Source organism: Bubalus kerabau, chromosome 17 (genome assembly GCF_029407905.1).
Source record: "Bubalus kerabau isolate K-KA32 ecotype Philippines breed swamp buffalo chromosome 17, PCC_UOA_SB_1v2, whole genome shotgun sequence".
NCBI lineage: Eukaryota > Metazoa > Chordata > Mammalia > Artiodactyla > Bovidae > Bubalus > Bubalus kerabau.
In genome coordinates this window covers 29,544,931-29,615,696 of record NC_073640.1, presented here as the reverse complement: position 1 = coordinate 29,615,696, position 70,766 = coordinate 29,544,931, and the positions used below count along the sequence as shown (strand labels likewise).

The window sequence follows — 70,766 nt, the reverse complement described above, 5'->3', positions numbered from 1 at the left end:
ACAGCAAGCGGTTAGAGTGCAGACTTGCCACCCTTCACCACAAAGACCACCCTATCAGCCTATGCCCCCAGCTAAGCACTATTCTGGCCACCCTCAAAATATCTGTGGTGGCCCAGCTCGTTTCCCCAGTGTCCTCTGCACCCCACACATGCATTTCCACCTCTGTTTGGAGTCTTGGCTCTTTCAGAAGGTTCACCTGATGATATCAGCCCACTGAAAACACAAGGAACCCCTTCGGAGACCACTTAGCTGGCGGAGGTCTGCCACCTGACAGCCTGTGAGCTACTTTTCAGCAGCAAGCTGAATCCGCAAACATCTCCCACTGCGCCCCGCTCAACTTCCCAGAAGACCTGCCCCATCCAGGCCCTGGCTCCACCAGGCACTGTAGTTTATCAAAGGCCTGGAGCCCAGAAGCCTCTGGAAGGAAAGACACCTTGACCACAGCTTCTCCATCCTGAGAGTCAGTTAGGAAAACACATCGGAAAGGACTGGGGTGGTCCCCTTCTGGGTCCACGAGCAGAAAGGGCCTGGGAGGATGCAGCTGGAGGGCGGAAGGTGTGGGCTGGGAGGGAGGCCTCAGGGCCCCGCGGCCCTAATCCCTCTGCCCTGTGAATCCCACCAGCGGCGGTGCACTGAGCCGTCACCTTGCGGCCAGCTAGCTACACGGGGCCAGGTCGGCGAGGAGCCTGGCCAGCACTGTGCTCGGAGCCTCGTGTGCCTGACTCTCCCATTCTCTACAACAAGCCCAGACATGCCTAGGAGGAGGTGGCCGACCAGGACACATGCCGGGGAGCTGTGATGCCAGCCCGGCTCCTGCAGAAGCCACTTCAGGGAACCTCCTCGGCGCCCTCCTTTCTCCCTGAGCCCGGACCTCGGCCTGCTTTGCACGACCTGCTCCAACCGTGGGAGCCGCGAAGACGGACCGCAGCCTGGGTCATCCCCGGAACCTGGGCCCAAGCCGGAGCCCACAGCTGGGGCACAGGCGGCCTCTTCACCCACCGGACGCCACCGCCACCTGCCTCCCACACACACACAGAGTCACCGGCCTCGTGCAGAAGGGTCCCCGGACAGCCGGCGTGCCCAGGGCAGGCTCAGGGGTGCGCACCCCTCCACAGAGGCCACAGGCCCAGCGTCCAGGCGCCGCTCCGTGTCCCCCACCCTTCTCCGCAGGAAACAACCGTCGCCCGTGCTTCCGCCCTCCACCCCCTCTTCCAGCTGCCCAGCAGTTGCAGGGAAGGACCGGCCGCCACAGGCCACGCGCTCGCGGAGGGCGTCCTGGGCAGGAGGCGGGCCAGGGAGTCCGACGCCCTGGAAATGGCAGCCTGGAGAAGCAGCTACTCCTGCCCGGATCCTCCCAGCACCCTGGTGACCGCCTCTCAGACCACACGGCAGGCTTGATGGCCGAGGGCTCTTCAGCCAGCACGCACCTGACTGGGGTGCCCGGTCGGAGACCCGCGTGCGCCTGAGAAAATCCATCGTCCAACTGCAGCGACAGGTGACCCAAAACTCAACACAGCGTCCAGTGCATCGTGTGGGGACGTGGGGCTGAGCGCAGACTGAAGGGAGGGTCTAGGGGAGGCCTGTGGCTCCACGCTTCTGTAAATTAAACTCAATCACTAACCGGTGCACAAATCTCCTTTGAAATTCAATTTGGGTTGGGTTTTTTTTTTTTTTTGCTTTTTAGCGTAAAATTACTCTACAGTGTTGTGTTGGTTTCTGCTGTGCAACAAAGTGAAATTCAATTTGTTTGAAAAATAAAATTAGGTCATCTTATAAAAGAGAGAGGAAGGAAGGGATCTCAAACAAACAAGCTAATTGTACACCTCAAGGAAATAGAAAAAGAATAAACTAAATCTAAAGTTAGGAGAAGGAATAAAGATGAGGGTGGGGATAAATGAAATAGATAATAGAAAAACAATAGAAAATATTCATGAAACTCAGATCTGGGGTGGTTTTTTTTTAAGATAAAGAAAGTTTGACAAATCTCTAGGTAGACTATGAAAAAAGACTCAAAATTATAAATGAAAGAAGAGACATTACAACTAATGTTATAGAAATGCAAAGGATCATAGAAGACTACCACAAACATTTATTTGTACGCCCACAACCTAAGAGAAGCAGATAAATTCCTGGAAACACAAAACCTACCAAGAATGAATAATGAAGAAACAGAAAATCTGGACAGACCAATAATGAGTACGGAGATTGAATCAGTAATCAAAAGTCTTGCAACACAGAGAACAGGCCCTGATGACTCCACCAATTAATTCTACAGAATATTTAAAGAAGAATTAATGTCAAGCCTTCTCAAACTCTACCAAAAATTTAAGAAGAGGGAACACTTCCAAACTCATTTTAAAAGGACAACATTACGCTGATACCAAAGCCAGACAGAGACATTACAAGAAAAGAAAATTACAGGTCAAGATCCCTGATGAATATAGATGAAAAATCCTTAAAATACTAGCAAATTAAATTCAACAACACATTAAAAGGGTCATATACCTTGACCAAGTGAAATTTATCCCTGAATGCGAGGATTGTTCAATATACACAAATCAGTAAGTGCGGTATACCACATTAACAAAATAAAGGACAAAAATCATAGGATCATTACAGTAGATGCAGAAAAGGCATTTGACAAAATCCAATACCCATTCATTATAAGAACTCTCAACAAAATGAGTAGGGAGGGAACATAATAACATAAAGGCCACGTATGACAGCTAACATTATACTAAATGGTAAAAAACTGAAAGCTTTTTCTCTAAGATCAGGAACAAGACAAGGGTGCCCATTCAGACCACTTTTATCCAATACAGTTATGGAACTCCTACTCAGAGCATTTAGGCAGGGAAAAGAAATAAAGGCATCCAAATTGGAAAGGAAGAAGTAAAAATGCCTCTGTTTACAGAGGACATGATATTATATAAAGGAAACCCTAAAGAGTCTGCCAGAAAACAAAAATGCTAGTACTAATACACAAATTCAGTAAAGATGCAGGGTGTAAAATCATATTCAAAAATCAGCTGCATTTCTACCAAGTGGTTTAAAACCTCTGGGCCACATTGGGGTTGTCAGCAAAAAGAAAAGAGAACAAATGAACCCTTGCTAGAATATGATGGAGAAAATTCAATTCTCTAAAATTCTTAGAAGAATACCTGGGTGGGGGTGGAGATTTCTAAAGTGACTTTTACAAGCCCCTGTCTCCTGCCCAGCATTTCTAAAGGAACTGAACCTATACCTTGGACAGCGAAGGGTGATTCCAGCAGGCAGATGGGAGCTGAACAACACAAGTCTCAATAAATAAGCCTTGAATGTCACTTTACGGTCTTTTTGGAAGCCAGATGGAGAGGGGGTAGGTAATGAGAATTTCCTTCCACAGGCTCTCTGTGATCAGCAGCCACAGCAAAAAGATCCCAGGATCCTCATTTCCAGGGCTCTCTGCCACTGGTCCCCAGTCTCATAAATCCAAGAGGAACCAAATCATGTGCCCGAACTCTCCATCTATCAGTGACAGAACCCAACTGCTCTTCCCCACTGGACACACACACACACTTTCCAATGTTCACCTGCTTTTCTGACCCATCGGCTACTCCACTCTGGAAAAGTAATGGTATTAGTTATTTTGAAATTTTGATCAGAAGTCAAGGTAGACATTCCGGTCACCATCACTGTCGCAAAGATTTACCAGAAGGAGCAACGTAGCAGGGTAATATGTTGGAATATTTCATCTCTATTGTATGTTTCCCAATTTCATGTCCTCAGTTCAGTTCAGTTCAGTCACTCAGTCGTGTCCGACTCTTTGCGACCCCCTGAATCGCAGCATGCCAGGCCTCCCTGTCTAGGAGATAAGCGAATAACTGGGCATGTCACCATTGACTCAGGAGAAAAACAAGGCTAAGTTTAAATCAGACAGATGTTGCAAATCTTTTTGCAATTTTTAACTAAATGTTAACCCTCAGGAAGAAGAGGATTCAGAGGTATGGACACCTTAGGGCTATGTAATGGGTAATTTTATGTGTCAATTTGACTGGACTAAGGGAAAAGACCAAACAGCTGGTAAAACATTATTTCTGGGTGTGTCTGCAACAGTGTTTCCAGGAAAGATTGGAATATGAATCAGCAGTTGAGTAAAGAAGATTGCCTTCCCCAATGTGGGTGGGCATCATCCTATCCATTAAGAGCCTGAATTGGGACTTCCCTGGTGGCTCAATGGCCAAGACTCTGCACTCATTGCAGGGGTCCCAGGTTCAATCCCTGGTCAGGGAACTTGATCTCACATGCCACAACTAAGAGTTTGTATGCCACAACGGAAAGATCCCTCATGTCGAAACTCAGACCTGGTTCAGTTCAGTTCAGTCATTCAGTCGTGTCTGACTCTTTGCGACCCCATGAATCGCAGCACAACAGGCTTCCCTGTCCATCACCAACTCCAAGAATTCACCCAAACTCATGTGCATGGAGTCGGTGATGCCATCCAGCCATCTCATCCTCTGTTGTCCCCTTCTCCTGCCCCCAATCCCTCCCAGCATCAGAGTCTTTTCCAATGAGTCAACTCTTCGCATGAGGTGGCCGAAGTATTGGAGTTTCAGCCTTAGCATCAGTCCTTCCAATGAATACCCAGGACTGATCTCCTTTAGGATGGACTGGTTGGATCTTCTTGCAGTCCAAGGGACTCTCAAGAGTCTTCTCCAACACCACTGTTCAAAAGCATCAATTCTTCAGCGCTCAGCTTTCTTCACAATCCAACTCTCATATCAATACATGACCACTGGAAAAACCATAGCCTTGACTAGATGGACCTTTGTTGGCAAAGTAATGTCTCTGCTTTTTAATATGCTATCTAGGTTGGTCATAATTTTCCTTCCAAGGAGTAGTGAAAAGTGAAAGTGAAGTCGCTCAGTCATGTCTGACTCTTTGCAACCCCATGGACCATAACCTACCAGGCTCTTCTGTCCATGGGATTTTCCAGGCAAGAGTACTAGAGTGGGTTGCCATTTCCTTCTCCAGGGGATCCTCCCAACCCAGTGACCGAACCCGGGTCTCCTTTGCAGGCAGACGCTTTACCATCTGAGCCACCAGGGAAGCCAAGGAGTAAGCGTCTTTTAATTTCATGGCTTCAACCACCATCTGCAGTGATTTTGGAGCCCAAAAATATAAATTCTGACACTGTTTCCACTGTTTCCCTATCTATTTGCCATGAAGTGATGGGACCAGATGCCATGATCTTAGTTTTCTGAATGTTGAGCTTTAAATCAACTTTTTCATTCTCCTCTTTCACTTTCTTCAAGAGGCTTTTTAGTTCCTCTTCAGTTCAGTTCAGTTCAGTTCAGTGGCTCTGTCGTGTCCGACTCTTTGTGACCCCATGAATCACAGCACGCCAGGCCTCCCTGTCCATCACACAGCCAAATAAACAATTTTTTAAAAAGAACCTGAATTGAACAAAAAGGTAAAGGAAGGGCAAATTTGCTTTTTTGCTTGAACTTCATCTTCTCCTCTCCTCAGACATCAACACTTCTGGTCCTCCTGACATTCGCTTTACTGCAATGGTCTGGAACACAATGTGTGATCTCTCTGAGGTATGCCTGTCTTATTTTTTTTCCCTACATGTTCAAAGTCAAGTGAAAGGGTTAATAAGGGTTTGGGTAGATATCCTTACGTGGCTTGGCATTCTGTAAAGTTTTGGGTGAACAGGCAGAGCATGAACGACTTTTTAGGGCAGAGAAGATATTCTGGACCATACATAATGATGGATACATGTCATTATACCTTTGTCCAAGTCTGTAGAAGGTACAACCCTAAGAATGAGCCCTCATGTAAACTGTGGACCTTGGATGATTACGATGAGTCAACGTAGGTTCAAAGGTTGTAACAAATGTAACACTCTGGTGGGAGACGTTGATAATGAGGGAAGCTAGGTGTCTAAGTAGGGGTACAGAGTCGATAAGGTAAATGTCTGTACCTTCTACTCAGTGTCGCTGTGAATCTAAAACTGCTCTAAAACAGTATTAAATAAAGTAAATATGACATACATCCTACTCCAGAATATATCTATCTTGTTTCAGGTGTTTTTTTTTTTTTAATTGCTTTCTGGTAAAATCACTTAATCCTCTTTCAAAAGCAGAATGGGGACTGCTCAGCCTTTGCTGTGTCCTGCATGGCGCATTCTGAGAAGCTACCACGAGGTGGCAGCATCCACCCACAGACGCTACAACCAGCCTAGGCCGTCTCTGCAGCAAGGAGATGGAAGGAAACCTGAGTTCTCCTCATCTCTTTAGTGGGAGGCCGAGATGCCAGTTCAGTGCGGGTTCAGAAAACATTGTAACCCTATGTTTTAACCCTATGAGAGGCAATCTTCTCCTCGCCTCCACAAGTACACACGTAGTCCTCCCCTCACTCACTTAGAAGGTCCTGTCACTTTTTATACACGTGTGGCTCTTTTAAACACACATACACACTTACACACACACCCCACCCAAGTTGTCCAAGCCCAGAACAAGCCCCTAACACACTAAATGGTAAAGTTCAGAGGACTATTGCACCTGTTCATTCATCCCTATTTTAAATACAGAAGTCACTGGAGATGCAGCATGTTAAATAATACATGCTTTGTATGATTTACAAATAATACACAGCAAGACAGCTTCAGTATCAGGATTTACCAGCCCCAGTGTTAGCCAGGTCACCTCAGTGCGGGTGGGGGGATGGTACTCTGCGCAGCCAGGACCTACAGGAAACCACAAACTAAGGAATCCCAGATATCGGATGAGCACACCCTGGTACCATGAAGCAATTCATTCCCTTTTTTCACTCCGTAACTGACTGTCAGTGTGGTTTAGTCACATCTCGATTTTCATAGACCACCTAGCAGTTGAAGAGAGATTCAAACCCAAATCTGTCTGATTTCAAACCCCCTTCTTTCTACTATCACTTTATTGTAGTGTTTATCTACTTTATTGGAACTTTTCCTGCAATACTGGAGGCAGGGGGACAAGAATATCCGGTTCTCTGAAAAGATTTAGTGTCACGGGTATTTTTTTTTTCTTCTTACAAATAGAATCCAATAGAATGAAACAAAGGATTTTGCCAAATGCTAAACAGAAGTTTTCCTATTAAAGACATAGCATAGTTAAATGAAATGGAATATGGAATTCTAGTCAACAAGAATTCTCACAGGTATAACAGAAAAAGAAATTAGCACCTGAAATGCCTCAATGAAATTAGCACCTGAAATGCCTTCAATAACACCTGAACCGGAGAAGGCAATGGCACCCCACTCCAGTACTCTTACCTGGAAAATCCCATGGACGGAGGAGCCTGGTAGGCTGCAGTCCATGGGGTCACAAAGAGTCAGACACAACTGGACGACTTCACTTTCACTTTTCACTTTCATGCATTGGAGAAGGAAATGGCAACCCACTCCAGTGCTCTTGCCTGGAGAATCCCAGGGACGGGGGAGCCTGGTGGGCTGCCGTCTATGGGGTCACACAGAGTCGGACACGACTGAAGCGACTTAGCAGCAGCAGCAGCAGCACCTGAAATGCCTCATCACTACATAAAATTTAAGTTCTATGAAGATTGACACACTTGTTCAAAAACGTCAGTAAAATAAACTATGCATTCTTACTTTAAGGTTAGAGGTTATATAACTCTTACTCAGAAGAGTTTTTTCTACGCTACTGCTAGATACAGGGCCATTATAACCAGGAAATCAATATGACTTTGCTGCTGCTGCTAAGTCACTTCAGTCATGTCCAACTCTGTGCGGCCCCGGAGACGGCAGCCCACCAGGCTCCCTGTCCCTGGGATTCTCCAGGCAATAACACTGGAGTGGGTTGCCATTTCCTTCTCCAATGCATGAAAGTGAAAAGTGAAAGTGAAGTCGCTCAGTCATGTCCGACCCTCAGCGACCCCATGGACTGCAGCCTTCCAGTTGCATTAATAAAAGAATGAAGTGATTATTGAGCCTCCCTCGTGGCTCAGATAGTAAAGAATTTGCCTGCTATTCAGGAGACCTGGGTTCGAATCCTGGGTTGAGAAGATCCCCTGGCGAAGGGAATGGCAACCCACTCCAGTATCCTTGCCTGGAAAACCACATGGACAGAAGAGCCTGGTGGGCTACAGTCCAAGGGTCTCAAAGAGTCAGACACGACTGAGCAACTAGGCACCGCACAGCGTAGTCTGATGATGTATTGATTATCTGTTCCAATGTAACAAAATGCCACAAAGTTAATGGTTTAAACTAAGAACTTCCAGTTTAGCTGGATTTAGAAAAGGCAGAGGAACCAGAGATCAAATTGCCAACATTCGTTGGATCATAGAAAATGCAAGAGAATTCCATAAAAACATCTACTTCTGCTTCATTGACTACACTAAAGCCCTTTAGCTTAGCCTATGTGGATCACATACAAACGGTATGGATCACAACAAACTGGAAAATTCTTAGAGATGGGAACACCAGACCACTTTACCTGCCTCCTGAGAAACCTGTATGCAGGTCAAGAAGCAACAGAACCAAACATGGAATAATGGACTGGTTCCAAATTGGAAAAAGAGTACGTCAAGGCTATATATTGTTACCCTGCTTATTTAACTTCTATGAAGAGTCCATCATGCGAAATGCTGGGCTGGATGAAGCACAAGCTGGAATCAAGATTGCCAGGAGAAATATCAATAACCTCCAATATGCAGATGACACCACCCTTATGGCAGAAAGTGGAAAGTAATTGAGGAGCCTCTTGATGAAGGTGAAAGAGGAGAGTGAAAAAGCTGGCTTAAAACTCAACATTCAAAAAACTATGATCATGCCATCCAGTCCCATCACTTCATGGCAAAAAGATGGGGAAACAATGACAGGCTTTATTTTCTTGGACTCTAAAATCACTGCAGATGATGACTGCAGCCATGAAATTAAAAGACACTTGTTCCTTAGAAGAAAAGCTAACACCAACCTAGAGAGCATATTAAAAAGCAGAGACATTACTTTGCCAACAAAGTCAAAGCTATGGTTTTACCAGTAGTCATGTGAGAGTTGGACTATAAAGAAAGCTGAGCACCGAAGAATTGATGCTTTTGAACTGTGGTGTTGGAGAAGACTCTTGAGAGTCCCTTGGACTGCAAGGAGATCAACCCTAAAGAAAATCAACCCTGGATATTCATTGGAAGGACTGATGCTGAAGCTGAAACTCCAATATTTTGGTCACCTGATGCGAAGAGCTGACTCATTAGAAAAGACCCTGATGCTGGTAAGGATTGAAGGCAGGAGGAGAAGGGGATAACAGAGGATGAGATAGTTGGATGGTATCACTGACTGGATGGACATGAGTTTGAGCAAGCTCCAGGAGTTGGTGATGGACAGGGAAGCCTGGCATGCTGCAGTCCCTGGGGTCGCAAAGAGTCAGACACGATTGAGTGACTGAACTGAACTGAAAGTGATTATCACACTCTCCTCTGACTGGATCAGACCTCTCCCGATAGTGCCAAGTTCTTGTTATGACATTTTATGATGGGTTTGTTAACCTAAAGAATGGGTTTTGATGCAAAAAGTTCTTATAATATTTTAGGATGAAAAGAGAAGAGAGCTCAGGATGGTCAGGAGCTCTATGCCAGATGTCCCCAGGATCCTCAGCTGCTTCTGCTGCCATGAACTGAAGAAGAAATGGTTTCTTATATTATTTATTTGGCTGCAACACGTCTCAGTTGTAGCACTTGGGATCTTTTAGTTGCAGCACGTGGGATCTAGTTCCCTGACCAGGGATTGAGCCCAGCCCCTCTACACTGGGAGCACAAAGTCTTAGCCACTGGACCACCAGGGACGTCCCAAGAAATTATTTAATGAGGGGGGCACAGCACCTGTACACAAATATGCAGGGCATTTGTTTCCTGGCTCTAGTGGTCAGATGCAGATCTTTGAATAGAACGTACACAGATAGGGATTATATTGTGATAGGGAAAAGCATTGTTGTGCTGAGTGCTATCCCGCAGTGGAACAGGTGACCTGGTGACAGCATCAGTCTTTGATGAACCAGTGAGATCCATAAGCAGAAAATCCTTCCATGTATGTCCTATGCTGTGCCAAATTCTAGATGTGCAGTGGTGTTTGAGGTAGGCTTTGTCTTTGCCCTCACAGGACCTTCACAGAGAACACAGACCAGAAAAAAATATAGTTTTAACTATAAGGTATAAAATGTAAGAACAAGAGTGCAAAAGAGCCCATCCAAAGGGCACCTGACCCTGTCTCTGAGTGCAGAGGATTCTGAGAATGGATACCTAATATGACACTTAAATAGTGAAGGAGAATTCTTCGAACAAAGAAAATAGGAGAAAGAGAAGATTTTCCCCTGAGAAGAAAGCTCCTTCCCAAACAATTCTCTGTAACCTCCTTCACATATGTAACCTTTAAAAACATCAGGAAAAATAGCCCATAATTATCAGTTATCTATTGCTGCATAATAAGCCACCTCAATATTTTGTGACTTAAAACCATAACCATTTAGGGATCTTCCCTGGTGGTCCAGTGGTTAAGACTCCAAGCTTCCACTGCATAGGGCACAGGTTTGATCCCTGGTTGGGGAACTAAGATTCCATATGTCATATGGCAAAAAAAAAAAAAGTAATATTAAAAAAACCACAATCATTTATATACTTATGATTCCACTCTTGGCCAGGCGTACACACAGGAACAACTCCTGGCTCACCTGGACTCATTCCTGCAGCTAAAATTATCCAGTGGCTCCACTGGGATGGACTGGTCAGATGCCCTCAGCCAGGGCGCCTTGGTTCTCCCCCACAGCCTCTCACCCTCTGGCAGGCTAGACGGTTCCCTTGCTTAGTGGTCTCAGGGCTGCATTCCAAGAGGACACAGGGGACATCTTAAGGCACCTGGGGACCCAGGCTCTAGAACTCATATAGCATCATTTCTGCCACTTTCTATTGGTCAAAGCAGGTCATAAGGCCAGTTTGGATTCAAGCAAAAGGGAAACAAGCAGGAGACCTGGGTCCAATTCCTAGGTCAGGAAATTCCCCTGGAGAAGAAAATGGCAACTCACTCCAGTATTCTTGCATGGAGAATCCCATGGATAGAGGAGCCTGGCAGGCTACAGTTCGTGGGATCGCAAGAGTTGGACATGACTTAGCACTACCTTTCTTTTCTTTCTTTAAAAGAGAAACAGACTCTTCCTTTTGATAGGAGGCGCTCCAAAATACTATGGCTCTCTTTTTCCATCTACCTTGTGTATTCTAAGAAAACCCAAAGTGGAAGGAATTAGGGGAGACTCCAGGGAAGAGATGGAGCTTGAATTCAGTCTTAAAGGATTAGTCAGGTTTTTTTTAGAAGAACACAGCATCATAATGACGTGGAGCTGTCAGAGAGGATAGATGACCTGTTTGAGGAATAAGACAGGGATTGGCATCCAGCTCAGGGGGCAGAATTGTGGGGAAAGACCTATAGGGAGAAGAACATCACTGCACGTAGTCCTGTCCCCCAGGCATCTGGCTGTTCATGATATGATTAATAAATGCTGACTGTGAGGGACTTCCCTGGTGGTACAGTGGTTAAGAATTCACCTTCCAATGGTGGGGACATGAGTTCAAACCCTGGTGGGGGAACCTAAGATCCCACACACTGCCAGGCAACTAAGCCCAGGCACCGAAACAAAGACCCAGTGCAGCCAGTTTTTTAATTAAAAAATACATAAATAAAATAATATACAATAAATACTGACTGTGTCCAATCAAGGCCAAAATTATGAAGGTTATATGATAAATGTAGGAGTTCTCCAAGAGAAAATGTTTAATCAAGGGAGTTAGGCAATGAGACTTTTCCTAATGTGTCTGAAATGTCAATTCATAGACACTGCATAAAGTATTGTAGCATCCAAACTATTTTCTTTCTATGGATCTGGTCACGACCTTTAATTATCTGTACTTTCTGTGGAGGCTGACGTGATCATCTGTGCGAATTCTGGCTCCTTGTCCTGATCACATCAATTCACTCAGAGCAGAGGACAGAAATACTGTCCTCAGCAAGTTACATTTCCATCTGACATAAAAATGGACACTGAAACCAGGGGACCATTATGAAAGCAGATATGGAGGTATGTGGCGGCTACCATCTAAGCCAACACACATTATCTCCCTCCAATTGTGTTTACACAAGATTTTTTCTTCTCTGTGCCCTCAATCGGTAGAAAGGAGATATTTTATTGCTAAAAGGTTGGAGAGAGAAAGAGCTGAGACTGAAATTCTGGAACTAATCAACTTTGGCAAAACCAAGATACTGGTTATTTGTCACTAGAGTGGTAGATTGCCCAGGATCACATGGACCAAATGATTTAAGCCACTGAGAACAGAGCATAAACATTTCCCCACATCTGTGGTTGCTCTGTGAGCAGGAACCAACATGACTCATGATGAAAGTGCAGTCATAAAAGACCACGTATTATTACTGTATGATTCCACTTACATGAAAGGCCCAGAAGAGGCAGCTCTATAGAGACAGGAAGTAGATTCGTGGTTGCCTGGTACTATGAGGAGAAACAGAGGGTAGCTGCTAAAGGACACAGGGTTTCTTTGTTGTCTAGTCTCTAAGTCGTGTCCGATTCTTTTGCAACCCCATGAACTATACCCCAAAAGGCTCCTCTGTCTGCGAGATTTCCCAGGCAAGAATACTGGAGTGGGTTGCCATTTCTTTCTCCAAGGGATCTTCCCGATCAAGGGATCGAACTTGCATCTCCCACATTACAGGCAGATTCTTCACCGATGAGCCACAATTTCTTTGGGGGATGATAAAATGTTCAAAATTTGATTGTGTAACTGAGCAGAGGGCCTTCCTAGGACAAACCCTTTCCCCATGTGCTCTGCCTGCCTATTATTTGTAGAAAAACTAGCCTCCTAAGGCCTTCCCCAGCTTCCAAAGAATATATTTAATCAAAGAGGTGAGAAAATACAGGGACAGAGGAAATACAGAAAATACAGGACAGAGGACAGCAGTTGAGCACAGGTATTAATAGTTGAGCCAATAAACAAAGTCAAAGACCTTCGGTTCCTCTTCAAGGGCTGTAGATAATATTCTGAGCCAAATTCTTTGGGCTGTTTTGCAGTCACTGACACCTCCACCAGGTGGGAGAAGTTAACTGCATGCTGTCCACAAGCAGACCCCAGACCAGCTGGTTGATGATGCTGACTCCCAGTTACCTCACCACCAGCCAATCAGAAGAATGTCCACGAGCTGATCACACACACAGTGCAACTGCCTCCCTCTCCCTATCTTTATAAACCTTTGTCTGAAAGCCATGGGGAGTTTGGGCCTTTTGAGAATTAGCTGCCTAAACCCTTTGCTTTTTCCTGCTATAAACACTGTACTTTTCTTCACCACAATCTGCTGTCATTAAACGGGCTTCTCTGCATGTAGGTGAGCAGACTGAGTTTGGTTCAGTAACAGTTGTGGTGATGGTTATAAAACTGAATACATTAAAAATCATTGAATTGTACACTTTAAATAGATGAATATATGGCATGTGAATGCTATATCAATAAAGCTGTTCCAAATAAAACTAAGTTAAATTAAAGCATAAACTCTCTTTACATGCAAATCCTGTCATTTGGATGCTGGCTGGCAACCAGCCTCCAATCTAACCTTTGTGCTCAGAAAGTCTTTTCGAAATCAAGGAGAGACATATTCTCAAAGCAAAAACAAGTATAATAAAAATGTCTTCTGCTTTCTAATTGTGCCCTTTGTTTTTCAATCCAAAGGGAGCAAAGGGCTTTCACACACAATGGTCTTAGTGATACTCTCCTCAGTCATTGCCTGGAATAGTTGTTTTTTTTTCACTGACAAGTAAGTTGAATGTAGTTATTCTCAGTAAGTTTTTATTGGCGTCTTGTTGCTTTACAACGTTGTGTTGCTACTGTACAGCAAAGTGATTTGGTTGTGTGTGCATGCATGTGTGCTAAGTCGCTTCAGCTGTGTCTGACTCTGCAACCCCATGGACTGTAGCCCTCCAGGCTCCTCTGTCCATGGGATTCTCCAGGCAAGAATACTGGGGTGGGTTGCCATGCCCTTCTCCAGAGGATCTTCCAGACCCAGGGACCGAACTTGCATCTCTTAAGTCTTCTGCATTGGCAGGTGGGTTCTTTACCACTAGCACCCCCTGGGAAGCTTGTTGTACGTATACATATATCCCCTCTTTTTTGGATTTCCTTCCTTTTTAGGTCACCACAGAGCACTGAGTAGAGTTCCTTAAGTTATACAGTTGGTTCTCATTAGTTATCTATTTTATGTATAACATCAATAGTGCATACACGTGAATCCCAAACTCCCAATTCATCCCACCAAACCCTCTTCCCCCACTGGTGTCTACATGCTTGTCCTCTATGTCTGTGTCTCTATTTCTCATTTGCAAATAAGATCATCTATAGCATTTTTCTCGATACCACATATATGTGCTAATATATGGTTTGTTTTTTATTTATTTTTTAATGGAAGGATAATTGCTTTACAGAATTTTGTTGTTTTCTGTCAAACCTCAATATGAATCAGCCATAGGTATACATATATCCCCTCCCTCTTGAACCCCCCTCCCATCTCCCTCCCCATCCCACCCCTCTATATGAGGGGTGTTTTTCTCTTTCTGACTGACTTCATTCTGTATGACAGTCTCTAGGTCCATCCACATCTGTACAAATGACCCAAGTTCATTCCTTTCTATGGCTGAGTAATATTCCATTGTATATATGTACCACATCTTCTTTATTCATCCTCTGTTGATAGACATTTAGGTTGCTTCCATGTCCTCACTTTCAGAGATAATTTTATTTACATTTATTTGCATATAGGAAACTGAGGTTCAGAAACATCAGAATATATAGTGGTCAGGGCTGAGCTTTAGTAGACATACAGTGCTTTGTTCAAATTCCTTAAATACAACTTATTAACCCAAAGACTTTTGGCAAGTTTTTACACCTGAGTTTTAGTCGCCTCATCTTTATTAGGGATGATAATAATGCCTCTCTCATAGGCTTGTGAGAACTAGAGGAGCATTTATCCACACACACATGCACACACACACACACACACACACACACACAAACACACACATGGACATACACACAGACTTCAGAAGAGTTTAGCAAATGGTTATTAAACTGGCCTCTGGAGTCTGACTACTTGGGTTCAAATGACAGGCCTGCCATCTGCCAAAGCTCAATCATGTAAGAAGCTTGGCTTCGCTGTGCCACATTTTCTTATGAAAATGGGGACAGTAATGGACTTCACTAATGGCAGTGGTAATTCAGGGGACATGGGTTCTATCCCTGGTCTAGGAAGATCCCACATGCCATGGGGCAAGTAAGCCTGTGAGCCACAACTACTGAGCCCTTGTGCCTAGACACTACAAGCTACAGCAAGAGCAGCCGCTGCAACTAGAGAGCAGCCCCTGCTGGTGACAATTGGAGAGCCCTCAAAGCAGCAAGGATCCAACAGTCAAAAATGAATAAAATTTCTTGGACAGGGATCAAACCCATGCCCCCTACAGTGGAAGCAAGGAGTCTTAAACACTGGACCCACAAGGAAGTCCCCGTTCAGCTTAGTTTTGATACAGAGTTTTCTGCTATGATCACAAGGCACTCATATACTGCCCTGCGCTATGCTTAGTTACTCAGTCGTGTCTGACTCTGCAATGCCGTGAACCCCACCAGGGCCCTCTGTCCATGGGAATTCTCCAGGCAATAATACTGGAGTGGGTAGCCTATCCCTTCTCCAGGGATTCTTCCCAACCCAGGAATCGAACCAGGGTCTCCTGCATTGCAGGCGGATTCTTTACCAACTGAGCTACCAAGGACGCCCCAATACTCTATTTTCAGGAGAGTATATGAAGGTGGCCATTTGTATCTTGACCTTCGCCTAGGCCATTCATTCATTCAATCATTTTCCTAGTGCTTTCACTAGCACAAGTTCAAATACTTTGCAATATATTAAGTTTCAATTTCCTTATCCTTGTTGGGAGACAAGTCTGACCAGATTTCTCACCTGATGCAAGATCTAGGTCTTCTATGTAAGGTATGTTTGAATGGAAAACAGCCTTGGAAGATAGAGACACATATTTCATGAGATGTTTGGCAATTATCTCTCTGGAGATACAGCAAGGTAGTAAAGATAAGCCTTTTCCTCCTCTCTCCCTCAGTGGAAACCTGCTTACATTCCAGGGGAATAACTGATCTCTCTCACCATTGGAAAGGATCACCAGTTTCCTAATCTGAGGGCTCCTGTCCCATGGGGCAACCCTCTGTATGAACAGGTAACCTCTAGCTTTCATCACCTTTCCCCTCGGAGCGTGAAGCAGGTGGAAAAGGTGCCCTGGCAGGTGAGTACTAAATCCTCCTTGTCTCTGACCCAGAGGTCTCATGTCTGCTCTAAGTATATAAAAACTCTAACAGGCTAACTCATAAGCTTACAAGTAAGGTAAAGTCTTGGACTTTTCTCAATTTCTGACTGAAGATTTTATAAAATGAATAATAAGAGTCAACCCTTTAGGATTTTCGTTAAGACCATATGAAATAATGTAGGCAAGCATTAGCTATTACGTGTCAGTCACTGTGCCTTAATATAGGCTTCCCAGGCAGCTCAGTGGGAAAGAATCCGCTTGGCAAATAGGAGACACGCGTTCAATCTGAGAGCACCTTGACTCTGTCTGACTATCTGCGCCTTGTTCTCTGATGTCTTCCAGCCTTGACAAGTGCTGTTTCTTTATGCTGGTAACATCTTTCCTTTTCTTCTTAGTAAACTTGTACTCAGTCTTCAGATTCAAGTCAGTGTTTCCTCCTCCAGATGTTTTTTTCCATATTTTTTATTGAAGTATAGTTGATTTACAACATTAATATTAGCTTCAGGTGTACATGGATAAGGAAATGCAAACCACTCCAGTATTCTTGCCTGGAGAAATTCATGGACAAACCTGGCAGGCTACAGTCCATGGGGTCGCAAGAGTTGGACATGACTAAGCAACTACTTGATGGAATTCCAGTTGAGCTATTTCAAATCCTGAAAGATGATGCTGTGAAAGTGCTGCACTCAATATGCCAGCAAATTTGGAAAACTCAGCAGTGGCCACAGGACTGGAAAAGGTCAGTTTTCATTCCAATCCCAAAGAAAGGCAATGCCAAAAAATGCTCAAACTACCACACAATTGCATTCATCTCACACGCTAGTAAAGTAATGCTCAAAATTCTCCAAGCCAGGCTTCAGCAATATGTGAACCGTGAACTTCCTGATGTTCAAGCTGGTTTAGAAAAAGCAGAGGAACCAGAGATCAAATTGCCAACATCCGCTGGATCATGGAAAAAGCAAGAGAGTTCCAGAAAAACATCTATTTCTGCTTTATTGACTATGCCAAAGCCTTTGTGTGGGTCACAGTAAACTGTGGGAAATTGTGAAAGAGATGGGAATACCAGACCACCTGACCTGCCTCTTGAGAAATCTGTATGCAGGTCAGGAAGCAACAGTTAGAACTGGACATGCAAAAACAGACTGGTTCCAAATAGGAAAAGGAGTACCTCAAGGCTGTATATTGTCACCCTGCTTATTTAACTCTTATGCAGAGTACATCATGAGAAACACTGGACTGGAAGAAACACAAGCTGGAATCAAGATTGCGGGGAGAAATATCAATAACCTCAGACATGCAGATGACACCACCCTTATGGCAGAAAGTGAAGAGGAACTAAAAAGCCTCTTGATGAAGGTGAAAGAGGAGAGTGAAAAAGTTGGCTTAAAGCTCAACATTCAGAAAACGAAGATCATGGCATCTGGTCCCATCACTTCACGGGAAATAGATGGGGAAATAGTGGAAACAGTGTCAGATTTTAATTTTTGGGGCTCCAAAATCACTGCAGATGGTGATTGCAGCCATGAAATTAAAAGACACTTACTCCTTGGAAGGAAAGTTATGACCAACCTAGATAGCATATTCAAAAGCAAAGACATTACTTTGCCAAGAAAGGTCCGTCTAGTCAAGGCTATGGTTTTTCCTGTGGTCATGTATGGATGTGAGAGTTGGACTGTGAAGAAGGCTGAGCGCCGAAGAATTGATGCTTTTGAACTGTGGTGTTGGAGAAGACTCTTGAGAGTCCCTTGGACTTCAAGGAGATCCAACCAGTCCATTCTGAAGGAGATCAGCCCTGGGATTTCTTTGGAAGGAATGATGCTGAAGCTGAAACTCCAGTACTTTGGCCACCTCATGCTAAGAGTTGACTCATTGGAAAAGACTCTGATGCTGGGAGAGATTGGGGGCAGAAGGAGAAGGGGATGACGGAGGATGAGATGGCTGGATGGCATCACTGACTCGATGGACATGAGTCTGAGTGAACTCCGGGAGTTGGTGAGGGACAGGGAGGCCTGGCGTGCTGTGATTCATGGGGTCGCAAAGAGTCGGACACGACTGAGTGACTGAACTGAAGCAACTATTTGGAGAAGGCAATGACAACCCACTCCAGTGTTCTTGCCTGGAGAATCCCAGGGACAGGGGCACCTAGTGGGCTGCCGTCTATGGGGTCGCATAGAGTCGGACACGACTGAAGCGACTTAGCAGCAGCAAGCAACTATTACTCACTCAGGTGTACAGCACAATGATTCAGTATTTTTATATGTTATACTCCACTTAAAGTTATTACAAAACAATGGTTTTATTCCCCATGCTGTACAATATAGCCTTGTTATTTATTTTATACATAATAGTTTGTTTCTCTTAATCTACCTTTCACCCCTATTCCCCTCTCCCTTCACTCTCCTCACTGGTAAATACTACTTTGTTCTCTATATGTGTGAGTCTGTTTCTGTTTTGTTATATGCATTTGCTTGTTTTAGATTCCACATGTAAGTGACAACATAGAATATTTGTCTTTCTCTGATTTATTTAAGCATAATACCCTCTAGGTCCATCCACATTGCTGCAAATGGCAGAATTTCATCTTTTTTTTGACTGGAGTGATATTCTATTATATACATATATGTGTGTGTGTGAGTGCTCAGTCGTGTCCAACTCTTTATATATATACATATATATCTTCTTTATTCATTCATCAGTTGATGGGCACTTAGGATGCTTTCATATCAGAGCTATTGTCAATAATGTTGCTATGAACATTGGGGTGCATGTATCTTTTCAGATTATTGCTTTTGTTTTCTTCAGATATATACCAACAGTGGAATCGATGGATCATACTCCAGTGCTTTTGCCTGGCAAGTCCCATGGACTGAGGAGCCTGGTGGGCTGCAGTCCATGGGGTCGCTGGGAGTTGGACACGACTTCACTTTCACTTTTCATTTTCATGCATTGGAGAAGGAAATGGCAACCCACTCCAGTGTTCTTGCCTGGAGAATCCCAGGGACGGGGGAGCCTGGTGGGCTGCCATCTATGGGGTTGCACAGAGTCAGACACGACTGAAGCAACTTAGCAGCAGCAGCATGTTAAAGTTTTAGTTTTTTGAGGAACCTCTATTCTGTTTTCCATAACCACTGTACCAATTTACAACCCCACCAATAGTGTACTAGGGTTTCCTTTTTGCCACGTCTTCACCAAAACTTGTTATTTGTAGACTTTATAATGATAGTCATTCCGACAGGTGTGAGGTGATATCTCATTGTGGTTTTGATTTGCATTTCTCTGATGATTAGAAGCTCCAACACATTGACCACCTGATGTGAAGAACTGACTCATTGGAAAAGACCCTGATGCTGGGAAAGATTGAAGGCAGGAGGAGAAGGGGACGACAGAGGATGAGATGGTTGGATGGCATCACTAACTCGATGGGCATGAGTTTGAGCAAGCTCTGGGAGTTGGTGATGGACAGGGAAGCCTGGTGTGCTGCAGTCCATGGGGTTGCAAAGAGTTGAACACGACTGAGTGACTGAACTGAGTTGATGATCAGTGATGCTGGGCCCTTTCTCATGTGCCTGTTGGCCATCTGTATGTCTTCTTTGGAAAATCCAGGTGGTTTTACTTGACATCGCAGGTCGGATGTCTCTGCTCTGCACTTCTCTGGCCAGCAGCATCTGTATTTACATTTATCATCACACTTAGAGAACCCCAAATCAGTTCTGCCCTTCAAAATGCTGTCTTATGGCAGATGCTGCATCTTCCTTTATAATTGCCCTTTTTTGCAATGTCCCCTAGGGTGATGATCTGTTTTTAGAAGGACACTGCTGGCTGTCCTAAGGAGAATGCCCTAAGGGGCAAGACTGGAGTCCAACAGTCTAGTGAGGGGCTTCTGGGGTGACCCAAGAGAGGGCTATGATGTGACCACGTGGATGAGAGGCAGGTGCCTTCTACTTCCCGTGATAATGAGAGATGGGCCTGATCCCCAGCTCAGCCCCTCCCTTGCTATAGACTTTGGGCTCCAACTTCCTTCCAACTTATTGTGAGGAATAAATGAGGGAATAAACGTTTTAGTAGCTATTTATTAGTATATTCTGGGGTCAACTGGGGAGTGTGGGAGGTGATAGAGAGCTGGATCAAGGATGACTTGGATTTCTGGTAAAGTCAGAAATGACTCAACATTGAGCATGTCAAGTCTTGATGGGAGGGCATATTTGGGATCTGTGGATGCAATAGGTGCAGGCCTTCACATCTCAACCTGAATGCTGGTCCTCACCCCCGTGGGCAGGGCAGGGTGGATCCAGCAGAGGCAGCCAGAGGGACAGAACTGTTTGGGAAAAACAACAGGCCACCTATGTGACAGGCTGCTGCTGCTGCTGCTGCTAAGTCGCTTCAGTCATGTCCGACTCTGTGCGACCCCATAGACAGCAGCCCACCAGGCTCCCCCGTCCCTGGGATTCTCCAGGCAAGAACACTGGAGTGGGTTGCCATTTCCTTCTTCAATGCATGAAAGTGAAAAAATAAAGTGAAGTGTGACAGGCTAGGCCCTATTAAAGGTGCTCTGTGTGACCCTGGGTGAGTCACCTTCTCCACGTCACCCCTCCTGGTTCCCCATTCACAGGCAACCCATCTAGACTCTGGGCTCCTAGAACCACCACATGACAGGCAGTTACCTACAGCTACCCCACAGCCCCAACACAGATGGCATACACAGGACACCCGAGGCCACGTGTGCACCTCCCTCTCATGCAGGTGACCGGCGTGAGCCAGGGCTGGTCCAGAACCCAGAGCTAGTCATGATTCTAGCTGACAGGGCAGCTGGGGTCCTTCAGGTGAAGTGTCTTGAGTGTGAAGCAGAACAAAGGGAAACCAAGACACACCCAAGGGCCGCACACAGGAAGCCACAGTTGGACACCTTTAATAAAGGGTTTTCAAAAATCATTTATTGAAATCCTTATAGTTATCAGGTAAAAATGGGAAGTGTACTTTTCCAGAGTGACTTCACAGGCACAGAAAAGTGTTTGGAGACATTCTGCGAGCCAGGGGGAGAGGTTTCCAGATGGTCCACCAGCCAAAGACCCCAATACATTCTGGGGGGGCTCTGGAGATGCCCTCCAATCCTGAGGAGGGGCAGAATCACCAGAACCTTCTCCTACAGCCTCCTTCTGGTAAGACTGCCTGCACCCAGGCCTCCCCTCAAGCTCCTCTTCCAGGGCTGCATCTTTTCCTGGGGCAAGCTGGGCATGGAGGACAAGGGTTGAAGGGATACAGAAGGCCACGGTCCATCCAGAGAAAGGGCTGCTTCTTCAGATGAGGTGGCCTTCAGCAGTACTATCCCCTCCCCACCCAAGGCCACAAAGACAGCCCAGCATCCCCTGCCCTGGCTCAGGGGCCTCCTCTGTTCTCCTCGGAACAGGAGGCCACAGGGCTTCTCATCGAATGGGTCTGGAGGCCAGTACATGTCCACCTGCCACCACTCCCACACCCACACACAAATGGGGCACACCCAGACGTTGGCACAGAGCCACACACTGCTGACTTCCACGTGTACACACAAATGAGTGACACAACAAGGTCACACTCAAATGCAGTCATCCCAAGTGCACATGAACACTCTCTGAAGATTCCAAAGAGGCACGTTCCTATCCAGCCACCATATACAAATGTGCGCGCGCGCGCACACACACCCCACACACAAGTGGGCCCCTCATAAGTACTCTCTCCTTACACAGTTTATATAAACATCCACGTGGTAGCCGCTAGAGGCGGCTGCTCAGATCCCCTGCTCCCTTTCCACTGAAGCATTCACTTGCCAGGCAAGGTCATGCAGCAGGACAAGGGACTGTGCACAGGTATAAAAGCCAGACCCCTCGCCCCAGTTCAGGACCACTCTTCAGGGCCATTATAGCTTCAGAGCCTTTGTTCTTACTGCCCAGTCCTGCTTCCATCATTCCCCCAGGTGGTGATGGCGAGAACACTCCCCTAAAAGTACAAGTCTGTGCAAAGGTCTCTCTTTCCTTAAGGGTCTTCAGTTCCCTGGCCTAGAAAAGATTATACCTTTTCTTCCTGCAGCCTGAGGCTGACCCGCAGCACTGATCCACAGCCTGGGCCTGGAACAGAAGCCTGGAGATGGTTCCTGGACAGGCCACCAAGGAGCTGACTCCAGGTCAGGAAGAGATCAGGGGATCCTCACAGTCATCTGCAATTAGTAAAAGGAATCTACCCTTCATCTGTGCTTTTGTTCCCAGTCTCAAGCCCCAGTTGGCCAGGTGACCTTAGGCAATACTTCGTTCCTTTGACCTCAGATTCTCCATATATACAGTGGGAAGTCTGGAGTTTGGGACACAGGCTTCCACTGCCATCTATAAAGTGCTGCATGGCATGGTCTAGATTTACGCTGCTCCAAACGTGGTCCACTGGCCAGCAGCACTGGCCTAGGCAGGGAGCTTATAAGAAAAGCAGAATTACAGGCCCCACTAAGACCTGCTGAATCAGAGCCTGCATTTTCACAAGACCCCTGGGTGGTTCCGATGCACATCACAGCTTGAGAAGCACTGTCCTGAAGGAGCTCTGAAAGCCCTTTCCGTTTCTAGATTCTATGATCTACAACTGCATTGGGATGGAGTGTGGGCCTTTGGGTTGAGAGGGGTTATTGATTTGCTAGCGAAGTTTTGTCTTTGTTGCTCTCTCAGGACTATAGACAGCTCAGTTCCAGGCAGCTGGAACTCCAGCAGAATTCCTGGCTGTGTGGTAAGAGTGATTTTTAAAATAATAATACAAACAATGATGAGGGTTGAGTACAGTGAAAAATGTCTCTGACTTAGGATCTCCTCACTATTAGACATTCCTGCCCCCTTTCACCCAGGAGAATCCAATAAATATTTGGATCTACCTGGAGCCCAGGGGGCTGACTTTTCTGAGCTCAGAAAAGTTTCTGGAAACACTTCCTCTGAGTCTGCCTGAGGGCGACCAGGAAATGGGAGAAAGGCTCCAGACGCCATGTAACAAGGCATGATATTATCAATAGTCATTTCCAACTGCTGGAATCCAGAGCCTGTGAATGCCTGAATCCAAACGTCACCCAGACTGCCTGGACCAAGGGCTTACATGTGGTCTGTTAAAACTGATTTAAAGGGAATGGGAACTCCCTGGCAGTCCAATGGTTAGGGCTCCATGTTTTTACTGCCAAGGGCCTAGGTTCAATTCCTGGTCAGGGAACTAAGATCCCAAAGCCACACAGCATAGCCCAAAAAACAAAACAAAACAAAAAAAAACTGATGAACTTGACATATATATATGAGTATATGAGTGTTTACTTGGAAGTTTATATGTAGAATAAAGAGAATATAAATAAAGTACAGATACATGGTTGACTTGAGGGCAGAGGAGGCTGCCAGACGCTCTCTGATTGCAAAAGCAGATGGATGGATTAAAGAATTCAGTCAGTTCAATTCAGTCACTCAGTCATGTCCAAATCTTTGCTACCCCATGGACTGCAGCACACCAGGCTTCCCTGTCCATCACCAACTCCCAGAGCTTGTTCAAACTCATGTCCATCGAGTTAGTGATGCCATTCAGCCAACTCATCCTCTGTCGTCCCCTTCTCCTCCTGCCTTCAATCTTTCCCAGCTAATTAGCAGATGAGGACCAAAATCTGAAATGCAGGATTCAGGAGTCCAGGTCATTAATAGTAGGGTTGGGAGTGGGAGGTAAGAGGGTGAAAAACAAAACAAAACAAAACAGGAAATGGCCAGAAGAGGTGATCAGTCAGAAGAGGAAGCCAACTAGCCACTGTCTTCTGAAGATAAGAGTCAGAAGGTGGAGAGCCACCCTGATGATGGTTGAGAACAAAGACAGGAACCAGCAGGGGCAGCAGGGACAAGTTAGACAGTGAGGTGGAACACGGGCCATGTTTTCTCCTTCCTTCCTCCCCAACATGCAAACCATCATACATCCTACAAAGTTCAGATCAAATGCCATCTCCTCCATGAAGGCTTCCCTGCTTTCCACAACTGGCACTGAGTCCTCCCTCCTGGGTCCTCCCCGGCTCTCTTCTCCAGCTCATCTTTGCCACATTCTGCCTCATTCTATTATAGCTCCCTTAAAAGGCAACTGGTTGAGAATTCCCTGGCATTCCAGTGGTTAGGACTCCATGTTTTCACTGCCAGGAGCTGGGGCCAGGGAACTAAGATCCCAAAAACCACCTGCCAAAAAAAGGTAATACTGTGTATCCTTTGTACTTGATTTTGTGTGTGTATGAGCGCCTCTTCCTTTAGACTCCTGCTTGGAATGGAGACGCAGTGGCTGAAGCTATGACTGCCTCCTTGGACCACTGGGTAAGGGCCACACCTTACGGAGGATGGAGGCACGATCTGGGTTGCTGAGGGCTGTGTGGGGCAGAAATGCCATACTCGCCCTGGACTGCCTATCTCTAGATTTGTAAGTTAAAGAAATACATTTTATCTTGATTAAGCCTGTTGTTTTGGGTCTCTGTTACCTGCAGATAACCCTAATTTTAACTGATAAGCTGGGAATTATTTCAGACTCCTTTTCTACTTCTACCTGCATTTTAATCACCAAACACTTTTGATTCTTCCTCGTTGATAAGTCCAGACCTGTAACCTTTCCTCCATCATTGCTACTTTTACCTGAACTCAGACAATCGAGAATTTCTTGCCTGGATTATTGTCAGCCTTCTTTTCACCTTGCCTCCCTACTCCTTGGACTTCCCTGGTGGCTCAGTGGTAAAGAATCCACCTGTCCGTGGAGAAGATGCAAGTTCATAGCTCAGGAAGGTCCCCTGGAGAAGGAAATGGCAACCCACTCCAGTATTCTTGCCTGGAGAATTCCATGGATTCTCATGGACAGAGAGGAGCCTGGCAGGCTACACTCCATGGGATTGCAAAGAGTTGGACATGACTCAGTGACTAAATAACAACAACAACCCTACCCCTAACAACTGTCCTTTCCAATTCACATTTCATACCAGTAACTCAAATTTTCTTTCTTATGAGAAAGTAAAATGTATTTATTACAGAGTTCCATACCCAGAATGGTGATAATTGGTAACATTTTCTGTAATTTTTTATGAAGCAAATATGACAAAGTTGTCTTATTCTCTCCACAAGGGCAAATACCCTCTTGTGCCCTCCTGATCCTGAACTGAACTGGATCTTTGGTGCATTCTTTCAAACTTTTACATATGTTTATCAATGCAAAGAAATAGAGGAAAACAACAGAATGGGAAAGACTAGAGATCTCTTCAAGAAAATTAGAGATACCAAGGGAACACTGCATGCAAAGATGGGCTCAATAAAGGACAGAAATGGTATGGACCTAACAGAAGCAGAAGATATTAAGAAGAGATGGCAAGAATACACAGAAAAACTGTACAAAAAAGATCTTCACGACTGAGATCATCACGATGGTGTGATCACTGACCTAGAGCCAGACATCCTGGAATGTGAAGTCAAGTGGGCCTTAGAAAGCATCACTACGAACAAAGCTAGTGGAGGTGATGGAATTCCAGTTGAGCTATTTCAAATCCTGAAAGATGATGCTGTGAAAGTGCTACACTCAATATGCTAGCAAATTTGGAAAACTCAGCAGTGGCACAAGACTGAAAAAGGTCAGTGTTCATTCCAATCCCAAAGAAAGGCAATGCCAAAGAATGCTCAAACTACCGCACAATTGCACTCATCTCACACGCTAGTAAAGTAATGCTCAAAATTCTCCAAGCCAGGCTTCAGCAATACGTGAACCGTGAACTTCCTGATGTTCAAGCTGGTTTTAGGAAAGGCAGAGGAACCAGAGATCAAATTGCCAACATCCGCTGGATCATGGAAAAAGCAAGAGAGTTCCAGAAGAACATCTATTTCTGCTTTATTGACTATGCCAAAGCCTTTGTGTGGGTCACAGTAAACTGTGGAAAATTGTGAAAGAGATGGGAATACCAGACCACCTGACCTGCCTCTTGAGAAATCTGTATGCAGGTCAGGAAGCAACAGTTAGAACTGGACATGCAAAAACAGACTGGTTCCAAATAGGAAAAGGAGTACGTCAAGGCTGTATATTGTCACCCTGCTTATTTAACTCTTATGCAGAGTACATCATGAGAAACACTGGACTGGAAGAAACACAAGCTGGAATCAAGATTGCCGGGAGAAATATCAATAACCTCAGACATGCAGATGACACCACCCTTATGGCAGAAAGTGAGGAGGAACTAAAAAGCCTCTTGATGAAGGTGAAAGAGGAGAGTGAAAAAGTTGGCTTAAAGCTCAACATTCAGAAAACGAAGATGACGGCATCCGGTGCCATCACTTAATGGGAAATAGATGGGGAAACAGTGGAAACAGTGTCAGACTTTATTTTTCTGGGCTCCAAAATCACTGCAGATGGTGATTGCAGCCATGAAATTAAAAGACGCTTACTCCTTGGAAGGAAAGTTATGACCAACCTAGATAGCATATTCAAAAGCAGAGACATTACTTTTCCAACAAAGGTCTGTCTAGTCAAGGCTATGGTTTTTCCAGTGGTCATGTATGGATGTGAGAGTTGGACTGTGAAGAAGGCTGAGCGCTGAAGAATTGATGCTTTTGAACTGTGGTGTTGGAGAAGACTCTTGAGAGTCCCTTGGATTGCAAGGAGATCCAACCAGTCCATTCTGAAGGTGATCAGCCCTGGGATTTCTTTGGAAGGAATGATGCTAAAGCTGAAACTCCAGTACTTTGGCCACCTCATGCGAAGAGTTGACTCATTGGAAAAGACTCTGATGCTGGGAGGGATTGGGGGCAGGAGGAGAAGGGGTCGACAGAGGATGAGATGGCTGGATGGCATCACCGACTCGATGGACGTGAGTCTGAGTGAACTCTGGGAGTTTGTGATGGACAGGGAGGCCTGGTGTGCTGCGATTCATGGGGTCGCAAAGAGTCGGACACGACTGAGCGACTGATCTGATCTGATCTGATCTGGGGAACTAAGATCCTGCATGCTACAGGGTGCAGCCAAAGCAATAAACAAATAAGTAAATACAATCACTTCTTTAAAAAATAATAAATAAAATAAAATTTTATCTAAACGGCTCCATATTACACTTATAGTTCTGTAACTTGCTTTTTTATGTTCTTGAGGTCATACATGTTGATACCTATAAGCTGAGCTCATTCATGTCAGCAGTCTGTAATTCTTCACTGTGTGACTGTATCAGCACGTGCGTCTAATTTTCTCTTGATAGGCAACTAGGTTGTTGCCTGTGTCTTAGTTTTACCAATAACATTTCACTGACATCCTTAAACATACACAAGGTCTCTAGGATCTGTCCCGGGAAGTATAATTGCTGGGCTCTGGTGACAATGATTGTTATGCATTGAAACGTATCCTGCAAAACAGGTAGCTTGAAGTTCCAACCCACATACCTGGGAATGTGATTTACTAGCAAAGGAGGTCTTTGCAGATGTAATCAAGCCATTAATGTGAAGCCCTTATGGTGGCCCCTAACCCCATATGACTGGCATCCATGTAAGAAGTGAAGAGACACACAGGGAGAGAACACCACGGGAAGATGGAGGCAGGGGTTAGAGCAATCTGTCAGTAAGCCAAGGAACTAGCAAGGATTGCTGGCAACTGCCAGAAGCTAGGAGAAAGGCATGGAACAAATTCCATCTCAGAGACTCCAGAAGGAATGAACCCTGCCTTGATTTTGGAATTCTAGCCACTTAAAACTGTGAAAGAATACACTTCTGTTGCTTTAAACCATCCAGATTGTATTAATTTGTAACAGCAGTTGTTAGGATACTAATGCAGACGGGGAATGGAAATCACGGCCTGTGAGGGCAAAGGCTGAGGTCAGAGAGTGAGCAGATGAGTCTGAGACAGTAAGTTGGGGCTGCAGTAGGAAGAGCCTAGAATGTGACACCAGGTAGGCATCTAGACTTACTCATTTACACACTGTCATGACATAGAAGATAAACTAAGTCGGCAAGAGACACAGTTCTACTTGGGTTTTAGAGAACAGGGTCCCAGAAACAGCCACTGGGAATTACCTGGCGGTCCAGTGGTTAGGACTCTGTGATTTCACTGCCAAGGGCCAGGGTTCAATCCCTGGTCGGGGAACCAAGTTCCCATAAACTGTGCAGCATGGCCCAAAAAAAGAGAAACAGCCACTGTTTAGAATGGACTTGTTTGAATCTTTCCACGTCTGGAGTCTCAAATTCATCTGCTTTTTCCTTTAAGAATGATTAATTCCCTTCCACACACAACTGCAAGGATTTGACAAACACAAGGTTATCATTAATAACCACCAGTCGTTTCTAGTTTGCTAAACCAGACCCTGTTTTTCGACCTAATCGGCTAATCTCGCCTAATCCTCAGAAGTGTCCCAGGAGATAATGCATGTTATCTTCTCCATAACAGAGATTAGAAACCACGCAGGAACAAGATGAGGTGATCTGCATTTACGGAAACATCCGGCTGAAGATTTAGGAACGTCCACTTAGGTAACTGGCTCTATAGTCTTAGGCAAATTACTTCACCTACGTCAGCCTACCTTTTCCCATCTTTTAAAGAGGCATAATAGCAGCTACCCCTTCGGTCGGGTCCGTCGTCGTTAAATGAGTGAAGTGTGTCGAGCGCTGTAAACTGCGATAAACTGTGCTGTCACTGTTTTCCGGGGCCACGTGGCGCCGACCCGGGACCCGCCACCCAAGGCTGCACAGAAATCTAGCCGCTCCGCTCCGACCGCCAGGGTGCGCTGTGACGTGGCTCGGGGCCTGGCGGGAGGCCGCTCTAGCCTCTCCCGGGAAGTCGCTGCCTTTACCTTCAGCAGGACCTCGCGCCTCTGGGTCCGCACCCGCTGGCATCTCCGCTCAGTCCTCCAGCTACCCACTGCCCGCCTGCCGCCCACCATGGCCCTGCTGCACTCTGGCCGCTTCCTGTCCGGAGTCGCCGCGGCTTTCCACCCAGGCCTCGCTGCCGCGGCTTCTGCCAGAGCCAGGTAAGCAGGGGGAAAAGGAGCTGGGGCGACGGGCCTGCCCAGCCGAGCTGCCGGCGCCCCAGGATATCTAACCCGCCTTGTAGGCACACGCGGGCACCCTCACACACCAACTTTCTCCGCTCCCCTCTCGGATTCACAGGGGGCTGATGATTGAACGTCCACATCTCACAATGACCCTTTGGGTCCTACATCCCACCGCTCCCATGTCCCTGGGACTGTTGGAGAGCATGCCAACGTGTTCCCCTGGGTTAGAAAGTATGTCCCTCTACAGCACCCGGACTCCATTAGGGGTTGGGGGCGGGGGTGGGATCTCAGTTTCGGCTCAGTTGGGGGTGGGAGCGAGGGGAGAGCGCCCGGGCTGCAGCGCAGAGCAGGCCTCGCGCGGATTGGCTGCGGCACCGGCTCTGCCTCGCGCCTATTGGCTGCGGGGCCTGGGGAGCGTGTGCCCTTGACCGGCCGCTCTGGGGCGGGTGGCGGGGCTCACCCGTAGTAGTCTCCCTGGGCCGCGGCAGGCTTGGACGGACTGCGGCTGACGGCCGTTTGTGCGTCGGGGCAAGGAAGCTCAAGGAAGGAAGATTCTTGGGCTCTGGCTTTCGGCCCCTGCTTTCCTCTCTGCATTATGTGGCCTTGGCTCCCGGCATCCTCCCGCCAGTCGCCTCCTGAGTCACCAGTGACCCCTCCCCCAGCCCTTTGGCCCTTGGATGTAAGAGTCCGGGTAGAGTGACTCCCCCCTCCCGCGTTTTATCCCTCAGGAGGTCTGGCTGTAGGAAAGTTGCCTTTCTTCCCCTCCCGCTCGCTCTGCTTTTTGATCTAGTGTTTCTTCATCCCAGTTTCACAGAGCCAGGCACTAAACCTGTGCTAGATAGATACTGCAGTGAACAAACAAGCCCGAGGGAGGCGTCGGTGCCACTCAAAAATTCCAAATATGTCATTTCAAACTGTGTGATGTGTTGCAGAGAAAAGGTTGCAGCGCATGAAACGAGTCAGTAATCCCTTCCTAGTGGAGAGACCTAAGCCAGGCTGTTTAATTCACTCAAGAAGCCGATTTGGGACAGTGTCCTTAATAACTCCCTAATTAGGAACCGAGTCTCCAAAACCGCCGCAATCAGATATTAACTCTAAAGAGCGAAGCCTTGACCTCTCGGACGTGTCTTGGCCTTTTCGTTTGAATGCATACAGGAAGCCTCTAAGCCGGGTGGACACTTTGTCCTTTCCAAACCCTGTACAGGTTTGCCCAGGCTTTCACTTTCTTCTCTCCCTGATTTGGTTCCTTCTTGGCCCACTATCAAGCTGTGCTCTTTAAGGCCGCCTATCTAGTGGGCCAGAGTTAGGGAGGGCTTATCGTTTATGCAGCAAATTTGGAGAACAGAAAGTAGTGCCTAAAATTATAGCCAAGTGACAGTCTGTTTCACCATTGAAAATCTTCTTGTTCTCTGGATTTGACTGGGTGCCCTCAGCTCTACTTACAAAGTGATTGGTGAAAATCCCCGTGGCTCTGACCTTTTAGTCATTCTTTCACTTAGACAGCCTGATTCTTTTGTGTCTTTTCCCCATTAGAATGTGAATTCCATGAGAGCAGAGACTATACCTACTACCTTTACTGTTCTGTCTCAGCAGTTAGAACGTTGGCTGGCATGCCTTTCAAATGAAATATTTTAACTTTAAACTTTGCTTTTTAAATTAATGCAACAGAGACAAATACAACATTTTAACATTGTATCTTAGTTCAAAATCTAAACATAGGGGAACCAGAGTGGTGCAAAATGTGTACCAAAAAAGTCTTAAAGTATGTGAGCACCTGCAGTTGAGATGTTCAGGTTTAACACTGATGCATGATTGACTGATAGAAACAGGTGCCAGGCCTGGCTATGACTGTTAACTGTTCAGACAGCAAGAAAGTAAGAACCTCCTTTCCTGCCACTGTGGATGTGATCTTTACCTAAAGCCAAATGGTAAAGTTGGAAAACATTTATAAAAAATAAACTCAACTGGTTGAAGTTTCTTTTCTTTTTCTTTCTTTTTTTAACAGCTCGTTCTAATACAGTGAAACCTTGGCAGTTGGTATTCTGAAGAACTGGGTATTTATCCTATGAAATCCTTAATTTTCATACTTGAGTCATTTAAATGAACTAAGTTCAAGTGTTTCATATAGCTGCATTTTTTATACAGAAAGCACTAAACATTTAACCTTTCCTTATTGTGCTGTAAAAACACAGTAACGTGAAATGAGACAAAGTCACAGGACAGTGAAGAAAGGAAAATATGCTAATGTATTTTATAGATATCTGTTGTTATTTAATTCTGATTATTTAATTTGTAGTGAAATAACTGAAAGAGTATCAGGAGACCCTTTAAAAAGGCCATGTACAGTAGTGGTACAGTAACCAGTAAGAAGATCATATTTGTAGTATCATCTTTGCTGTTTTTAGTTCTATGATCATAAGCAAGTTAATTAACTTCTCTTATTTTAAATTAAGAATCTGAGGAAAAGCATTTTTAAAACTATAAAGCACTAGGTAGGCCTGCAGAAAAATTGCAGAGTTTTTGAGTTGGAGGTGCTTATCTGCATACTTTGCACCTGACATCTTTTGGTTGGCTGGTCAGTATTGCTCAATGGTTGAAGTTTTGCACTTTTGTCCAAAGTGCATAGATAAGAGTGCTTTGTAGGCCACAAGTTATCAGCATCAATTTTGTCCCTGGAGCACTCTTGGTTCCCACTAGTACTCTCTTAAAAACAGAGTTCTTGCAGTGTAGGTATAATCTTTACCCTTTTAAGCAATAGAATAATAAAGAGCATAAAGGACTCAAACATCCTTACTGATGTAGAACTAAATCAAATGAAATATCCCTGCTCCTTTATTTAGATTAAGATATAATATTTTGAAATTCTTTTAGAATTCTTAAAAGATAGCACTCTCAGTCAGTTCTCTGCCAGAAGACTCAAGGCTGTGATTTCTGAAGAAATTTCTCTACTAGATAAACTTTTTAAAGAACTTGACAAATAATTGCTTTTCATACCCTTTAATAAGAAGGGTGCCTTCTCCTTGTAGTTTAGGAGCAGTGGCTCTGTCATTGTTGATGGAAGGCCTTGGAAATAGAACTGTGTTTTTAAAAGTGAAAATTGCTTACTAAAAGTTCTATGTCCTTAGGTATTCAGGGCATTCCTTGCACTCATCATTTAATAATAGTGATATAGTTGGGCAGATGGCTACATGTTTTCAGGGTCTGAATCATGGGTAGGATATAATGAAAGCTTTCGCCAGGCACAGTTCAGAAATTGCTTTGGGATATCTCTTTCTTACTATTGCTTACGTACTGAAACAACCTAGCAGCCTAGAACAATGAAAAAGAATGAGAAGGTATTTGACTCCTGGCAAGAATGCTAGTAAGGAGGAAAATTGATGCTATCTCCCAAGACTTCAGAAAAAAACTGAATAGTAATCATTGAAAAGCAAGAAAGGCCTGCATTTGGTCATAAAGTTATAACTTACGCTCCTTGAATTTTTTATATACTTGCCTCACCAGCCTCTATACTAGTGGCAAGATGGTTAAAAAGGAGTAGTAATTACTTAATCACAGTGATACCAGCTAACATCAAGCACTCACTGTGTACCAGACCCTGTTTTTGAGTGTTTCACATTTAATAACTCCTTTCATCCTTATAACAACCCTCTGAGATAGGTACTGTTGTGCCCCCACTTTACAAGTAAGGAAAGTTGAGGCTTAGAGAAGTTAATTGATTTGCCAGTGCTCACACAGCTGTTGGTGACTGAGCATTGGAATCCATGCTGTTTGCCCAGTCCTGACATTGCCCAGGGCAAGCTGTTAAAAGAAGTAAAAGCCTGGGAAATCTGAAAATGGAATAATCCACCCTGTGACAAGAGAGAATTAGCTGTACACACCAATTACAGCTCCAGAGACTGAGACAGTTTTCACCTTAGGAGAGCAAAAATTTACCTCTGCAGCCATGTCTGAACAGCTATCCCGTGTGCCTTGTGGAGGAAAGAGGTATATTAGTGCTGACTGGCCACAAGTTCAACAAGAGAACGATTGTTGGGAAAGAAATTCTAGTGAAATAATAATAATTCATCAGGCTTTCAGTGTGGATAGTTGCTGTGCTGTGCTGAAACATTTGATTGGTTAGGATTGGATAAATGATTACTAGAAAAAGGTGGGCTGTTTCACCTAAGTCATTGGGAACCTTGCTTCCCTAGCTTCCAGTTTCTACTGCAACACCCTAGGCTCTTTCTTACCCCTAGCCTCTGCTTAGACTGTCTTTTTCCTCCTTTCATCTGTAGCATTTAGCTCTCAGGTCACCCTCTCCTGGAAGCCTTCCTAAGCCTGTACTTCACTCCCCTTCCCAGGCTATCAGGCCCTTTCCTCAGGGCCCCCATGAATAATAATCTATGCCCTGAGCCTGTCTTCATCTCTGTATGTTGTCCCCCTCATCTCCACCCCCCAGCCTACATTGTCTGTAACTCCCTACTGGTCGCTCCACTGGGCTAATCTGGTGGTGAGGGATTGTGTTCATTTATTTTTTATACCCAGCTCTTAGCACACAGCAGGTTCTCAGCAACTGATTGAGAGGTCATACTTTGTTTTCTATAATATGAAACTATAAAATAAAACCCTTTCTGTTCATTATCCCTGAAGGAAAATGTAGAATAATCTTTTTCTCAGAACAGTAATTTACCATGAGGTAAAACCTCAGTTTTATCCACTAATGCATCCATGCTGCCAGGAGTTTTATTGGGGGAAAAAAATGATAGTGCTTTTCAGGGGTCAATCACAAAGATAGTTTTTGGTAAAAAGATAGCCTGAAATTTTTAGGTTTTCTGTAGCTAGGATTCAATTTGGGGAAGGTCAAGTGAAAGTGTTGTTAGATGTTATTAATATTTGGTCCCTTGATTAAGATTAACGAAGGATTGTGAGTGCCAGAGAAGTAATCATTGCTTACCTATATGATCAAAACAACAACAAAATATAAACATATAACATGATTGTAAAGAACCTGGCTCTTTCAAACGTGCAGAACATCAAATTAAAAAACAACAACTTTGAGTTGGAAAATAGAAAGGAAAAAAAAACTCATTGTACCTTAAATTCTTTTGTTCACCGAATTGCTAGCCAAAACTAAGATTAATCTACTAAATTTGTTCTAATTTATCCTTAAATAATCAAAGACTTAAGAGTCAACATAAAGCATAGAGAAGTAGTCTGCTTTCTGAAACACAGAATCTCTAACATCTAGACAGATTACACGAAAGGTAAAAAGTAACCTTTCATATTGTTGGTAAAATCACCAAGAATGATTGAGCAAAAACCTTATTAAAATGGCAACATATTTCGTAGCTTCTTTTCAGACCCAGTTATTATAAATCAAAACAAAATTCACTTTCTAAGGTTTGTCATGTAACACCACTTGCGGCGTCTCAGTTCACTGACAAGGGATTGAACCAGGCAACGGCAATGAAAGCCCAGAATCCTACCCGTGAGGTTACCATAGAACTCAACTCCCCTAAAGTGTGTCTTACGTGTTCTTTCACAAACTGACGCTTTAGGATAGTCTCTCAGTTTCATTTCTGATAGAGTAAATCTTGGTAGGCCTATGCCGTATAAATAAAGGCTCAAAGGCTCTTTTGGATCCTCAGTAAATTTTAGGAGAATAAAGGGATACAAAGACCATAATGTTTGAGAGCAACTGCCCACTCCAGTACTCTTGCCTGGAAAATCCCATGAGCAGAGGAGCCTGGTAGGCTGCAGTCCATGGGGTCACTGAGGGTCAGACACGATTGAGCGACTTCAATTTCACTTTCATGCATTGGAGAAGGAAATGGCAACCCACTCCAGTGTTCTTGCCTAGAGAATCCCAGGAACGGTGGAGCCTGGTGGGCCGCTGTCTATGGGGCCGCACAGAGTCGGACACGACTGAAGCGATTTAGCAGTAGCAGCAGCAGCTCCCAAAGCAGAGTGCTGGGTTCGATCCCTGGTCAGGGAACTAGAGCCCACATGCCACAATGAAGATCAAAGATGCCATGTGCCACTGCAGAGTCCCAGTGCAGCCAAATAAGTACAATTTTTAAAATATATTAAAAAATATACTATTGCTGTTAAAATTTTAAATTTGTCAAAATAAAAATTGGTTGAACGCAGATTTACATTTTCCATAATTTTGGATGTTTAAGAGTGCTGTTGGGCTTCCTGGGTGACTCAGTGTAAAGAATTCACCTGCCATTGCAGGATGAGATGCGGCTTTTTTTTTTTAATTGAAGGATAATTGCTTTACAGAATTTTGTGGTTTTCTGTCATACATCAGCAAGAATCAGCCATTTATTTTCAGGGCAGCAATGGAGAAATGGACATAGAGAACAAACCTATGGACAAAGTGGGAGGAGAGGAGGGAGAAGGGGAGATGTATGGAGAGAGTAACATAGAAATTTACAATACCATGTGTAAAACAGATAGTCAATGGGAATTTGCAATATGACCCAGGGTACTCAAACAGGGGCTCTGCGACAGGCTGAAGGGTGGGGTGGGGAGGGAGATGCAGCTCTGATCCCTGGGTTTGGGAAGATCCCCTGGAGAAGAAAATGGCAACCTACTCCAGTATTCTTGCCTGAAGAATCCCATGGGCAGAGGAGCCTGGTGGGCTACAGTCCATTCGGGATCACAAGGAGTTGGACACAACGGAGCATGCACGCGTAGGAGTGCTGTTAGCTTCTTTTATCAAGTGAACTAGTGTAAATTTAGAAAAAACAAACCCACATAGAATAAAACGTATGCTTGTATTATATTAACATGAATAAATAAAATATATAGCTGGGTTTTTTAATCAAATTTAGTCTTATTTATCAAGGATTTAATTTATATGAACTTGAATTTCTGAAATGTTTCTGAGCTGTTTAAGAAAAATTGAGTCTAGCACATTTTAAGCACTAAAAATTCAGTTTCTGTAACAATTAGAACAGACCACCTTTACTTTGAGGTTTTTATAATCTCTTTTATCAGAGATAGAGTAATCTAATCAGTGTTTTCCATCTCTCGCCAGAGATGGAAAACATTTAACATTCAGACACTCAGAGATATAACAAACAAACAAAAAAAAAGACTTTCTGAATTATACATGGAGACCTTATATCTCTTAAGATCTGTAACTTCAGACTTCCCTGGTGGTCCGGTGGGGACACGGGTTTGATCCTTGCTCTGGGAACTAAGATCCTGCATGCCAAAAAGAAAAAACTATAACTTCAGTTACAGGTGAGGAGTAAAAACACACAATCTCAAGTCTTATTTTAGAGAAAAGGTGCAGGGAACTTCCCTGGTGGTCCAGTGGATAAGAATCCACCTGCCAGTGCAGGAAACACAGGCTTGATCCCTGGTCTGAGAGGATTCTGCATGCCACAAAGCAGCTGGGCCTGTGCAGCAAAACTACTGAGCCCGCGTTCAAGAGCCCACACACTGCAACTACTGAGTCCAGGAGCTGCAGCTGTTAAAGCCCAAATGCCCAGAGCCTGTGCTCTGCAACTAGAGAAAGCCCACACACAGCAACAAAGACTCAGCACAACCAAAAAAAACACGCAGGGACTTACCTGGTGGTTAGTGGCTAGGACTCCACACTCTCAATGCAGAGGGGCCGGGTTCAATCCCAGATCTGGGAACTAGATCCCACGTGCCAGAACTAAAGATCCTACATGCCACAACAAAGATCGAAGATCCCAAGTGCCACAACCTGGTGCAGCCAAATAAGTAAATAAATAAAGATGCAAAACGACAACAAACCAGAGTATCTGTCATCTCGCCCAATGGAGAATAGAGCTCTACTATCCATTTCCAGAAATCACTAATGGTCAAAGCATAATACCACATTCACAGTCTGTGTTGCTGACAACTGACCATAAAGGAACCAGAACCCCCAAATTAGTAGGGAGTGGGGAACAAGCTAGAGAAACAGCTATTTAGGTGCGTTTCCCTCTTGGGATTCACTCTGGGAGTGCACTCCCCCAGCAAGGCCGTTCATCTGACCCCACCAGGTAAATCCACTGGGCAGTGGTGGATGACCCCAAACACTGAAAGGATATGGTTTTTCTTTTAATTCTTATTTTTATACAACTTTTCAAAGATTACTTTTCATTTGCAGTTATAACAAAATATTAACTATATTCCCTGTGTTGTTCAATACATGCTTGAGCCTATCTTAATACCCAATAGCTTGTACCCCCCTCCCCCTGCACCCCTGTATTGCCCCTGCACACTCTCCACTGGTGACCATTAGTTTGTTTTCTGTGTTTGTGGGTCTGCTTCTTTTTTGATAGGTTGACTAGCTTTGTTGTATTTTTTAGATTCCACATGTAAGTGATATACCGTATTTGCCTTTCTCTGTCTGACTTAATTTCACTTAGCATAATGCCCTCCCAAGTCAATCCACATTGCCACAAATGGCAAGATTTCATTTAAAGGATATTTTTTAAGGTAAAATCATGACTCATACAAATATAAAATACTGAACACTGTTAAACATTTTAACTCAATAAGGAATAAGGAAATCAGTGCAGTGTTACAACCGGCTCTAAATACCTGGCAATTCTTTGTCCTCTCCACCACTACTGCCCAACCTGGTTCAAGCCTTCATCTCTTTCTCTTGCTGGGTAAGGAACCAGATTTTTCAGTGATCCTTCTGCATTTCCTCTCCCTCTCTGCATTCAGTGACCATCTTGTGACCAGACAAGCTATAAAAATCTATTCACATCACTGTTCTTACCTGATGACCATCTGCCCTCCAAAAAAAAATGATTCTGTATAGTTTCACTGTATCTAAAGTAGAGCCCAGCAATCTATATGTTAGCAGGCTTTCCAAATGATGCCCTTAACAAGTTGGTAAACAGGCTAAAATGCAACCCCCTTGGTTGGGTGTATTACATAACAACTTTACATTGGCCTTGCTTCCTTCTCTTGTCTCGTCATTTACCACTCAGCTTCTTACTGCCAAATTACTTGTGATATCTTTTGCCTGGGAATTCAAGTCAGGTTTGGACTGCGTTGAAAGCATGTACATCCACCCTGTCCTCCCCAGGATGATTCAGGTATCCCTGCCTTTTGCTTCTCAAAGCATTTGTATTGATATTATTGGCCTTCTCCGCTCTTCAGCAACTGCTGTGACATCTTAGGTATTGTATTATATTGGTGTCTGTTGCTATACTGTATGCATAGTAGACATTTCTTGAAATGGATTTTTGGCAGATCCAAGTTGTCTCTGGCCATGGAAGTCTAGGTACTGTGACTGATATCTTATTTTTCCCATTTCAGCTCCTGGTGGGCTCATGTGGAGATGGGGCCCCCAGATCCCATCCTGGGAGTAACAGAAGCCTTTAAGAGAGACACCAGCAGCAAAAAGATGAACCTGGGAGTTGGTGCCTACCGGGATGATAATGGAAAGCCTTACGTGCTTCCAAGTGTCCGGAAGGTAAGCTTGCTAGACATCTATTTGATGGGGATAAATAACTGAAGGGCCCTCCTGAAGACAGACTCCTGGATTGGGAGTCAGGAGACCTGGGTTCTCATTCTGATACTCACTACATGAATCACATGTGTTATGGGGTAGTCTCCTTAGCTGTAAAAGTGAGAGGGTGGAACTATATGATCTTTTCCAAGATCTAACTTCTATGATTATCTGTAAAACAGGCAGAGTGTAATGATGGTTGAGATGGTTGAATGGCATCACCGACTTGATAGACACAAATTTAAGCAAGCTCCAGGAGTTGGTAATGGACAGAGAAGACTGGCGTGCTGTAGTCCATGGGGTCACAAAGAGTCTGACAGGACTGAGTGACTGAACTGAACTGACTATAATGATTAATCCTAAGGATGCACAAAAGGTCCAAGAATTTAAACAGTGTCTCTTGGTGATGGGAATAGCCCATTGTGGATGAGAGTTACCATTGTTATTTTCCATTTCTCCCATTTTGATTGCCTTAATAAGACACAACTACCTAGGCGTGCTCTGTCCTTTCATCCTATTGAACTATTAAATAATTTTATTTTGTTATATTTTTATTAGTAGTCTTTTTACTGGTTTTCACAACTCTAAATAAGGTAACTAATTTCCTTCTAACAACTTTTTAAAAGAAAGTATTTCCTTTCCATCTGTACCTCCTCTGATGAAATATCAATGTGCTGCTGTGTTACTTCCAAACATGGGGTAGTGATGTGTTGTTTCTACAAACAGCAGAACTAGGCATCCTGAGTGGCAGTTACAGAAGCATAATTTTGGGTGACAGTAAAGAACCGCATTTGAGCTTCAGTAGGCTGGCTCAGGCCCTTGTGAGCCGCTGCGGTAACAGAGCAGGGGCTGAAGGAACCACCGAAAGAAGAAATTTCTGAGTGTGTAGGAGTACAGATTAGGTGTCATCTCTCTAGAAAAAAAAGGACTTAAGAAATAGCTGTGATGAGAAGACTCACAAAAACTGCTGGTTCCTGGGTCTCAGGTCATGCAGGGATTACTTTTGTTCTCGGTAAGTTAAAGTATTTGGCGTGAGGCTTCCCTGGTGGTCCAGTGGATAAGAATCTGCCTGCCAGTGCAGGGGTCAGGGGTTCAATCTCTGGTCAAGAAGGTCCCACGTGTCTTGGCACAACTAAGCTCATGTGCCACCACTACTGAGCCACGCTGTAGAGCCCGTGCTCCAAAACAAGGGAAACCACTGCAGGGAGAAGCCTGGGTGCCACAACTAGGAAAAGCCCATGTATACAGCAATGAAGACCCAGTGAAATAAAAAATTAATTAATTTTTTTAAAAGACCTGGATTAAAAAGGAGAAGAAAGAAAAATTATCTGCCTGAACAAATTTTTTAAAAATAAAATTTAATTTAAAAAATTAAGTATTTAGCATGTGTTAACTATTGACAAAAGCTGAAACACTACCACACACTTTTGTATATTACCTCCTAACTGAGTCATAGGAGGGGTAGAAACAGCTGTTTAGCAAACTGAGAGTCAAGGAGGTTAATAAATCACCCAGAGTCACACAGCTAGCAAGGGTCAGCCAGGCCTCTGACTCCAAAGCATGAAGATACGTGACTATAACTGTCAGCCTTGAGACTCCATGGACTGTTGCCCGATAGGCTCCTCTGTCCATGGGGATTCTCCAGGCAAGAATACTGGACTGGATTGCCATGCCCTCTTCCAGGCAATCTTCCCAACCCAGGGGTCGAACCCAGGTCTCCCACATTGCAGAAAGATTCTTTACCATCTGAGCCACCAGGGAAGCCCTCTTAGATTGGCATATACCTTGAAATACTCCTTTATGTATTCAGTTTGATTTTATCATCTTATATCTATTTTAAGTGTTGTTCTTAAACCTTGCTCTTGTGCATCCCGAGAATGCCATTTTTTGTTAAACCAAGAGATATCATATACCTACCCATTCACATAAAACCTAACTTTAAAAAATAATAAAATATGATTAAAAAATATAAAATTTCTGTGCTATTTATAAAATATAGTCTAGTTACCCTTCTTCTTGGACAGTATCTCCAAACTTTTTAAAAGAGGCTTTACTTCCAAAATTTAACTTAGAAAACATTTTTTCCTTATCTAGGCGGAGGCCCAGATTGCTGCAAAAAATCTGGATAAAGAATACCTGCCCATTGCGGGGCTGGCTGAATTTTGTAAGGCATCTGCAGAACTAGCCCTGGGTGAGAACAATGAAGTGTTGAAAAGTGGCCGGGTAAGTAGCACAGACTCTGGCATCATACAGGGTCTGTTTTTAAATTTAACAGATTAAAGAAATTTGAAATAATTTAAACAAGAAAAGATGTACCACTTTGTGTGTGATGATTGTTTGGAGGTGGCTACACGATGACTATTGTCTCTTCCTTTAGATAGTAAATTGGCACTCATTCAATAAAAGATTTCCTATAAAACTAATTCCCAAAATGGAGTAGGAATATGAAAATGTTGTGATCCGACCAAAGATTTGCCACTGCTCTTGCTGTTAGTCTGTGTGAGCTTTTGTTCGTTTTACACTGAATGGCTTTTAAGAGTGCCAAACTATGCCGAGTTTTAAGGCCTGAAGTTAGCCCTCTCACCCTCATGCCCCCATGCTTCCAGCTTAGGTCCAGGAAACAGGCAGAAAACAAGCCACAGGGGACTGCTGGGGCCAAGACAAGTCTGGCAGTCCTCTGCCACCTCTTCACAGCCAGCTTGCACGTAGAAAGAGAGCAGACCATGCTTACTTCTGAGTGTCTCCCTCTTCTCAGGGCAGAGAGCGTCACTATAGCCATGAGAGGATGCACAAGGGACTCCTAGATGTCTCCTCCCTCCAGTTCCCTGGGGGGCCCTCTTTCTAGGAAAGAAAGAGGTTTTTACAAACAGATTCTTGTGTGCACCCACAGAAAAAGCATAAGCCACTTGATGCACTGACAGCCAGCCTGACAGGTGGGCTCATGTGCATTACAGTTTACTTGCCTTTGAAAGCAAATATATTTTTTAAATAGATACATTTGCGTGTTTAAATATTTACTTTTCTGGGTAAGTCTGGGGGAAAACACACACAGTAGCAAAGCTAAACTAACACATCTCCCTTCCCCATTCCCAGGCCAGAATAAATGGTTTATTCATAAGACTGGTCTAAGTCAGTACATCAGTTCATTAACTCCAAGAGAAGCATACACCCTCAACCCCAGAGTCATGTACTATTGATTGTAAGTCATGGACAAAATATGGTCTGATGGCTGTCTGTCAACCAACCATCTGTTGAAGTAAAGTGAAGTCGCTCAGTCGTGTGTGACTCTTCGTGACCCCATAGACTATAGCCTACCGGGCTCCTCCGTCCATGGAATTTTCCAGACAAGAGTACTGGAGTGGGTTGCCATTTCCTTCTCCAGGGGATCTTCCCAACCCAGAAATTGAACCCAGGTCTCCCACATTGCAGGCAGACGCTTTACGGTCTGAGCCACCAGGCAAGATCCAACCACCTGTTTACCAGTCACTAAAATGTCTATATTTTTCTGTAATTTTTGCTTAGTCTGTGTTCCTTGAGTGAATTACAGCTAAGTATAAGACTGGCCTATCTTAAAATAACAGTTTAAATAAAATAACATCAGTTTCTCTTTTATAAATTGCCATGCCTTTGTCAGTCTTATTATCAGATCTACAGTTAGGTTTTTATTTCTATCATGCCAAAGTTTGCATAGGCAAACTTTGTTTACGAAAGAGTACATTAGTAGGGGTTCCTACCATTTAATGCACCGCCTCCCGGTCCAGAAAATAGACTTAAGTTTTGTAGAGCATAGTATTTTGTGGTGCCTTCAAGCAAACAAACAAAAAAACCCTAACTGTAGTTTCTTCCTCATCCCCTAAAGTTGACCAATTTGAAGATTTACTGAGGCTGTTTCCCTGTTACCCAAAAGACATTTTCAGATTATGAAAACTCGTAGGCTATGATTCATGTAATAATGTTACTCTAACATACTTGTTGACTTTTTAAGATGACTTGCTTTTTCATGTTTGGAGAGTCATTCGATTTCATCTAAGTCTAGAATAATATTTTAATGTAGTGGCTGTTGGTCATGTCTTTTTTTTCTATATATAAATCAGTCCTTTTTCATATCTGGTTGAGGTGGGAGTTGTGTCCTGAGAATTTCTGCTGCAACACAGTATGACACTGACAATTTTCAGGCCAGGCGATAAGGAATTAGCGTCCACATCAGCAAAGGCGCTGGAAGGTGGAGAGCCAGCTCTTTTGAGAACGTGTAAGGAGAGTCTTGCCTGGAGAATCCCAGGGATGGGGGAGCCTGGTGGGCTGCTGTCTATGGGGTCACACAGAGTCGGACACAACTGAAGCGACCCAGCAGCAGTAGCAAGGAGAGTCTATCTGTCTCTTAGAAAATGGAATGAAAACAATAGTGCTGTTCTCTTGTTTCCAAATCTTCCCTTAGAAGGGTGTCCTCGGCTTCTGAAGAAGGAGGGGCACTGACTGTACAGTGCCTCTCTGTGGGCCTGAGCTCAGGTTGGGTAAGTCGTGGGCCCGTAGAGAGACTGCTGCACGTTCCTGACCACTCACCTCTCTCCTTCAGTATGTCACCGTGCAGACCATTTCTGGAACCGGGGCCTTAAGGATCGGAGCCAGTTTTCTGGTGAGTCTGGAAACTCCTTCAGGAAAGAGTAGTAAGACGGTCTGTAAATTAGGGATGATGGGGTTCCCAACTCCATATGTGTTTGACTTCTGACCTGGAAGTAGATTTTCTCTTTCCACAAGGCTGGACGATTTCCTGTTCTCTGATAAATGAAGTTTGAGAAGGGGAGGAATGGAAGCACTTAGAAGAAACAATAAGGAAGAGATTATTATGAAGTACAACTTACTGAGCACATATTGTAACTAGGAGCTTTTATATTGTAACGTGTTTTATCTTTCTGAGGGAGACTTAGTTAATGCCATTTTACAGAGGAAGAAAGTGAGCCCAGACAAATCCTTGGCGACACACCCCAGTATAATTGTCGGAGCCTGAACCAACCCAGGAAGTCTCACTGCTGAGTCACCACTGTCTCTCAATCATAGAGAGAAGCTGACTTTCAGTAGAGAAAAACATCCTCTCAGTAAAATATACTTTTTTTTTTTTTGGCCTCTCCTTTCTTCATTTTTCCATTCACTTTCAATCTTTTAGCAAAGATTTTTTAAGTTCAGCCGGGATGTCTTCCTGCCCAAACCAACCTGGGGGAATCATACACCCATCTTCAGGGATGCTGGCATGCAGCTCCAGAGTTATCGGTACTATGACCCCAAGACGTGCGGCTTTGACTTCACAGGCGCCATTGAGGACATTTCAGTAAGTGTGGCTCTCAGGGCAGGAGCAGGAGGGAACAAGGAATAAACCTCCTTGTGGAGGTTTGAAGTCTCCCTACTTGAAGTCCAATATCCAACTTAAAATACTGGGATGAGGGACTTCCTGGTGGCCCAGTGGTTAACTGTCTCCATCCACTGCAAGATGTTATGGATTTGATCCCTGGTCGGGGAACTAAGATCCTTCATGCCACGTGGAGTGGCCAAAAAAACAAAACCAAGATGAGCTAATTCCCAGACCTCATGTTATCTTCGTTACTTATCAAATAATGGTGACCCTGTGCATTTCAGGTAAATGATCTCCTGTAAAGCTGCAGAGTAATCTCTTGGTCCTTGTTCTTTTTAGAAAATACCAGCGCAGAGTGTCATTCTCCTGCACGCCTGTGCCCACAACCCCACGGGAGTGGACCCTCGTCCTGAGCAGTGGAAGGAGATGGCGACAGTGGTGAAGGTGAGGGGTGAACTGACTGGTGACAGTTCTGCATTTAGGAGATAGCCTTGGACGCTTCACTTGGCAGAGTCTTAGCAGTGAGAATTAACCTCAAGGCTGCATGAAATTTCCACTCAGTGTGGAGTCACCAAAAAAGAATTCCTCATTTGCATAATTAGCAGTTCTGTAATTCATGATACACCAGGAGTTTGAAAATAACCTTTTGTTCCTCAGCCAAGATGTATGGGATTCTGATAAAACTTGTCCCTGGCTAGTCTGCACAGTTGGCATCCCCAGCCCCATGACGTCTGCTGCTGGTGCCTCCACTTGCCCTGGCCAGTGGTCACATGGTCACCCTTTCATCCTCGGTTGCACATCCCCTCCTGTCTGCCACTCTTCTCAGCACTGCCGTCAATTATTCACAATGAGTCTCATTCTACGAGAGAAGGCACTCGTCAAAGTTCCCAAGGAGGGAGATACCTATTGCCTCACGTCCCCATTCTCATTCCTTTTGGTTTCCCCTTTCTTTCTATTCTGTCAAACCTAAGCTACAAACAGAATGAGACAGAGAAACAGCATTCAGAGAGCACTCTCAAGATGAGATGTTTATAATGAGGCCTGGAATAAGATGGCCTGCCAGAGTCACATTAGCCCCAGGAAAGGCTGAAGCTAGTCCTATGTTGACTGGACCAAAATAATTACCCAGACCACTGTGGGCCTTAGAAGAGCTTCCTGTTTGGACTTCCCTGGCAATCCAGTGGTTAAGACTCTGCTCTTCCAATGCAGGGGGCACAGGTTCAATTTCTGGTCAGGGAACTAAGATCCTACATGCTGCACAGCTGGGCCAAAAAACAAGGAAGCAGTTTTCCTGTTTGGCCACACAGCATTCTATCCAGATTGGATTATCTTTTCTTAATGTCTTCTTGAAGGCCTATATCCACCAACATTAAAAATATATATATGTTAATATCTTAACTCTAGGAAAGTTAAACATCTCCAAACTGACACCTGGGGACAAAACTGTTGACTCTGAACAAAGCAGGCATGGTCCCGATAAGCACAGGTAATCATCTGGGGCGTCTTGGGAAGGACTGCCTAAAGCTTTGGCCATCTTTTCTTTCCTTCCCAGAAAAACAATCTCTTTGCATTCTTTGACATGGCCTACCAAGGCTTTGCCAGTGGCGACGGTAACAAGGATGCCTGGGCTGTGCGCCACTTCATCGAACAGGGCATTAATGTTTGTCTCTGCCAGTCCTATGCCAAGAACATGGGCTTATACGGTAAGCTAAAGGACTGAGGGTGATGTGTGTTCTGTTGAGATTGAAGAAGTGCTGGGACAGGGGGCCACAAAAGTATAGAGTCGAGGGGGGAGGGATTGCACATGAGGATGTGTTTATAACAAAGAGTTATTTTTGCAGTGCTTCTAATGGAAACATATAAGACATAGCAAATTTAATCATGATTGCCTTTATCATTTTCAATCAGAGAACCAGAAGACGATCCATTTTGTCTTTTCAGGTGAGCGTGTGGGAGCCTTCACTGTGGTCTGCAAAGATGCCGAGGAAGCCAAAAGAGTTGAGTCCCAGTTGAAGATCCTGATCCGTCCCATGTATTCCAACCCCCCTATCAATGGGGCCCGGATTGCCTCCACTATTCTCACCAGCCCGGATTTGCGGAAACAATGGTAAAGGCGATTTGCACCTCCCCAGCCATCTGCCTTTCCCACCACTGATCCTTCAAAGCTCCCTTATACTTGGCTTATAGGGGCATGCAGTTATCACTCAGCTTCCGTAGGTGGAAGGGGAAGGAGAGAGGAGTATGCATTTTGTCAGCACTTTTGAACAAATAAATTGGTTTTCCCCTGTAAGAGATAGGCCTGATTCAGAAACAGCAGTTCCCTGTAGTCCATTATCTCCATGTTAAGTAAAACCTGCCTTCTCCTAAACTGAAGTGTCTTATGTAGGAAAACTTTCTTATGAATGTTATATCTTTTGTTTTTATCCTAATAATAGCAAGCATTGAATTGGTATTTCTGCATATTTTATATTATCTATACTATCTGAGTCTCTTGGCACCTGTGATCTAAATTAGTGTTACTCAGAAAAAAAGATTTTTTTAATCACAATCCACATAAAACTTATATCTTACATCATCACCTATGTATGTATGAATATATAACTGAAACTATATACATATATATACTATATACATATGTGTGTGTGTGTGTGTGTGTATATATATATATATATACACACACAAAACTCAGCTTTCAAACTGAGTTTTGAAAGCTCTGTGTGTGTGTGTGTGTGTGTGTGTATGTGAGCTTTCAAAACTCAGTATTTGGTCTTCTTGAGCTATACTCCAATTTTTTTTAAATGCCAATTGCCCCCAACTATTTTGAGTTTATGACCTACTAATGGGTCAGGGCCACAGTTTAGAAAACATTGCTCTAGATCAGGGGTTGGCAAACTGTGTTCTGCAGATCAAATCTAGGCTGCCCCAATTCTAATAAATAACATTTTATTGGGACACAGCCCTACCCTCTTCTTGATGAATTTGTATGGATGCTCTCATGTCACAACAGCAGAGTTCAATAGTTGTGACAAAGGGTTATACAGCCCACAGAACCTAATATATTTATGGTCTAGCCCTTTAGAGAAAGCTTACCAAACCTTGCTCTATATAATTCAGAGTCTTGGAAGATATGATTTGTTATGTAAGAGTTTATCCTGTATAGCTGATTAGCTGAGGGGTAGATCCCTAAGCAACTAATGGGATAGAAAAGCTAAGTCTGTAAGAAGCTTCATCCTCAGCTCACCTGGACATCATGTGAGAACTATTTTTTCTACCTTAAATTAATCCTGTGAACATTAAGGGTAAATAGAGTCTGGTTCAGGATATTTCAGATATATGCTAGGCTTACTAAAAAATCAACTACTTTTTAAATTAGAATTTTATTTTTTTCCTTTACAAAATTATTGTGTGATTACATTTCAGAAAATTTGGGCAAGTCACTATAACCCAGATTTTGTTTTTCCCTTTGCCTGTTATTATTCCTATTGTAACATGAATAATATGTCTATATATTTATTATATGTGTGTATATATTAGATATATATGTGTAGGGTTGGTTTGTTTTTGTCACAAAGAATTATAACCTTTTTTCTTAATTTTTAAGTGGTTTTTAAATAAGATTTCCATGGTCCTTAATGGTTATCAAGATGTTTATTTTTTTTTAATGTGTGCATTTCAATATTCATTTTGAAGTCTGTAGTGATTGGAGAAGGAAATGGCAACCCACTCCAGTGTTCTTGCCTGGAGAATCCCAGGGACGGGGGAGCCTGGTGGGCTGCCGTCTCTGGGGTCGCACAGAGTCGGACACGACTGAAGTGACTTAGCAGCAGCAGCAGTAGCAGTGTACAGAGATGACAGAGATACTGTGCTAGGTGACTAAGATGTCTGTCCCTTTGGGGAGTTTATAATCTAGTGAGAGAGAGATAACATGTATAGCATTGATACAAGACAGATAGGATAAATGCTGAGTAAAGGAAGAGCTATTGATTAGTGGGAAATGAGGAAGGATGTGATGCAGACAGCATCATTTGACTGTGCCTTGAGGAGAGAGGGAGCTCTTTTCCAAAGGGAGGCGAAAGGAAACTTGGAGGGAGAGATGTGCATGAGGATCAGCACAGGCGCAGGATGTGCTTTGAACGTGGCAAGTGAGTTTTGTGGCAGAAACACTGAGTGTAAGGAGGATGGAGAGGGCAGTGAAGCTGGGAAGGAGCAGATCAGGAAGTACTCTGATATTGTAAGAAGTCAGATCTTCATTCTGTGGACACCAAGGATCATGGATGTGACCCTTGGGGACAGTGGTTGCTGAGGTGGCCCTGCATCTAGCCATTTCATGTACTCAGTGCCTTTAGGGCCTAGGCTCAAAGTGAGTGGAACTGGATGAATAGGACTACAGGAAGTTTAAAATCAAATGACATCCTTAGTGGGGCCAGGGGTTCCAGCTGCAGCCAGTAATCGCACTGCCAATGCAATGTTGCCTTTTTTAAGAGAGGCTGCAAATCTACATCTTTATGTGCAAGTGCCAAATTTAGGAATCTTTAACTGGGTCAAATAAGTCACGACTAAGACTCTTATTTGGCCTTTGGTTGGTAACCTGTAACGTCTGTTCTAACTCTGCATGACATTATCATAGAGAGATGGTTTGGAAAAGTGAACCCATGAGAACAAGGAGGTAAATTCTTCACAGTCATCTAGCTGGTAGGAGCCCACAAGAATTGCCCAGAGCGCCACAGGAATGGAATGAAAGGGTAGATCCTGAGGAAGGGGGAGACTGTGTCTTGAATCCAGAGGACTGCTTGCTTTGCTCCCCCAGATGGAATTAGCCCTCTCTTCCAAGGGCTGTCTTAGCACAGCACCTACTGGTTCATGGCTTGTCCTGCTTTGTTCCATAGTGGGTTGTTTACAGGTGTGCCCTGGCCGCGGGTGGTGAGCCTTTAAAGGCAAGGGCCAGGTCTCAGCCCTCCCCTTCTCCTCAGCACTTAGACATGGCTGGGCACATGGCCATTTCACAGCACACTGTCTGAACTGTGAAGGTGGCAATGTTTCCTCCATCCATGTTAAAGAATAAGGTAATATTTTACTGTTTAATTTGAAGGTTTTGCCCCTGCATAAAAGATGGAGAGCCTTAGCCCTCCTAAGTTTTAGAATAATTTATTCATTCTTCTTTTTTTTTTTAATTTGAAAATCTAATTGGCTTTATTAAATAATTCATAAATTGGGCAGTATCCATCTGGTAAGTAGAAAGGCACTCTGTTCATTTTCCTTAATAACTCCATTATGTCAACTATTTTAGTTGCCTGATCATAGTGTTTCTGATATAAAGCAGAAAGCTATCAAATAGCTTTCTTCCCAGACAAGGACTTGGTCAAGAACAAAGAATTGAGGCACCCTGGGGGAGTACTCAAGGGAGGTATTAATAAAAGCACTGAGAGCTGGCTTATCTGTCAGTGCTTGGCCAGAACTGAGCTACATCTTGGGGGATTTTTTTTTTACAGGTTGCAAGAAGTGAAGGGCATGGCGGACCGCATCATCAGCATGCGGACACAGCTGGTGTCCAACCTCAAGAAGGAGGGCTCCTCCCACAACTGGCAGCACATCATTGACCAGATCGGCATGTTTTGTTACACAGGCCTAAAGCCTGAACAGGTGGGTAGACTCCCGTTCCTCTCCCACTGACTAACTGATCAGTCCTTGCAAACCAGAATTCCTCAGGTCACCTGTGTATTTAGGATTACCCTGCTGCTGCTGCTAAGTCACGTCAGTCGTGTCCGACTCTGTGCAACCCCATAGACAGCAGCCCACCAGGCTCCCCCGTCCCTGGGATTCTCCAGGCAAGAACACTGGAGTGGGTTGCCATTTCCTTCTCTAATGCAGGAAAGTGAAAAGTGAAAGTGAAGTCGCTCAGTCGTGTCCGACTTTTAGTGACCCCCATGGACTGCAGCCTACTAGGCTCCTCCATCAATGGGATTTTCCAGGCAAGAGTACTGGAGTGCGGTGCCATTGCCTTCTCCGAGGATTACTCTAGGAAGAAGCATTCATTTCGTCTTATTCTTTGTTAGTCATTTATCTTTTGTTAGTACTTTACCTATCTGTTTACTCTGTGAGGTTATAAACTTCTAAAGAACAGAGCTTGCCTTGGTCATTTTTATGACCAGCACTGTTTCTCAAAAGATTCCAGAACAAGCAAGAGCCTGAATATTGATAAGAGAAGTAGCTATTCCATAGCTAGATTCTGGATCAATTTTTCTAGAAATGCTGAATCTAAGGTTTTTTTCACCTTTCCCCACCTTAGAATTCAACATCCTACTTTAAGATAGCTATTTATTCTTCTTTTGTTTTAAGCTAACACACCAAACTCTAGGAATGGGTTTAAGTGAGAAAACAGAGCTTCTGTTATTTTTTTCTGTTCTAACCATTGGCTAGTTGTGCTGTGCCAGGGCTGGGGAGACCACCCCCCTCAACCAGGAAGCACCCACACACTCTCCTCTCTGCAGGTGGAGCGGCTGACCAAGGAGTTCTCCATCTACATGACAAAGGATGGCCGCATCTCTGTGGCAGGGGTCACCTCAGGCAACGTGGCATACCTTGCCCACGCCATTCACCAGGTCACCAAGTAGTTCCCCTGGGCAGCAGGAACAGAGACAACCTTCCTGTCTTCAGCCTCTGCTGTTATGAGATCCACATGGAGGAAGAGAGAGGGTGGATGGTGGTGAGCGGATCTTTTTTTTTCCAACCACAGTACTTTAAAACTCAGCAATTGAATGTGTTTCTCAGAAAAGAACGTGCAGTGAAGTAGGGCAGAGGCACCTGTGACTGGTGTCGGGAACTTTGTGGCTATAAACCAAACTCATCCTTTATTTCCACTTTTTCCACCAGAGTTTACATGTACGAGAAAGCCCAAAAAAAAAACCCTGTCAGTCACACCATTGCAATATTTCAGAAGCTTTAAGTGAAATACCTTTTTGGTGTCATGGGTTTCTCTGTAGAACCAGCCTGAAAACAGCACCTGTTAGAGGCTTTATGAAAAGATGAAGTTCTAACATTAGCAGTCAGCCTCATGTTTGTCCTCCTGTGACTGAGCAACTTGTCAACAAACTGTATTATGGAAATCATGTTTTACAGTGAGTCTGCTACCACTGTAGTGGGAGAAAATAAAAGATGCTCTTTCCCATCTTATTTAGGGAAAAGAGAAAGAAGGCTTTTCTTTCTAGTACCTGCAGGATTTTAATGTTCCTCTTTTCTCCCTAATCACTGTTGTTCCTTTCCTCGGGCCCAGAGATCTGTAACTAGCCCAGATATTCATCCTGTCCTACTTCCTGAGTGACCATCAATCCCATCCCATAGGATTTATTTATTTGAAGAACGAAGAACATTATTTACTGCTCATCCCAATACCCTCGCTTTTCTTGGTAAAGAATAGCAGAGAGTAGGTAACCACTTTATTTTGGCATCCTCTTCAATGTGGGGACGCTGCCTCTGCCCAGCTGGCCCTCGTCCCTTTGTGCAGTGTGGTTGTGCAGTCAGTCATCTCATCAGGAGTCAGGCCGTGCAGGGTAGAACCGGGAAAGAGGATACTCTGGGCTTCATTTTAACCCTTGTGTGCTGCCAGCTGGGCTCAGGCTTCACCCTCTGGAAAGAAAACCACCATTTGCTCTAATCATGTAGACTTGTTGCAGCCTGGTTTCTCTGTTACAATAAAGTTACTGTAGACCCAACCTGTCTACCATGTTATCTTTTTTCCTTAATGGGATGAAAAGGTATGAGTGGGTATATATCCCCGGAATCTGGAATTGTGTCCAGGTGACCATAAGCCAAGAGATGTTTTAGCTGTTTCGAATGTAAACTAAAGCCACATCTTAGATGTCATTCCTTATATCCAGTCCAATAATGTTGAAAATGTGGATATAATCGTTTGGACCTTGGGGGAACAAGTAAGTGGAGTACCTCAAAATCCTCTGGATATAGGCAGTGATGAGATGATGGGGAGGTGGCAACTTCAGATGTCTACAGGATTCAAGTAGGTAATGTAAATAAATAGTACATGTAAAGTAAAAAAGTGATGTGAACTTGACGTGAGATGCTTATTGGTGACCAGCCAACGTCCTCAGAGTGAGACATAGAGAAGTAATTGACAGGTACTGTGAAAACAAAAACCCAGGGTTGCAGGTCTTCAATTTTTCAAATAAAACGGAAATCCTGATTTTTTTTTTTAAGGAGGTCTATTGATGCTTAAAAGCTGGCAACTAATTCTTTTTTTTTAATGACTTATAAGCAAGATGCAAACTAGATCACCAGCTTCTACCATAAACTCACGTACTCCGTCAGCAAACATCCCAAGGTTTTCCTGTCACCTTATACTTCATGCCAGGAGCCATTCAAGACAGGACAGCTCTGGACAGACAGGCAGTGGAGCAGGGGTCAGACCCAGAGCCCATCCACAGTGTTTTGATTATAGTTAGGAGGGGAAAACGGGCTCACCTTGGTCTTTCCCCTTGCATCTCCTCACTCTCTGAGAGAGAGACACAGTGCATAATGGGCTCATTCCCGCCTCTTGGCTCTGCGTGTTCCTGTTGCTAATGGATATCCCAAGGTGATGAAAGGTCAAGTGAATGGACTGACTCACTGGATGTCTTTGGGAAGGTACCTTAAATGGGGAAACAGGCAACAGATTAGTCAGCGGCTATGTAAAGGAGCTGACTGCCTATCATAGAAGAAACTGCTTAAAGTCGCCCTGTCTGGAGCCAAAGTGGTTGAAAGTTGGCCATCAAGACCTCAGCTGGAAAAGGAACTTGACCACGCGGCCGACCTTGTTATTTTTAAACACATGCATTTCCAGCTCACCCTGGACTCAGTCCTGTTCCTCACCAAAAGGTCATGCAGGGTGTGAACCTGATGTTTTTCTGACAGTTCAGTCTGTTTGCCATCAACCTTTTCCTTGCTTCCTACTGGAGTCTAAGATGTTAATGTTCTTCCACTTGAGAGAGGAGGTGGTTTGCCTGCCCAGAAAGAGAAGTCATGCCTTTGTTTCACTATAATTTAAGGCAGAATAGTTCTCAAATCTGGATTTTTAAAATATTGATTCCTTGGTCTTACCTCCGGGCATTCTGGCTCAGTATGTCTGAGGTAAGGCTTGGAATTTATTTTTTTAATAATAATAATAATAATAAACTTTCTAGGTGATGCAGAGATACAGCTGACCCATGGGCCAGCCATTGGGTGCTATTAGACCAAACTGCCCTTCTTACCTCTAAACAACCAAAGTCCAGCTCATTCAACCAACTTGAGAATTTTGTTTTTGAGAATTTTTTCCTTATTCCTAGGCTGTTGAAATTTTTTTAATTAGTTTTTATTGGAGTATGTTGATTGGAAGAATTTTAATAGAAATTAATGGCTTATTTCTATCTAATAACTGAAAGACCAACTTTTTCTTTTTTTTAAAGTCTTATAAACATGTTGGGAATAGTGTTGCAAATCACATAATTGACAAGGGATTTATATCAAGAATATATAAAGGAATCTTACAACTCAATAAAAAATAACAGGAAAAGGGGTCTGAATAGACACTTCTTCAGAGAAGACATACTAATAGCTAATAACCACATTGAAAAGATGCTAACATGAGTCATCAGGGAAATGCAACTCAAAACCACAATGAGAATCACTTCACACCCACTAGGATGGTTATAATCAGACAATAGCAAGGGTTTTCACGGAAATAGAGAAACTAGAACCCTTATGGACTTCCCAGGCATCAGTGGTAAAGCATCCACTGCCAATGCAGGAGACACAAGAGACGCTAGTTCGATCCCTGGTTTGGGAAGATCCCCTGGAGTAGGAAATAGCAGCCCACTCCATTATTCTTGCCTGGAAAATCCCAGGGACAGAGGCACCTGGCTGACTGTAGTTCACAGAGTTGCCAAGAGTTGGACATGACGGAGCGCACGTGCAGTTATAGTTACAGAACGTTTATACATCTGCTGGTCAGAATGTAAAATGGGACAATTGCTTTGGAAAACAGTCTGGCAATTCCTCAAAAGGTTAGACATTGTTACCATTTGACCCAGCAATTCTACTTCTATGTGTATACAAAATAAATAAAATGTGCATACAAAAACATGTACCTGAATGTTCACTGTGGCATTATTTATAAGAGCCAAAAAATGGAAACCATAAATGTCCAATCAACTGACAAATGAATAAGCAAAATTTGATATAGCCATACACATACGTACATGTAATAATACTCAGCAATAAAAAGGAATAAAGTACTAAAATATGCTTCAATATGAATGAATCTTGAAAACAGTTCATGCAGGGCACAAAGTAGATTAGTGGTTGCCAGGGGCTTGGGAGAGGGAGGAATGGAGAATGGCTGCTAATGGTTGCAGGGTTTTGGGAGTGAGTGATAACAATGTTCTGATATTAGGTCTGGTTCCAAATAGGAAAAGGAGTACCTCAAGGCTGTATATTGTCACCCTGCTTATTTAACTTATATGCAGAGTACATCATGAGAAACGCTGGGCTGGAAGAAGCACAAGCTGGAATCAAGATTGCCAGGAGAAATATCAATAACCTCAGATATGCAGATGACACCACCCTTATGGAAGACAGTGAAGAGGAACTAAAAAGCCTCTTGATGAAAGTGAAAGTGGAGAGTGAAAAAGTTGGCTTAAAGCTCAACATTCAGAAAACGAAGATCATGGCATCTGGTCCCATTACTTCATGGGAGATAGATGGGGAAACAGTGGAAACAGTGTCAGACTTTATTTTTTTTGGTGGGGGGGGTGCTCCAAAATCACTACAGATGGTGACTGCAGCCATGAAATTAAAAGACAGTCCTTGGAAGGAAAGTTGTGACCAACCTAGATAGCATATTGAGAAGCAGAGACATTACTTTGCCAGCAAAGGTCCGTCTAGACAAGGCTATGGTTTTTCCAGTGGTCATGTATGGATGTGAGAGTTGGACTGTGAAGAAGCTGAGCACCAAAGAATTGATGCTTTGGAACTGTGGTGTTGGAGAAGACTCTTGAGAGTCCCTTGGACTGCAAGGAGATCCAACCCATTCTGAAGGAGATCAGCCCTGGGATTTCTTTGGAAGGACTGATGCTAAAGCTGAAACTCCAGTACTTTGGCCACCTCATACGAAGAGTTGACTCATTGGAAAAGACTCTGATGCTGGGAGGGATTGGGGGCAGGAGGAGAAGGGGACGACAGAGGATGAGATGGCTGGATGGCATCACCGACTCGATGGACGTGAGTCTGAGTGAACTCTGGGAGTTGGTGATGGACAGGGAGGTCTGGCGTGCTGCAGTTCATGGGGTTGCAAGGAGTCAGGCACGACTGAGCAACTGAACTGAACTGAACTGATACTAGGTAGTGGTAATGAGCAAAACTCTGAATACACTAAAAACCACTGTACTGGGCACCGAAAGTATGAATTCTGTGGTAAAATTCATAAATCATAACAAAATCATTTATGTTTTTAAAAACCTGAAACAGCTCAGATGTCCTTCAAAAGTGATTAGTTGCACAAACTGTGCGCAGAGCACGGAATATTGTTACTCGGTAACAAAACATATACTCCTTGCACGAGTCTTCCAGCAGTTATGCTGGATAAAAACAGTCAATCCTAAAAATGTACAGACTTTATGATCCTATTTATAGAACATTTTTTGAAATCAGAACCTTTTAGAAATGGAGTTGACTGCCATGATGAGTAATTGAGAGGAGTTGCAGAAGGGGGTGGCCTTGCTGGAGGGAGGTGAGTGTGGTCATGTTAATAAAAGGGCAACAGGAGGGATCCCTGTGATGAATGAAATATTCAGAATCTTGAATGTGGTGTATGTAGATTTGTAAACTCCACACATGATTAAGTTGTATCGAACTAAATATACACCAAAAATAACTATAAATGTGACTGAGGAGATGAAACATGATCAGTGGATCAAGTCAATGTCAGTATCCTGGTTGTGATATGGTGCTGTAATTGTGCAAAATGTCACCATTGAGGGAAACCAGGTAAACAGGACACAGAATCTCACCAGCAAGGACCTTTGGTGCATGGAGAGGAGGTAATATAGATGAGACCGTTGGAATGCCAAAGGTTATGTGGCAACTTTCAAGTGGCACACAGCCAGAAACAGAAGCCAGGGCTCTGGACACTGATTGCTTCGTTCAACAAATATTTATTTATTTGAGTGACACCAATGCCTCAGATTCTCAGTTGTAGAATCCAGGCTCTGGGGTTATAACTATTAATATGAACAACCCTCAGGCCAGCCACAGCTCAAGGAGGTACAGATGACCCCTCGCTATCCTGAGTCCCTGTCCGTGGGTGTGAAGGCAAGAAGGGAAACAAAGAAGGACAATGAAGCCCAACAGCCAGGGCCCACGGGGCACCGGGACTGGCAAAGAGACCAAACCTCTCAAAGCTCTTCCTAAAAGGAAGCAGAAGTGTGTGCTTTGGCCCAGGGACCCGGGACCAAAAGTAACGGGATAAATACGGGCGGACAGGGTGCCGGGACTAGTTTGGGGCAGTGCTTTCAGGATGAGGATTTAGAGAGCTGGCAGACTCATTGGAAAAGTCCCTGGTGCTGGAAAAGACCGAGGGCAAAGCTTTTGGGATGAGGATTAGAGAGCTGGTAGACTCATTGGAAAAGTCCCTGATGCTGGGAAAGATCGAGGGCAGAAGGAAAAGAGGGCGTCAGAAGATGACATGGCTGGACGGCCTCACCGATGCAATGAACATGCACTTGGGCAAACTCCGGAAGTTAGTGAGGGACAGGGAGGCCTGGCGTGCTGAACTTCACGGGGGTCGGAAAGAGTCGGACACGACTGGGTGACTGAACAACAGTCAAACACTGACGCCCCCAGAAGACTACAACTCCCAGCGTGCCCCACGGTCCGCCCCGGCCCCGGCGGTCATGTGATCGCTGCTCACGTGTCTCTACTGCCGGCCGGGGCTAGAAAGACCGCAGGTAGGTGGAAGGAGGTACAGGTTGGTGGAGGGTGGAATCTGGGTCCCCAAGGGCCCCACCGCGGCAGAACCCTACTCACTCGCTGCAGGGCTCTGCGACCTGTCATCCTCTGTACCACGCCCGCTCGGGGTCAGCCGGCCCTTGCCGCACCTTATCCCGGCCTGTCCCTACCTGGTCTCCACCTGTCGAGCCCCGGAACCCCCTCCACAGTTTACCACACAGCAGCCCACTCTCTGTCCCGGGTGGGCCGTGGCCCATTTTCCAATGCAGCCGACCCCTCGTATTTCTGGGATTCGGCCCCAGGCTGGCCTGGGTACTTACTCTCGTTGGGCTCTCAGGGGCCTACCGCTGTGGTTACAGCTCTGGCCTGAGGGCGAGGGCATTAAGCTGCTAGTTCTGACTCTGCCAACGAGCCTCTGGGACATTAGCCTCTCTCCCTCCGTGGGTCTGTTTCCCTAACTGAGCTGTTGCTTCACTCTGTGAGTTAAGAGTCAGAGAGTCTCACTTCCCTTCACTCTGTTGACCAGCACTGGTGAAGTTTGAGAAAGAAAAAATTGAAGGCAGACAGGGAAGTGAGGAGAATCAGATCTCAGAGTTTGGGGAAGAAGGCGCCATAAGGAATAGCTCTCTGTCCACCAAAGCCAGAAGGGTGGAAAGAGCAGGTAAGCTGGGGACCGTGGAGCAGAGTAATTTGAGGGGAGGGGAGGCTAAGAGATTCCGGACCAGTGCAGAGACCTCTTGTGTCTGAGAGGTGAGCAGGATGGAGGACGAGGTCTCACAGCGTGGGGAGCACCTGCTTTACATGGTTCTCTCTGGAGCTACACTGGAAGCCTGAGACCAAAAGTGCCTCCAGTACTCATTCACTGCTTTGATTTTTTGCTGAGTTGCTGGCTGGGTGGCAAGTTGCATAAGAGGAAGCCCTGGGGCATCTGACTGATCTTTCTGGATTTGAAGCCAGCAGGGAGGTATTTTCCCTGGAGCTGTGTCCCTTGGTTGCATGCTTGGTGACATGTCTGAGAGTACCCAAACACCCCTTTTCCCTGTGATAACTTTACAGCTCCCAACTTTGTTCAGCCATCACAGGAGGAGCCATGGCAAGAATCAGACCACCCAAGAGGCCTCAGTAGACATTTTAGACCCCCCAGTGTGTTGGGGGCATGAGATGGAATGCGTCTGTGATGGGCAGTGGTGAGGTCAGTCATGTGGGAGAAGAGAATTTAAATCCTCACTGAAATTTTGAAGGGCTTTGAAAGCTCCACAGCATTTAGACTCTGGGCTGGAGGGAGGTATGCTGGGCTGTAAGAAACTGAAATACCCACAGTTCTAGGTGAGGATTGTTCTTCAGACCCTGCGGTATAGAAACCAGTTGGGAAGCCAGACAGATTTGGATCTAAATCTTCCTCTGTAGCTTACTACTGTGTGATCCTGAATGAGTGATTTGATCTCTCTGAACCTTATGACCACTGTAATCTAAGGAATGAATGAGATAAGATATGTGCATGACACTCCTGCTTGATGCACGCACGGCCTCTAGTGCTGACATGTCGGTACCCCTCTCTTCTGGGTTTGTGTCGTACTTACCTGATCAGTCCATGAGCCTGAAGCAGGCAGGAGTTGCGTCTCACACCTTTCTGTCTCTGCCATTACCCTGTGGCACCCAGTGCAGTGATCCACACACTGGCACACCTGGGTTTGGATCTCAGCCATCTGATCTTGGGGAAGTTGTTATCTTGAGATAACAGTATACCTGCCTTTCCCATCTAGGTTTAGGAGAGCTGAAACCCACAGGCCTCCTAGGATAACAGCCCCACACAGGCTGGAGCCACCCTTCCAGCTGAAGGTGTGTTCCCTCAGTTCCCCAGCGGATGAGGCCGTGAGACAGAACCCACAGACCCTGCGGGAACAGGACTCCAGGGGCCATGGCCCAGGTCAGCATCAACAGAGACCTTGGCGAATGGGGCATAAGCACAGACTCTGGGGAGCGTGCCCGTCTGCTGCAGAGTCCCTCTGTGGACATAGCCCCCAAGAGTGAGGGGGAGGCCCCTCCTGGGGGTGTGGGCGGAGGCACCACTTCCACACTTGGAGCCATCTTCATCGTTGTCAATGCCTGCCTGGGCGCGGGGCTACTCAACTTCCCGGCAGCCTTCAGCACTGCCGGGGGCGTGGCAGCCGGCATCACGTTGCAGATGGTGAGTGAGGGGGCCTGGCAGGCAGAAATGCAGAGTGGTGGGTCTGGGCTCCTAGCCTCAAAAGGGGTGCTCTGGATCAGGAGTGGTCAGTGACACATGCTAATCACTCTCCCCTCAGCCACACATGGCTGACATTATTAAACTACTGTAGCATTCTTTCCTTTGAGGCCAGATGAGAAGCCTTCCTAGCAATTAGGGAATTTCAAACATCAATTGCGTATTTAATATTTATGTGGTTAAAGCGGGCCCACACCTTTTAGAACTGCATGTTGAAATATTTGCTGATGAAATGATACAATACTTTGTATTTTCTTCAACATAATCCAGAGTGGGAGAGGGAAGAGATGAAACAAGACTGGTCTTGAATTGATGATTTTTTTGGTTTTAATCTTTTGGCCACACCACACAGCATGTGGGATATTAGTTGCCCACCAGGGATTGAACCTGCCCTCCCTGCACCGGCAGCATGGAGTCCTAACCACTGCCCCACCAAGGAAGTCCCTGAATTGATGATTTTTGAATTTGAGATTTGAGCGATGTTTGAAATTTTCCTCAAAAGTTTTTGTCTTTAAGGAAAATGCCGATTCCAGTAATCTATTAAAATTACCCTGCAGGATAAGGCTCATTTGCCAAATGGACTTTGGGCACCAGGCCAGTAAATGCTGAGCAAAACCAGGCTGCTCTTTGCTGCCAGGCCTTTCCCACACACTCTTGCTCCACCCTGCCTGCAGGCCATGCTGGTTTTCATCATCAGTGGCCTCGTCATCCTGGCCTACTGCTCCCAGGCCAGCAATGAGAGGACCTACCAGGAGGTGGTGTGGGCTGTGTGTGGCAAGCTGACAGGCGTGCTGTGTGAGGTCGCCATTGCCACCTACACCTTCGGGACCTGCATCGCCTTCCTCATCATCATCGGGGACCAGCAGGACAAGAGTGAGGTCCCCCCTCAGTATCCACCTCATCCCTCCCCCTTGGCCCTGGGGATCCTGCGGTGGGCGGGGAAGAGCATGGAATACCCACCCAAGGCCCGGGCCCGGCATTCATCTGGGAATCCTCCCTGCTGGCTGCTGGGCCCATGAGACAGTTGGAGATCCCGGCAGAGGTGGAGGACCATACCCTGCGGGAGCCTGGCATCACCTTCCCTCCTTCCTCCCTCTGCAGTTATAGCTGTGATGGCAAAGGAGCCTGAGGGGCCCGGCGGCAGCCCCTGGTACACAGACCGCAAGTTCACCATCAGCCTCACTGCCTTCCTCTTCATCCTGCCCCTCTCCATCCCCAGGGAGATCGGCTTCCAGAAATATGCCAGGTTTGGAGGCCCCACCCCAGCCTGCACTGGACAGCAGTTCTGGTCACAGGCAGTCAGACACCCAAGGGCAGCAGGGGAACCCCTCTCCTCCATGCCACCTTGCCTCCGGGGCAGAAAGAGGGGACAAGGCAGAGACAGACCAGGGCTTGCAGAGGTTCTTGCAGAAGACGTTCCTTTTGTGTCAGCAGCTAGGGAGACAGTGGCTCTTTGCATCCATGGGAGCATCAGTTCCAAACGTCCTTGTCCAAGAAGGGACGGATAGTAATCCTGAATGTGAAGGCCTCTCCTGGCCTGGGCCTTGTCTTTCTCACAAAGCATGAGATTTTTTGATCATTTGGGATTGTTAGCTTTACAGCATTTTCCATGCAGCTCAGTGTGAAGGGAAGGGACTAGCTTCTTGGCTCAGAGTCTGAAAAACAGGGATTCTAACCTGTTTGCTGTGATCCTTAATTGAAGGGGTCATGCTCAGTGTCTCCAAGGTTCCCTTTAATGTTGACTTTCTGGTATTAGTGCCTTGGAGCCTTCTCCCTCCAGCCTTTCCCGCTTCTCAAAGGCCCTGCTTGCAATTCTGGCCATACTTGGGCTGCTCTGATTGAAGTAGCAGATGTGCTTTGAAGCCCAGCGCCCCCTGCTGCAGTCCCTGAGCTATGGAGCTGAACCACCTTATTTCCCAGTGGACACACATGTCAGTCTGGTCCCCTCTTGGCTTCCTAACTGTGGCTTGTTTCTTTGAAATTTATTTCTCATGCACTTCTTAAGTCTTTGTTTGGAATGATCTCCCAGTTGGTTCCTTAGACACTTTTGGTCACTAAGGTGGAGGATGGATGTCCCTGGGGATAGAATCGAAGAAGAGGCAGCTGGGACTAGGGAGGAGGAGGCTTAATTCATCCTTTCTGGCAGCTTCCTGAGCGTCGTGGGTACCTGGTATGTCACTGCCATCATCATCATCAAATACATCTGGCCTGATAAAGAGATGACCCCAGCAGACATCCTGAATAGGTGAGGGAGGGCCCCCAGGAGGCACACAGGGTAGAAGCTGCACTTGGGCCCCAGGAGGTATTAGGTCAGGCATCAAAAAGCCACACAGGAGACTTCCCTGGTGGTCCAGTGGCTGAGACTCCATGCCCCCAATGCAGGGGGCCCCTGGTCAGGGAACTAAATACCACGTCTAATGACTAAGACCTGGCACAGCCAAATAAATACATTAAAAAAAAAAATCCCAAGGCTCATTAGGGGTTTGACTCATTGGTCATTGTAGGAAGGAGACAAGAGGTCCTGATCTCTTTTTACTGGAGAGAAGAGTAAGAACCAGAGATGAGGGCCACTTTGCCATTGACGTACAACAGATGAGCCAGTGTGAGACTGGGCCTTGGGTTATAGATCCTGCCAAGGTGGAACCACACATTTTTTCAACATGTGCTTACCTGTATCTTCTTTGTGAAAATGAATCAATTTTCTCATTTTTTTTTTTAAAGGGTTTCTTTTTTTTTTAAAGCTTTAAAACTTTTTTAAATTAATTAATTTATTTTTGGTTGTGCTGGGTCTTCATTGCTTCTAGAGCTTTCCTCTAGTTGTGGCAGGTGGGGACTACTCGCTAGTTGCGGCACACAGGCTTCTCTTACAGTGGCTTCTCTGTTGTCTTGTCGCGGAGCACAGGCTCAGGCTTCAGTAGTGGCAGCATGTGGGCTCAGCAGTTGTGGCTCCTAGGCTTAGTTGCTCCTCGAAATATGGGCTCTTCCTGGACCAGGGATCAAACCCATGTCTCCTGCATTGGCAGGCAAGGTGTATTTTTTACCACTGGGGAGGAAGTTTGGTTTCCTTTTTCTTGAAAGGAACAAACCAAAGAAGCAGAAGCCCAAGTGCAAGAACCAGAACTTCTGGATTTGAGTCCCAGGAGGGCCTTCCAGAGCCTCAGTTTACTGACCTGTGAAGTGTGTCCTCTCCCAGCTCCACACTTGTGTGGGGGTAATGTGTGTCGCTGGCTGGTGGGGGCTGTGGGGGGCTGACTGAAGAGTAACGGCGTGGGGCAGTTGGGGACTCCGAGGGCTTCATGGGCAGCAGCATCTTGTGTGTCTGTCAGCAGGCCAGCTTCCTGGATAGCCGTGTTCAATGCCATGCCCACCATCTGCTTTGGATTTCAGGTGCCAGTTTCAAGGTCCCTTTTGTTCCCTTAGCTCACTCCCCATCCTGGGATGGAGTCCACATTATCGGTGGGACAGGCAGGGTGGTGGTGGGGGTGGTCCTGGAAGGGGGAGCTGAGTGGGAGTCCCAGGACTTTGCCCTTTGTCCTTGGTATGAGGTCACTTGCACACCCTGACCCTGCCCTTCACCCTGACAGTGTCATGTGAGCAGCGTACCCGTCTTCAACAGCATGCGGCGGCCCAAGGTGAAGACCTGGGGTGGCGTAGTGACAGCCGCCATGGTCATCGCCCTCGCTGTCTACATGGGCACAGGTGAGTGCTTCCCTCTGAGGGCCAGGCTTAGAGGGCTTCCACTCTCCATTTTCATCGCCAAGTCCTCTGGCCCAGGATTTCCTGGGCTTAACCCTGCATTCCCAGCACGTCAAATACTTCTGTTGGTATTGGCTTGAACTTGGGGTTCCTTGGGCCTCCTCCCGCCCAAATGAGAGATGCATGCATGCATTCATTCAGCAGCTGTCAGTGGGTGCCTAGTCAGTCAGTCCCAGGAACGTTCTCAGCATGGAGGGGATGCCATAGACAGATAGAGGTCTGGTCCTGCTTGCATGAAATTGACAGTCTATTCGGAGAGACAGTCTTATAGCAGTAAACCGGCAATCAGTAAGGAAATCCAGATGCGTGCCGCAGTAACAGTGAACCAGGAAGGATGTGAGTGGGGCTGGCTTTAGGGGGCGAATCACAGACGGCTCCCCTCAGAGGAGGTGGCATCTGGGGAAGCCCAAACCATGAGAAGGAGCTAGAATCTGAAGAGCCCGGGGGGAAAGCATTCTAGACAGAGGAACAAGAAAATGCCGAGTCCCTGAGGCCAGGACAGAAGAAGGTCTGCGGAGCAAGCTGTGGGGGTGGGTGGTGGGCAGCACCACCAAACGGGGAGCACAGCCAGACCCTTGAGGACTGATGGGAGCCAGAGAGGAAGCGTTTTCAGCAGGGGTGTGGCTCGGAGAAGGGTTGGCTCCGCGTATTGTGGAGAATGGTGTGGATGAGGGAGCAGGACTGGGAGACCAAGAAGAATGGCCCAGTGATTGCACCCACAGATGGGTCTCAGGACCAGCTCTGTACTAGCCTCTGCAGATACAGCCAGGAATAGGGAGCCAAGAACAAGGGAGGCAAATAGGCAGAGCCCATGTTCTCCTGGAGTTCATGTTTTTACTAGTTGAGGGAGACAGATGATAAACAAGTGGGGGGGGGGGGGTAGGGAACCTCAGAGGAACACTGTGAAGAAAAGAGAACAAGGTGATGTCTAGAGAGTGCCTGGGGTTGGGGGTCACTGTGGATGAGGAGGGACCTCTGAGCTGAGACCTGAATGATGAGGAGATGGGCAGACAGAAGTTAATGCAGAAGCTCTGAGACAGGAACTGCTGGGGGAGTTCAAGATCAAAGAGGTTAACAGTGTGGGTGTGGGGAATGTGAGAAGGCAGGGAAGAGGGCTTCTGAGGCCAGCCCCGACACCCTTCTAAGCCTCAGTCTTAGCCTCCAGGGCTGGTCTGTCACCTCCCCATCTGCTGCTGGAGTGAGCAAGGGACGGTCCCTCTCCCTAACCCTCCCAGGGTCGCTCTGACCCAGCCCTCTCGTCCCCGCCCTCAGGTATCTGCGGCTTCCTGACCTTTGGAGACGCCGTGGACCCTGACGTGCTCCTGTCCTACCCGTCAGAAGACATGGCTGTGGCTGTGGCCCGCGCCTTCATCATCCTGAGTGTGCTCACCTCCTACCCGATCCTGCACTTCTGCGGACGGTGAGCCCCCCCCCACCCCTCGAAGGTGGTGCTTCTCACCAGGGCCCCTGGATGCCCTTTGAACACGGCCTTGGGCCTTGTGAATCATCCATTTTATAGAGGGAGACACTGAAGCCCCTAGGAAACAGTCAGTGCCTAGGATGGCCCTGCAAGCACCCCCAGCCATGTCTTAGGGGGCCACCTTTGTCCCAGAGTCACCAGGACAGTCTGTGAGTCCTCTGAGAACCTCTAATCCAGGTCCCTTCCTGAACACCCTGTCTTCTCGATACCCCAAACCCTCCCTTTCCAGGAGTCTAGTGGAATCAGTTCCCATGGGGTGTGCAAACTCTGGACCAGGCAAGGCACTCAGTCTTTCACATTCACCATCCCATCCGGTCCTCATGGCAACCCTGAGAAGAATGCCACTAGACCCATTTCGCAGAAGAGGAGACTGAGGCCCAGGGATTGTCTTACCTACAGTTCATCCAGTTGGGGGTCTGGCTCCATGGTTGGAGTGGGGGGGGCACTGTCAGCAGGTACGCCTCTGAGCCCCTCTCTTTGTGGGCAGGGCGGTGATCGAAGGCCTGTGGCTGCGCTACCAGGGCATGCCGGTGGAGGAGGACGTGGGCCGGGAGCGGCGGCGGCGAGTGCTTCAGACGCTGGTCTGGTTCTTGCTCACCTTGCTGCTGGCGCTCTTCATCCCTGACATCGGCAAGGTCATCTCAGTCATCGGAGGCCTGGCCGCCTGCTTCATCTTTGTCTTCCCAGGTGTGGACCCCCGGTGTCCCCACAGCACTCACTCCCAGACCCTCCTGGCCTCAGCTCCTGTCTTGCTCACCTGCGGGGGAGAATAATCACCAGCATTTATCAGTCACCTTCAGGCTCTGTGGGAACCCCTGTTTGAGCATCACCTCCTGCAGAGAAGGTGTAATTGTCATCTCCATTTTACCCATGAGGCAGTGTGAGGTTCAGAGAGGGTAACAAACTTCCCTAGAGGTTAACAAACTCAACTAAAGAAGAATAGAATCTTTTCAAACCGAAGTCTGTCCAGATCCACAGTCTATATAGTCTTAACTCTTATTTCAAGAATCTGTTCCTCCATGACTGTCAGGGATCTGACTGGGTCAGCCCACCACAGGGTAATTAGGGTCTGGCAGTGGCACCCTGACACGGAGGTTGGGAGACTTGAGTTTCAGACAGTCTGCCACCAGATCCCTGGGAAACTGTCCTGTCTGCCCAGTCATGAGTTCTGCCTATATCCAGCTTATTTCTACCCAAGAGGCCAGCTGGAAGGCCCTTGCCACTTGGCCTGGAGCCAGGGGGCCACACCTGCTCAGACGTGCATTGGGAAAGCTCGGCAGTGAGGGCACCACAAAGTCGCCTCCCAGTGCTGCCCCTTTAGCTCGAGGTCTTATGTGCCACCCAAGGACCTCTCCTGGAAACCCAGTTGCCAGGCTTCCAGCTGGGTGCAGAGTGGAGGCAGAGATGGAAAATGTGGAGGAGGAAACACAGGCCTTTCTCCATCCACCTCCCCTGTCTCCTGGCAAATGTGGAGGCTGGCCTGTGACAGGGGGAACCCAGCCAAGCTCTCAAGAGCCACCTCTTCTCTTCCAGGGCTGTGCCTCATTCAAGCCAAACTCTCTGAGATGGAAGAAGTCAAGCCAGCCAGGTAAAGCAGGGCCCAGCCTGTGGGCCTCTTGGGGAGGTGCTGGACGGGGAGGTACCCTTTAAACTGGTCAGAATCAGGAGACCTGTGTACTTTGAAAACAGGAGTTTCTAAAATACTGTTTAAAAAATATATATTTATTTATTTATTTGGCTGTGCTGGGTCTTAGTTGCAGCATGTGAGATCTAGTTCCCTGACCAGGGATCGAACCCAGGCCCCCTGCTTCGGGAGCATGGAGTCTTAGCCACTGGACCACCAGGGAAGTTCCTTAAAATACTTCTTTTAAAATGAGTAACGTGTTAGTTGTAACAGTTCAAACACTTCTGAAGGACTTTAGAGAAAAATGTGGAAGTCCATCCTTCCCCACCGCCCTCTCCCTTCTCCTGAGAGAGATCATGTCATGAGCATGGCCTGTGCCCTTGTAGACTGTTGCTGTGTGTGCACGGATGTCTGTGTACACAAAGTGATGCATGTGTATACACAGACACATGGGTTTTTGTGTCTGGTTAGGTTTTTTTCCAAAAATTATTTCAAGCCAGACACACTTTTCCACCCCCTGCTTTTTTTCACTTAACCGTGTATCTTGGAGATTGCTCTCTGTCCACACAGGATTGACTGCTTCCTTTTTCAGTGGCTGTAGAGTCTGTTGTTTGAGTGTGTCCTGAATGTGAACACACTTCTGCACATACACCTTGGCACACCTGTTCAAGGATCTTAGTGTCATCAGTTCTTAGAAGGAAGTTGCTTTATCACAAAGCATGCTCATTTTCACTTTGGCACATGGGTTCAAATTACCCTCTCAAGAGGCAGTACCAGTCCGAGTCCCAGCAGCAGTGAAAGAAAGTGCCCTGTTCCCCATATCCCTGCCAGCACAGTACATAGAGGCCTTTTCAATATTTCTTAGTCTATTGAAAACAAAACACTACACTTAAAAAAATTTTACCTTTTTAAAGTGTTCAGTAGTTATTCTGTTCATATTTTTGTGTAACCACCAGCCATCTCCAGAACTCTTGCATCATCCTAAACTGAAACTCTGTACCCATTAAACAGTCACTGCCTGTTCCCCTTCACCCCAGCCCTTGGCAACCAGCATTCTATTTTCTGTGTGAATCTGACTCTTCTAGGTACTTCCTGTAACTGGAATTGTATTTGGTTTTTTTTGTACCTGGCTGCTTGCACTTAGCATAATGTCCTCAAGGTCTGTCTGTTGTAACATGAGTCAGAATGTCCTTTGTTTTTAAGGCCGAATAATATTCATTGTATGTACAGGCCACATTTTGCAAAACACTGCATTGTTTTTAATATGTACATATTCCTGAATGGTAGAGAGGTTATGACCAGGTTGCATGCTTTAAAAAAAAACAAACAGAAAATTATTGTGGGGACTTCCCTGGCAGTCCACTGGTTAAGACTCTGTTGTTCCAATGCAGGGGGAATGGGTTTGATCCCTAATCAGGGAACTAAGATCCCATATGCCATGTGGTAAGGCCTAAAAAAAAAAATCCAGTTATAACCCTGCAGCTGTTTTTGATATACATAAGTTTGCAGATGCTTTTGACTTATTTTTTAATAAAATGGATCACTTCATGTGACTTGCTTTTTCCTGACCATCTTTCCCATCAGGAGACATACATTCTAATTCTGGTCCTGCCCTTGGTCTCCTGTGACCAGTCAGCTAATCGCATTAGGTCTTGGTCTCCTTACCCATGGTCTAGGAGTCATACACCCAGCCCCACAGCTTGTGTGAAAGCTGTTGAGAAGTAGGAAGTGCTCTACCCACAGGAAAAGTGGTATAAGTGATTACAGTAATTAACTGATACATGGCAACCCACTCCAATATTCTTGCCTGGAGAATCCCAGGGACAAAGGAGCATGGTTGGCTACAGTCCATAGGGTCACAAAGAGTCATGACTTCAGACACGACTGAAGTGACTTAGTACATACATTTACATATATATGAGAGTCTGCAGCGTCATGAGTGGTTGACTGACCAGGCCCTCTCTCACCCTCTGCTCTACAGCTGGTGGGCGATGGTCAGTTACGGAGTCCTCTTGGTCACACTGGGAGCCTTCATCTTTGGCCAGACCACAGCCAACGCCATTTTTGTGGATCTTTTGGCGTAACCACTGCCTCCCAGAGAATTCTTGGCCTTTGTTGTTAGACCCAGGAACCCATCTCATAGAGCTTCAGGACCACCCTGGGCCCGGCATCATTCCCCTCCACTGGTGGGATGACATCCACACATCCTTTTCCAGGAACAGTTGTGGGGTGAAATCAGACCCCACCCCTGTGGACAGTTCAAACTCAGCTCCCTTCCTGCTCCCCCATCCTGGCAGTGCCGTGGATGGTAGGAGGAAGTCTCATGCCACAGGAGAACCTCCTCCCCTCCTCCATCTCTCGACTTCTCCATGCCTGGACGCCATGGGTAAAGAGTGTTGGTAGGTCTCCAAAGAAAGAACTCAGCCTGACTTGCCTCTGGAGAAAGAGTGTGCACCGAGAGGTCCCCTCCTCCACAGAGAAGCCTGTCCTGAGTAGAGGCTCTGCTCATCACCCCAGGACTCAGCACTTGCTCCTGTGTGTCGGCAGCCCAGCCACCAGCGGCTTCCTCCCGCAAGTGCCAGAGGTAACCTAAAAGCATATGAGTGCACCAAGGCAGGTAGATGGATGCCTGTCCACTGCCTCCTGGGCCTGCGGAGAGCCTGAGAGCCCTCTTGCCCGTGGCTGATTGACATTTCCCAAGGCTTTTGGGGTCTTGCCCTGCCTCTTTACCCAGACCTGTGGTCCAGGCATCCCTCTGCTCCTCCATCCCAGACATCACCAAGTCTAATGTTTACAAACGGTGCCAGCCCAGCTCTGAGCCAGGGGCCAGAAGCCACCCCGTGCCACGGTGCTGTGAGTACTCCCTGAACTCACCCCACAGTGGGGAGTCTGCTTTCTCTCTTAGATTCCAGGGGGGCCCCTCTTTCAAAGTAACAAGAGTGGGGACGTCCCTGGTGGTCCAGTAGTTAAGACTCTGCTTGCAATGTAGGGGGCACAGGTGCAATCCCTGTCAGGGAACTAAGATCCCACATTCTGCGAGGTGTGACCAGAAAAAAAAAATGGGACAAAAGCCCAAGAATGGGTGATGGAGCAGGCTGGAAATGCCACGTGGGCTGGGCTCGTGAGGATCAAGGTGACTGTGTCTGGTATCTTCACTTTCAGTGGCTGCTTCTCTTCTCCCTGCCCTCCATGTCAACCCCAGCCTGGTACCCGGAGATGAGACAAAAAAGGCAGCTGACATGTCATTGTCTGGACAACATTTGAGTGTAGTCATGCTGGCCTAGATGTTTCCCTTCCAGTCTGGATCTTGTCTGCTCCTTTCCCCCATCTCCTCTTCTCCCCCACACCATTTTCCTATGGAGCTCAGTCTCTCCTGCTCTCCTAAGTATGGGAGTGGGATGGACCAAACCCTCCCTTGTCCTCTTCCTCAGCTCCACGTGTCCTCCAAGCCTGGCCTCGGAGGCCTGTCAATCACATTAGGACATAGCTAGGTTGTGCCCCACGCGAGGTGAGGAGGGATATTCTCTGCCTTCATATTTTGAACACTTTGGCTACTCAGGCCAACCCCAGGCACCGAATCAGGCTTTCTCTGCCTGGAACACTCAGCATTTTCCCTGGCTCTTCCTGCCCAGAACCTCTGAATGGAGAAGTGGGGGTGAGAGGGACCCATGTGCTCAGGGCAGTGAGATACCAGAAGCAGAGGCTGGCTGGAGCCACATAGACTTCTGCTCAGCCCCAGCCCAGGTGACTTGCCCCTCTTCACATCCCCTCTAGGCTCCCCCAGGGCCAGGCCCACGTGGCCGTCTTCTCTCAGCCTGCTACACAGCACCAGGCCCCGCCAGCACCCATCTGGACAAGGTTGGGAGGATGGACATCAGCAGGGCTGTACCGCCGCCTCATATTGCATTTCAATCACGGGTGGGGGTCTGCAAGGGGGAAATGAGCTGGAATCTGGCCTAATAACCTCAGGAGCCCCTTCCCCTGCCCTCCCTGGCTGGGCATTTTACTGTTTCTTTTTTACTTGTGCACATTCAGACCGGGAAGGATGGTTAATAAAAAGGGACTTGTGCTGCTGAGCTGCGTGGTCTGTGTCTGACACTGGGGACAGTCCAGGCCACTGGCAGAAGGAAGACAGACTGGGGTGGGCGGTAGGGGCTGGGATGTGGCAAGCGCCTTTTGGCTTCACTATCTATGACCCTTGAGTTGAGAACAGGCCCACTGCACTCCCTTTACCGAGCAAGAAACCTCAAGTGGTTCTGGACACCTCTGCCTTCTTCCACATCCCATCAGCCTTTGCCCGCTGACTTCGGACTCTGCCTGGGCTCACACCCCTCCTGTGCAGGCGCACATTGGCCTCTGTGTTGTATGTCCCCCTGCCAACCTCAGGTTTTGGGGTGAGCTTCAAACTCCTGAGCATCCCCGCTTTGTCCTTTCAGAGGCTGGTGTTGAGAGCAGGCCCCGTTGTCCCAGTTGAGGAGCCAG

At 45.8% G+C, this 70,766-nt stretch overlaps 2 protein-coding genes and 1 long non-coding RNA gene across 10 annotated transcripts; 2 read left to right on the top strand and 1 right to left on the bottom strand.

The window, feature by feature from the left end:
• Positions 1-21,289: 21,289 nt before the first annotated feature.
• Positions 21,290-29,057, bottom strand: LOC129630957 (uncharacterized). Of its 2 annotated transcripts, none has more exons than XR_008703819.1 (3): positions 28,921-29,057; positions 22,431-22,572; positions 21,290-21,610 (listed from the first exon to the last, which is right to left on the bottom strand). It is a non-coding gene; the product is annotated as an uncharacterized LOC129630957 (long non-coding RNA). The 2 variants fall into 2 exon arrangements; XR_008703820.1 differs by having other exon boundaries at positions 28,418-29,021.
• A 108-nt stretch (positions 29,058-29,165) lies between these two features.
• On the top strand, positions 29,166-51,916 carry GOT2 (glutamic-oxaloacetic transaminase 2). Its single transcript, XM_055551594.1, has 10 exons — positions 29,166-29,367; positions 38,671-38,827; positions 40,958-41,086; positions 43,437-43,496; positions 44,025-44,186; positions 44,547-44,651; positions 45,760-45,910; positions 46,149-46,314; positions 49,697-49,847; positions 50,696-51,916. The coding sequence occupies exons 1-10, from the start codon at positions 29,279-29,281 to the stop codon at positions 50,816-50,818; spliced, it is 1,293 nt and encodes a 430-aa protein (XP_055407569.1). The 5' UTR covers positions 29,166-29,278; the 3' UTR covers positions 50,819-51,916.
• A 5,212-nt stretch (positions 51,917-57,128) lies between these two features.
• Positions 57,129-70,360, top strand: SLC38A7 (solute carrier family 38 member 7). Of its 7 annotated transcripts, XM_055552596.1 has the most exons (12): positions 57,188-57,840; positions 58,253-58,371; positions 58,943-59,367; positions 60,099-60,297; positions 60,526-60,670; positions 61,571-61,669; positions 62,751-62,811; positions 63,009-63,123; positions 64,453-64,600; positions 65,148-65,347; positions 66,194-66,248; positions 68,582-70,360. In XM_055552596.1, the coding sequence occupies exons 3-12, from the start codon at positions 59,098-59,100 to the stop codon at positions 68,685-68,687; spliced, it is 1,398 nt and encodes a 465-aa protein (XP_055408571.1). In that variant the 5' UTR covers positions 57,188-57,840; positions 58,253-58,371; positions 58,943-59,097; the 3' UTR covers positions 68,688-70,360. The 7 variants fall into 7 exon arrangements, with proteins under 7 accessions (XP_055408570.1, XP_055408571.1, XP_055408576.1 ...); XM_055552595.1 differs by lacking the exons at positions 57,188-57,840; positions 58,253-58,371 and adding an exon at positions 57,129-57,178; XM_055552601.1 differs by lacking the exon at positions 58,253-58,371 and having other exon boundaries at positions 58,943-59,106.
• The last annotated feature ends 406 nt before the right edge of the window (positions 70,361-70,766 follow it).

What these genes read in the sequence shown, in the direction of transcription:
- GOT2 (XM_055551594.1), top strand. Translation starts at nt 29,279, where the DNA reads ATGGCCCTGCTGCACTCTGGCCGCTTCCTGTCCGGAGTCGCCGCGGCT. An exon ending in GGATCGGAGCCAGTTTTCTG is followed by an intron (nt 43,497 to 44,024) that starts GTGAGTCTGGAA and finishes TCAATCTTTTAG; the next exon opens with CAAAGATTTTTTAAGTTCAG. An exon ending in AGATGGCGACAGTGGTGAAG is followed by an intron (nt 44,652 to 45,759) that starts GTGAGGGGTGAA and finishes TTTCCTTCCCAG; the next exon opens with AAAAACAATCTCTTTGCATT.
- SLC38A7 (XM_055552595.1), top strand. Translation starts at nt 59,098, where the DNA reads ATGGCCCAGGTCAGCATCAACAGAGACCTTGGCGAATGGGGCATAAGC. An exon ending in CCAGCAGACATCCTGAATAG is followed by an intron (nt 61,670 to 62,750) that starts GTGAGGGAGGGC and finishes TGTGTCTGTCAG; the next exon opens with CAGGCCAGCTTCCTGGATAG. An exon ending in CGCTGTCTACATGGGCACAG is followed by an intron (nt 63,124 to 64,452) that starts GTGAGTGCTTCC and finishes CCCCGCCCTCAG; the next exon opens with GTATCTGCGGCTTCCTGACC.